General features: G+C 40.7%; 1 protein-coding gene across 1 annotated transcript; it reads left to right on the top strand.

Annotated features, from left to right (window-relative positions):
* The first annotated feature begins 39278 nt into the window (after positions 1-39278).
* ITGB1 (integrin subunit beta 1) lies at positions 39279-66586 on the top strand. Its single transcript, XM_081996919.1, has 15 exons — positions 39279-39342; positions 39590-39675; positions 41217-41439; positions 43443-43613; positions 43920-44158; positions 45496-45651; positions 46613-46708; positions 47613-47702; positions 48427-48567; positions 48689-48891; positions 51810-52048; positions 53526-53748; positions 54932-55164; positions 57233-57399; positions 64929-66586. Exons 1-15 carry the CDS (start codon positions 39318-39320, stop codon positions 64992-64994), a joined length of 2358 nt encoding a protein of 785 aa, XP_081853045.1. The 5' UTR covers positions 39279-39317; the 3' UTR covers positions 64995-66586.
* Positions 66587-72089: the final 5503 nt, after the last annotated feature.

Here is a 72089-nt window from a genome sequence, read left to right as displayed (position 1 = left end):
CAAAAGAGAAATACCGACAGGTTGTCCTCTCTAAATTCCAAATTAGACAAAAACTGCTCCTCTAATGCAAGCTAACAGGTATTAGTGTCTAGACAACAGAAGAACAGGGTTATAAAAAAAGATCACATCTGACAAATGAAGACACTTTGTTTCTTATTATAAAAATGAAAATAATTTCATGGCTGTAACCTGCAACAACTTGATTTTAGGAAGCTCTTGTAACAGTAACTATGATATCTTAAATGGTGAATGCAAGTTGGCTTGCCTGTAGCTTCTGCAGTATTTTTGCCTAATATGCAGATATGCCTAAACTAGCTCTTCCCCATCTACTTCAGATATTACAAGGAACATAACCATAACACCACAGAGCTCAACTCAGTTAACCACAGAGCCTTCCTAGGTGTGTACTGCAAACCATTCTAAGTTTCATTTGGCCATTTCTGTAGAGCTATCAGTAACCAAGCTAATTTCCATTTGAAGCCACCTCAGATCATTTTTCATTTAACACTAGTTACAGCAGTCACTGAAACACAGGCATACTCAGAGTGGCTGGGGATGAAATACAAAATAATTCTGAACAAATAATTCTGAGCTGGAAGACAGAAGAGTACATGTCCAACAGGAAAACTGTTGTAAGTCTTATTAAAGTATTTATTACAGGTTTAGAAGAGGGATAAACAGTACATTTTGAAATGAAACTTATACTAATTTAGAATGGGTTGCATATCTACAGCCCTCATAAATCACCATTTATTTCTGGAATGTAAAAAATATCTCAAGCAGAAATATTTGCTCTCATAATCCATCTTCAAAACCTAAATTCTTGTCTTGTTTACTGGAGTAAATTTCAGTTCAAAGGTTACTTCTTGACGCCCTTCAAAAATTAGCATATTACATATGTCCTTCTTGGTGTAGCTTAGTTTTATGGGTGTTTGTGCTTCTCCTGTTCATTAACATTAGGGATAAAGGCCAAAGTCCTCAGCTCAGCAAGGCAAAAGCTAGGGAGAAGTAAAAGAGGAATGGTCCCAGTTCTGGCTGGATTTTAAGCATGCACATTCTTTCTCTCTTCACCCCTTTTTTTTCCCCTCTTGCTGACAGCACCACACCAGTTCATCAGTAAGAGCTTCCTCTTTGTTTCTGCACCCTCATTTCCTGCTGCTTCCACTCTGTAAGCCTCCTTCAGGGTTTTCAAAGTGTTTTTCCACTCAGACTGGGAGAATGCATTGAACTGAACAGATGGTGGGGGAGACAATGTGGAAGAAGACATAGAAAAGGAAGTATGAGAGAAAGAGATGAGAAGGTATGGAAACAGAAAGGGCAGGTATAAATGAACTTAAGAAAATGGGAAGAAAGGACATGAATAAACAGAAGAGTGAGCGGAGTGGTGAACAGCAAAGTAGAAGCAAAAGGGAGGCTCTACTGCTTCCCATCATTCCTGAATACTGGTCCATGGAATGAAAAAACAAAACACTCTAATATCCATTATTAGTAAGAAAATTAAAACGGGTAATTTCTCCAAAATCTAGCTGAGCTGGTAGTGTCATATGATGCAGACAAATCCTCCAAACCCTGATGCTACATTGGCATGCAGAGGTTCTAAGATGGATTTAATGAGTAACTAAGGAGTACAGCTGTAGGTGTAGGTCTTAAGAAAGCCTTATATTATACAGTTTTGTGTCTTAAAAATAGATAACTTTATGGTGTGGCTGCAGCTCCAACGCTGCGTGCATCTCTGATCTCTCAATGAAAAAATGGAATGGTTACTTGTACCACAATTCGTGTAAGACTGTCTTAGAAAGAAGGACACAGATCGCTACTGATCTCACATCTGCATCTCAACATATAGCTTCAGGTATGTTCCTTGCATAAGTTATGGGGTTGAGATATTTCAGTTACATTTTTTAAAAATAGAAACCCTAAACTTTCTGTACATGAGAAAGTAAATATCCAAAACTAAAATAATGTGCCCCCAAGCAGTTTTCCGTACAGCTTCTCTACACAACTCCCATAACAAGACAGCAAACATGGGTTTGGGGCTTGTTTTGCACTGTCCTGTAATCATCCGGTTTGAGAAGGCTTCTCATTTTCCTAGAAAGGGACTAGGAGGCCAAGCCACAAACATTTTCAAGAGTCAACCCTTTTCAGGCAAGTTACTCAAAAAAATTAAGGGGAAGGGCAGTTTCTCCTCTACTCACAGATCAGGTTAGTCAGGCAGACAAGTCCATTCTAGTAGCACGTAAGGATGTCTGAACATGCACTAGCAACCTGCGTACCGAATCCTGGGCTGGTAAGCGCTCTTCGAAATGCGCCGTGCCTCTCCTTTTCACCAGTATTTAAAGCAAAGTGCAAGGCAGTATCTCTGCCGCTTTTTAGAAGAAGACAAAGGCACCTACTGGGACAGTTGAAGCTGATGGGTGTTCTCTGTCAACAGTTCAGTCTCCCAGAGCTCCAGATAAACCTTCTGAGCACCCAGGGCTGTGCTACCTACAGGTTTGCTCAGTGGATACAAGCTGAGGCTCTCTTCACACGGGTCTTATCCTGCAGCCAGATCTGCAGCTCTGCAGAGCCCTCCAGGCTCTGGATTTCCACCGCTCTGGGCCTCCAGGGTCCATCCCTACAGATACAGCTGCAGGATCAGGGCCTTAGGCTGTAATTTTCTCAGGGCATGGATGGTGCCTTCCTTTTAGTCTTATTTTCTGTTTGTAGACTGCCATCACATAAATGACACCAGTAACAAACTTGTTTCTTCCTAGAGAAAGAAGAAGTCATAGCTCTTGGGTCATCTTTTCCACCTTTCTACTGCATGCTTCCATCTGGAGTATTCCAGAGGACTCTGTAAATGATGAGGCATAGAGGTTTTATTTCTGGAGTATCTTCTACAAAGCAGTAAACCTGGGAAATTTTTTCCTTGTACTTAGAGCAAAAACTTATTTTTGGACATTTTCGTTATTCTTGCTTCTAGTATAAGCTCTTGGATACTCCTAGAAAATTCCTCTCCCTCCTTGATGTCAGTGCCCTTCAAATACTTGTTGGCATTAATCCTCCTCCCTCCATTTTCTAGCCAAATCCTGCATATTTAGATTGTTTAATTGTCTTACAAATATTGTAACAAAAACTCAGCAAAGGGGCAGAAATGTCTTCAGAAATCAAGTGCCTACAAATTTTACAAAAACAGGCAGAGGAGTGAAACCTGTCAAATCTCCTCGCAAAGGCTGCAAGATCAGCTGATGTCCTGGTAGGCAGCAGAAAATGTATTTAGAAGTAAATCTACAGGAAGAGGGAATATATTATTGCTTGACAGCAGGAGAGGCTTCAACCAGGGCTTGTCCTTGTACACCAAAAAATGTGAGGATGATTATACCACAGCCACTTAATCTCTTGCTGTGTCTCCAGCAATGATCAATAGCCTCGGGAGGAACCAGAGCAAGCAGACACGGCCACTTCCCCAGACTTCTCGCTCCGGAGCTGTGTGGCCCAGGGTTCCTGCTCTTGCTGCCTCCGGGGAAAGGATGCTGGAAGCTCCAGGGAGCCAACGCCTACATCACAATTTTTATGACAGGACAGAAAAGCAAAACTCTGCTTACAAGCTCTATTAAAATTGTTATTTAAGCTAAAATTAGCCCAAGGTGACACTAAAAGATAGTATCTCCTATCTCTGTGTTTGGCTCCATAGCAAAAGCAAAGGGATTTAAGCAAAAGCTAATTAGAAGACAACTTTTGCAACTGAGTTTTGTCCCAAAAAAAAAAAAAAAAATCTGCATTGTTGAATGTGAAATGGTCTGTCTGGAATAGCTTTTATTTGGCAGGCCTTTGCCAAATCCAGGGTTTCTGAGGAAGCCCGGCGAATGTGGGTTGGGTAACACCGGAGGCAGCGGGGCTTTAGAGCCTTGTAGTCAGGTACAGCTGTGAGCTGGGAGACAGGCAAGTCCAGCAACTTCTGGCTCACCAAAATGTTTTCAGGCTAAGCTGGAAAAAAAAAAGGTATTTTTTTTAAATAAATGTGCTGCAAATGGAAAGTCTTCTTTTCAATCAGTTGCAATAAACTCAGCTGACGCTATCTCAGTAGTGATGTACATCTCTCCACTACTGGACTCTATTTGGTGCAGTGATGAAGAAGAATGCTAGAGTTTCAGGTCTGTTGGCACTATTTCAATTTTCAGAAAATGATGGGAGGGACATTTTTCCTTTCTTCCTGCCCAAGAAAACAAGAGACAGGAGGAGAGCCTACTGCCAGCCATACCTTTTCCCCACTCTCCAGTAGAGGATTAGTGTCTCTGTAAACTAAACGTAGGTATTTTTAATTCTCTTTAAAAAGTTGTTACCTCTTTTTTTATAATTATTTGTGTGTGAAGAATTCTGACTTGTTTTAATGAAATCCAATTTTAAAACTATTTTGGCAACATTTAGTGGAAAAAAAAAATCATAGTATAACCACTCACTTAACAGTATTAAAATGAGACAATCCTACATGAAGCAATGCTGCCCTGCCTTGCAGAATTATTACCCAGAGGAAAAGCACACCACACCTATTGTACAGTTTCTATCTTCAGAAGCCTCTGCCAGGACCTTTAGGGTGCTGTTTTCTTTCACTGTTTATGCAAGTGAGTAACATAGAAAATAAGGAACTCATTCCGTATTATTAAAATAAAAAATGAAAACAAAATGTAACACAAATTAGTTATTTAAGGTATTAGAAAAAAATCAGTTCTGTCATGTGAAATATAATTTTTCAATAGGCCCTACATTTTCCATTTTTGTTCTTTATACTGCTATTAGATGAAAAATATACTCTGGCTAAGGCACCAAACCTCGCAGGGAGGTCTAGATTTAGGGGCTCAGAAGAAAATGGGCCCGGTGTTTGCAAAAACAGCTGCTCAGGATATCTTACAAAACCAAAACCATGTTTGATTTCTACTAATTTCCCTTTTCACTATTGCAATTTGACTTGGTCTATGAAGCCAAAGGACTCCAGACTAAATGGGTTTACCCAACTATTACAATCAAACCGGCAATTTCTGACAGTCATGCGTTCTGGTTAAAGTTCATGGACTTGTAAAGGACCTAAAAAACATCCTCTGCACAGCAGAAATGTGAGGGGAAAGACTTGAAAGTCTGTCAGGGAGGAAACCGCTGGATTTACACTTTAACAGATCCAGTGGTTACAATAGAGATGCGGGTGAGGACAACAGCTGGAAACAGAGCTGACACCCCCCAGTTTCCATGGAGTTTCCACCAAGCCCTGTTATTTATTCAGAAGCTATTTTCCAGGAAAACAGCCAGCCAGCCTGCAAAAGTGTTTTCAAGAAAATAAGTTTCAAAGGACGGTGGAACAACAGAATAAGCAGTCCACAGATACTGGTGGCTAGGGTTACCTAATTCGCATTTTTCTATAATTTCAAGCTGGTGATAGTCCGTTAAAAAGTAGTATATATGCAGTGTTTCTACTTTGTATGGCCAAAATATATTTCTACACTATTTGCTCAATTTTTAGCCTGGTTTAATATGGACACATGAAAGTTTTTTCATCCCATCACTAGAAACAGGTGTATGTGTGCCCCATTGTATTTGGACTGGTTAGTGGATTTCCAGCAAATGCAGAAAGAAACAAGACATGAATATTTTTGGTTGCCTGAGGAATACTTTTTACAGAAGAATGTATCTTGAACTACCAAATGGCTTTTTTTTTTTTCTTTTTAAGGGATGCCCTTCTTCCTTCTCTGCCCTCAGATGTACTCAGACGGATTTTTAATTACAGCTGCTTCTGTCCGGTGCTGTGAAAGCCTTGTCCAAAGCCAGAGGTTGAACAGGGAAAGGGGCAGCACAAGACGAGACATCCAGGAGACACGAGATTTGGCCAGCAGTAGCCAAAAAGAAAGACAGTGGTAACCCAGTGGCTGGGAAAGCACTCAAGCAGAGGCATGGTGCTTTGGGCAGCCAGAGATGGACCGAGGCTGACGGCCGGCAGCCTGGGATGAGGGTTTATGTGGAGGCTGACCCGGGGAGGGGAGGGCTTTGGGCGTGGGGCACAAGGATTAGAAAAAGGGTTGTGAAACAAAAAGTTGGCAGTCATCGTGGGACATTTCCTCGCTGAGGTGACTCAAAGCAGGGGGCTAATATGAGGAAAACGGTGTAAGCACAGGACTGCTGCGCTACGCCAGCAGCACAGCATCAGCCTTCATGCTGTCCAAAATAGGGTTCTGTGACCCTAAATATAGCAGTCGGCATGCTGCTGCCCAAACACCACACGGGAGAAAGGAAGAACAATTTAGTTGCACAATATATTTTGATATCAAATTGAAATGTTACCATAGCTCATTTAAAAAGTAAGGAAACCATAAGGATACAAACACTCAGCAGAACACGCTTCACTAGTTTCTCACGAACACACGTGCTCACTGAGGTTCATGTTTTCTCTAGAAAAATCATGAGTAGTTGTGACATCTGAGGGCCATCTGGTAACATCAGTTAGAGCAATTATTATCCAAAATCCAGTGTGACAGGTCTTACTTATATCCGGAGCTAATAGGAACACCAGAGGGGTATGAAACACGGGAACTTAAGTGATGGTGAGACATGTCACTCTTCTTGGAGAACGTTGTAACAACACTGCTAAAGAAATCAAAAGGAAAACTATTTTTGTCCTGAATTTAGCCCATAAGGTCTAGCCTTTAATGTTTTAAGAAATCATTGAATAGCTACTTAATTTAGATATTTAAATGTTCTGTATCAATATTAAAACCGGATAATATAGACAGTTACCACTCTGAAACAGTTCAAAGAAGAAGCTTTTTTAATGCAAAAGAGAAACTGGTTGCTCCCTAGAAGAGGATGACAGCCGAAAACATGAAAATCTTTATAAATCATGTAAGTACGCATATATATACATGTTTCTCTATGCATGTATGTATATGTACAGACAAACAGAAGGCCAACTGTACCCTGGGCCACATCCAAAGCAGCGTGGCCAGCAGGTTGAGGCAGGGGATTCTGCCCCTCTACTGTGCTCTGGGGAGACCCCACCTGGAGTCCTGTGTCCAGCTCTGGAGCCCTCGGCACAGGAAAGACATGGACCTTTTGGAGTGGGTCCAGAGGAGGCCACAAAAATGATCAGAGGGATGGAACACCTCTCCGATGAGGACAGGCTGAGAGAGTTGGGGTTGTTCAGCCTGGGGAAGAGAATGCTCTGGGGACACCTTATTGCAGCCTTCCAGTACTTGAAGGGGGCTTATAAGAAAGATGGGTTGTTTCAGCAGAGCCTGTTGTGACAGGACAAGAGGTAATGGTTTTAAACTGAAAGAGGGTAGATTTAGACTAGATCTAAGGAAGAAATTTTTGACAATGAGGGAGGTGAACCACTGGCACAGGTTGCCCAGAGAGGTGGTAGATGCACCATGGGAGACATCCCAGGTCAGGTTGGACGGGGCTCTGAGCAACCCTGGTCTAGTTGAAGATGTCCCTGCTCACTGCAGGGGGGTTGGACCAGATGACCTTTAAAGGTCTCTTCCAACCCAAACTATTCTACAATTCTATGAAACAGGTCAAGGTTTAGATTCCATTCAGACAATAATTAACCCACCTCTTTTTCCTCACTTCAAGAAACATAAAACCAGAAAAATTTGTCTTTTATTTACCAGTACTGGAAAGAAAGGAAGCTGACAGGGGGTGACATCTAAAACTTAAGGAACCAGATGGAAGTATTCACATTCCTTCCTCAGCCAGGAAAGCACTCTCTGCCATTTGGGGAACAATCTATCACTGGGTATAAGCTTGGGAAATTAAACTTTAAATACCACATGCTGTGAGAAGCCAGTCAATGGACTCCTACATGAAACTACCTACATATTCTGTAGTGTGGTGGATGAGGCCTCCTCTGTCATATAGTAGATCATTTAATACAACTGTCCTGGGATTTCTTTTTAGACATAAATTATGTCTAAATAGGTGCCTAAGTGCTATTTTGCCTCTTCTACCAGTCTACCCATAGCTCCTCCTCCAGTGATCAACAGACTGAATCAAATTTCAGAGTATTGCAGAGTCAAACTGTAACAAATAACTATTTTTGAGTGCCAAAAATATGCAATTATCCCATAATTGAGCATTTATTTTACTAGGTGACTCAGTAGTTTCTGCAAAAAGATAAAATTATTAAAATGAACTAGTGAAAAAAAAATCTGTTAAATTAGCCTATATTTCTGTATTCCAGGAAAAAAACTCATTTCCAGAAATACCACAGTGCCCTTAAGGCAGTAAGCCCAGTAAGAAGAAGACAGTAAGATGATACAAGCAGCTCAGTATATGGATTTATCAGTGCTGTGTCACTTGGTTTTACTCTAACAACTGAATCAGAGCAAAAGACAAACCTTCTGCTGCAGGTAAAGCGTCACAAGCAAGTCTGGACCTTTTCCCACAGGTGAATCAAGTTCCTGTTTGCACTTGGAAGTCAAGGCTGTTCCCAAGAGTATGACTGAAACAAAAATGTCCAGGTAACAAGAACTAGAAACTTCATTTTCACTTCAGTCCTGTCCTTTCCCAACAAAAAATAAAAAACTACCGCACACAAACAATACACTACTTGTATTCAGTTTACCTCCACTAAAAAGGACAAGGTGCAACAGATTAAAGAGTTACAGAAACACCCAAGAGGTGCCTGGTATAAAATTAAATTTTAAATAAAGGAGAATAAACAAGTCACTTGAAAGCCTTAAACATTTTATATAAATAACCTGTGATGCTATACAGAATCAGCTGAGCTGTAGGCATCATCTGCCCCAACCATGAGTCAACTTGAGTCAGTTCAGTGTACTTTTATGGTACTATCATAGTCAGAAAATACAACTCTTGGCAGCACAAAAGAAGTGTCTGAAATATGGAACAACTATTTGGTGTGAAGGCATTCTCTACCACAAGCTTGCAATGAAATTAGTAGAATAAATAAAATGCCAGCATACTTAACATATCTGTCTGTCTATTTTTAGCCCAAACAGGGGACTGAAATCAAGGCATAAAATGAAAGGCAAATCACATGCTCTTGAGGCCAAATAATTTGAAACTCACTGTGAACTGTTCCTTCTGCACAGCAATTCTCTGACTGTGCAAAGAAGCACTATGGCAATATGGATTCAGTAAACAGGGAATGCTTCCAGCTGGCCGCGTCCCTCCCGCTCCCAGTATGTATAACATCCTGGCTGGTAGAAGCTATATTTGTGTTTAAACATGATAAGACTGACTTATATTAGAGGAATGTTTCTGATCAATCAATCATGCTGAATAGCCAGTGACTAAGTGGAAATGCTTCACGGAGAACACTGCCGAATAAGAGCTGAGTAAGAAGTTAATAAAACTTCAGGACGTGGCCAACAGTCTCTAATCTACTTAGTAGACAGCATGCAGCTTCCTGTAACGCTCAAACTGGGCACACACACATTTCTTCCAGTACTCAGAAGAGTCCCAGTATTCACAATTGTGGAACATAAAAGGTAGGGAGGGTTCGTCACACTTAACTGTGCCAATAAAAGTTAGTTGCCAAGTGCAAACTGATTATAACAGTCAACAGAGATATGAGACTTCTCAGGCACTTATCTTCAGGCAGCATGAATCACTCTGTCCACCGACTATAGTATCAGCCTAGAAACTAATTAGCTGTCTCTGGGAGAGATAGATCCCACCGAAGGTTTGGTGCTATACGCTTGTAGGATGGATCATCAGCGGATGTTCTTTGTCAATCTGTCGCTAGCTATGGGTCCAGTGGAGCTATGGAAACCAGCGGAGGCGAAGATCTGCTCCCAGGTCTTTGCCAAGTTTACAATCCGATGGCCTGAGTACAAGAAATCTGCTCTTGAGGACTCCTTGCAGAATAGCTTTATAGCGCACAAATAAATGTTTACACCAGTAAAGCATTTCCTTTGGCATTTGAAAAATAATAAAAGAAAGTGCTTGAATTTAAAATAAAGTGTTAGTCTTAAGATGTTTTCATAAAGAAAAGCTTAAAAGGAAGGATTTTGTGGACAAAAAGGCTACAGTGCTTTTTTTAAAAGACCTGTGTTGACAGTAATGTCAGAAGATGTTAAATTATCAGAATGGATGTGTTTCAAAGCTACTGTAATATTTACTATTAATCATGGCTTTTAAACTTACTATGTTGGATCTGCTTAGACATTGAAATGACACAACCCAATTTTAATTTAGGGTTCACATGTTACCTCAGTGCTATGGCATCTGAGAGAATTATATAAATTGAATAGCAGCATCTTTTTGTTTTACAGCTTTTTACAATGTTAGCGTTGCAGTACTTTATTTTAAGGTACTAGGAAATTCATTAATGTCACCTCAGCAACGTCCCTGTAAACCTACAGAACTAATGTCTAACTATCAATGCCTTCAGTCAAGCCCAAATTTCTGTTTATAAACCCCTTTTATCTATTACACAGCTTTGCTATATTTATGCATCAGGCTGAAAGCAAAAATGGACCCACCATTTCCAGCAGTGTAAAACTAAGATACAAAAAATGAAGGTAAAATAATTCCTGCAACATCCTGTCCTTGGGGCAAAGGCCTTTGAGCCATTAGAGGTATCCTTGGCCTTTCTTATGGTAGCTTAGTAAATCAGGCTGCTTTATGAGACTGGACTACCTCGGTTCACATATATTTGTTAGAAGCTTATTAGCACTTGACGTTTTCCAAAGCTTTGTCTATAGCAAGCACACTCCAATCTGGAAAGGCAGCAGCAGGGCAGAGTTTTCTTGGAACCTGCAGATCCATCTTCAGAGGACGTTGTGTGACCCAACTGCCCTCAAAACTCGTCTTTCCTGAAGGGGAATTGGGGACAGATCAGTGCAGCCAGAACACGTAAGCACGAAGGCGTAGGTGCCACTGGTGAAAGGGACGGCTCAGAGTCCACACCGCGGACCAGAATGAGGGGACTATTCAAAGCAGATGAGGAAATCTGGAAGGTCACAGATGAAAATGGGGAGGAGGAAAAGGAAGGACAGGGTAAGATGGAAGATGGATCATATAGGGAACATGTTTTTCGGTGATATAGGTACTAGCCAAGCAAAGGGAATTAAGATTCACATTTACTAGTTTGAAGACAGTTTAATTTTAGCTAAACCTCAGCTACAGCAAAAAGGCAATGCCACATATTCAAGTATGTGGTTACAGAAAATACCACAGATCCTGAGTAAGATCTGAGGCAAAAGGATGAAAGCCAAATGCCTTTCCACTGCCTAAGCAATGGGACATCCAGCATGCCCTCATAGTAACTCTAAAATACTTTTTTGACATGAACCAGACTGATACATTCACCTCCTTGTGATGTTCCACCTCGTTCTTTTTGACCTTTTCTAAAAAAACTGCTTGTGAATTTTTCCACTACAAATTAGTTCATCGACAACTATCTTTTCACTTTCGTTCCCTGCTGGCTCATTATACCCAGATGAAATCAAAATGGAGCTTTGTGCTTGTAACAGTTATAGTGTCAGCTGTGGCCAGAATATCCTACTGCCAAGGATGCTAGCAAACTACTTGTCCTGGTTTCAGCCAGGATAGAGCTGGTTTTCTTCACAGAAGCTAGTGTGAGACTGTGTTTTGGATTTGGGATGAGAAAATGTTGATAATGTGCTGATGTTTTGGGTTGTTGCTAAGTAGTCAAGGACAGTCCAGCTTCTCATGCTGGCCTGCAGCGAGCAGGCTGGGGGTGCACGGGAAGCTGTGAGGGGACACAGTCAGGACAGCTGACCCAGGCTGGCCAAAGAGATATTCCATACCATATAACGTCATGCTCAGTATATAAAGCTGGGACAAAGAAGAAGGAAGGGGTGGAGGGACGTTCGGAGTTATGGCGTCTGTCTTCCCAAGAAACCATTACGCGTGACGGAGCCCTGCTTCCCTGGAGATGGCTGAACACCTGCCTGCCCATGGGGAGTGGTGAACAAATTCCTTGTTTTGCTTTGCTTGCATGCACGGCTTTTGCTTTACTTATTAAACTGTCTTTATCTCAAACCATGAGTTTCCTCACTTTTACTCTTCTGATTCTCTCCCCCGTGCCACCATGGGGGAGTGAGCGAGTGGCTGCGTGGTGCTTAGTTGCTGGCTGGGGCTAAACCACGACACTACTGCAGTTCCACACCTAGGATTTAATTTGCGATGTATTTCATTTAAGAGCCTGCACCCGCAGGCTGAGAAACGGAATTCTTCTCTTGATGAGTCCGGTGAGTTATACAGTTTACTGTTGCAAAATACTGCAACTGCTGGCAGAGTCGTAAAGAAGGGAAGAAAAGCTGGGTGAATAGCACAACAGAAAGACAGAATTGCTTTGTATTAGCCTCTGCTTAGATGACAAGGTAGTGGGATAAATCAATACTCAAGTAAAACTGCTATTAACATCCAGACGTAACCTCTTAAGAATAAGAAAATTTATGACACTTGTGTGAAAAAGAGGACAATATACGGGGATCGTTGAGAGTGAGCAAGTGAGAGATTTTGGCTGTAAATCACTGGCATCTTCATCCAAATACCATTACTGCTGAAGTGGTCTAGATAGGAGTCTAGGAAATGTTAAAAAAATGAGTCAGTGAAACAAATTATTTGAAGAAACACAATCATGAGAATACGTCCAGGTAGATAAATAAGAATAAGTCCAGGGAGGATAAATTGGGGGGTTCAGAACAATCTCAACATAGGACTCTCTTCTACTTGACAGAAATAGTACTACAAAAATATTATGTTCTTCCTTTTTTGCCACTGTTTTCTGTTAGAACAGCCAATCACCTTATACAATAGTGATTCTATTTGCCCAAATCTCCTTTCCCAGAGGTACCATTTCTATTTATTTCCTTCAGACTTTAGTTGTGCAGTTTCTTGCCTTCTGGTCTTGCTTAAAATCTGCTGTTTTCCACATAGCTCCCCTTTCCCCTATATACCAACGAACACAAAATCTGTCCTTACTCCTGCTCTTAACAACACAAATACTCTCACTGCTAGTAGGTTGTTTCCCTCTCCTGCTTTTTCTGCAGCAGGTGATATCAAAATCCTCCTCTTTCATTCCTATCCCTCCTCTCCTCTACAAAAGTCTAAATTTCAGTAATTTCATGCAGTAATAACTACTGCATTGAGCTTAAAATGTTGCCACGTGTCCCTCATGGCAAAATTGAGACAGAAGAATTCTGCAAAGGAAAGCTCTCACAACCCTCCTTGCACACTTTTTTGGGGGGCAGTGGAATTAGTTTTTTCCCCAAATGAGCATAAGCTGCTTGTCTAAGCAGTGGGAGTCCCCTGAGAAGGAGGGAATGGAATATGTAGGCATGTGATCACAGAGCCTCACAGAATAAAAGCAGCACATGGTAAGAATTAACTAACTGCTGAATCTCAGAAAGTTATTGTACATTCAGAATTATCATCCTTTGGGGATACTTCTAATCTCCCATAGGCATCTTTTCTTGGGTAATTAAACACTAAAATTTCTTCAAGCCTGAAGTTTTTAAATCAAGTTCTCTAGAAAACATGCTGTAGTTCAAGCAACACAAGGAGCTGGTGCAGAAGTTCTTTGTCCTGTGTTATCATGATCATAAGTGTTTCCTTTGAACATAAACCTCAAAGACTTTATTCTCCTCACTTAACTCCTGCTCACTTCCTTACTTTGGAACACAGGAGGAACCTGTGCTTCATGGCTAAGGATGAAGAAGGATTCCTGCCTTGCTTACTGAGAGGCAAAATATCTTATAGAATTTCTGCATAAAACAAATTATCTTCACAATGACATAGGAGTCCCACAAAACAGCTTTGGAAGAAGTACATCCATGCGACAAACAAGGAGGAATGTGTATGCTATTGGCATCAGGGAAAACATGGGACTGTAACAGCAGCACCTTAGCTTATCCAAACACACGCACAGAAAGAGGAGAGAGCAGCTTCGCAGGTGAAGTAATGCAGAAAAAGAGCCCGAGGAGGACAGAAGGACCACAAGGCACAGTGCAGCTATTCCGAAAGCTGCCCTTCAGCCCCTCCACCCTAACAGCCCTCTCCGTGCCTGTGCAATGGATGGCACGGGCCCGTCCCACCAGAAGGGCCACATGCTCTGGCTGACCTCTCCTTTCTCCTTGCCTGACAGCCAAAGGGGGACAAGTTGCTTTTTAAACACTGGTGAGCTGAAGGAAGGGCTTGACGGACTCTGACCTTTTTAGGCTCACGCTAGACACAAGACTGTTGATTGAACAAAGTAGAGATCTGAGCACTGATCGTAAACCAGGTGTTAATGTATCAGGCTGATTGCAGCTCAGCGCTGAACGTTGCTCCCGTGAGCAGGAGGCAAGTCCAGTAGGTCAGCGTCTTGCAGATAGACAATCGTGGAGAGCAAACCTTTGCCCACAGACTACAATCTACCGCAATCTTCCAGCTGGATGTATCTGTCACTCACTTCACTCCAGCCCTTGTGTGGGGCAGGAGAACCTCGCTCTAATGTAAATGTACCGGTCCATATAATGGGCATATTTTACATGGCTAACAACCTGCCAGGATTGCTCACTGCCTGCCTCCAGAGAAGTGTTCCTCATTGTTCACGAGGAGAGGAGACAAATAGAGGCTGTTATCGAAAGCCATTACCACAACCACTTAGCACCATCGCTTCCCGTACTGAGTGACCCTATCTTCTAATAATACTTCCTGTATTAACCTTGTGTCCACGTCTAACTTCTCCATCCTCTACGCTGGAAGGCATAGCCAGTGCTGACAAGCTGCCAGCGTGGTCTCAGCGCTTGCCGTGCCCCTCAGCGACTGCATGGTCGCTGCTGGAATAAAAGAGCGGTGGCAGCTTGCGGTTGCTCGGCTCCAAGGCCATGCCAGGGAAACCCGGAGCTCCCGCAGCTGGCACAGCCCAGGTGGCCACAGGCTGCTGTGGTCCCAGGAGACCTGCCTTCTGTTCCTGGCTCCATTGCTAACCTTGGGAAAATTACTTCGGCTTTATGTTTTCTCTCCCACCCTTTATCTGTCTTTTGTACTTAGACTATGATTTTTCACCTCAGGTTTATGATTTGGTTTTCTTTAGTTTGGAAAGAAAAATTATCTTAGGTAAGGTAGAAGCATTTTGAAGAGGGAGGGGAAGAAGAAGGGGAGAAAGGGAAAGTACTCTGCCCTCAGTAACAAAGTGTGGTGGGAAAGAGAAGCAGTACAGATAAATTAACACTCCCTGAGGCAGAGGTGGGTGAGGTATCTAGTACAGTATGAAGAAGTAAAGGGGAAAAGACCTGCGTTAGTGGGTGGCGAGATTATGAAACTGCCCAGTGGGCTGCTCTGATGCACACAGTAGCATTCAGGGGCTGATCTGCAATGGTACTCCTCACTGTGGCCTCAGTTGCAAAGGATCTCCCTTTAAACCCTTTGCAAGCTTCAGGACTGGAGTAGGAGATGGTGGGGAGCACCCGGCTGCATGGGCTTTAGTAACTCAGAGCTCAGTGGCCTGGCAGCAACATGCGGCCACTGAGAAACCGCAGCCAAGGAGATACCCTGATAACCGGGCAGGAGCTGCTGCAGCTTCTCCTACCAACCAGCTCCTGCTTCGCTGCTAGTGAGGCCGCAGCTTGAATCCTGTGTTCAGTTTTGGGCCCCTCACTACAAGAAGGACACTGAGGTGCTTAAGCATGTCCAAAGAAGGGCAACGAAGCTGGTGAAGGTTCTGGAGCACAAGTCTTATGAGGAGCGGCTGAGGGAACTGGGGTTGTTTAGTCTGGAGAAGAGGCTGAGGGGAGACTTTATTGCTCTCTACAACTACCTGAAAGCGGGTTGTCGTGAGGTGGGTGTTGGTCTGTTCTCCCAAGTAACCAGCGGTAGGATGAGAGGAAATGGCTTCAAGTTTAGACTGGGTATTAGGAAAAATTTCTTACTGAAGGAGTGGTCAAACATTGGAACAGGCTGCCCAGGGAGGTGGTAGAGTCACCATCACTGGAAGTATTCAAAAAACATGTAGACACGGCACTTCAGGACATGGTTTAGTGGGTATGGTGGTGTTGGGTTGACGGTTGGACTTGATCATCTTAGAGGTCTTTTCCAACCTTAATGATTCTATGATTCCCAAGAGGCAGCAGTCCTCAAGGCACACAAATGACCACACACCCCTGAGGTTACCAGTCAGGCACTGGGAGGGATCGCAGCATGCCTGCCTGGCGTGGGGACGCTCAGCCCCAGTCCTCGAGCTGCAGCTGAGCACCCCCGATTTACACAGTTGGCCACACGCAACACTGGACACACCAAAAGCTGGTTTGGGATTCCTGGCCATTTCTGTAAAAGTGATAATAAAACCTGCATCTGCAAGGCAGTCTGCAGCTACAGATTGATTCCTCTACAACATAACCTGGTCATGCTGATAATATATATTTATAATATATATATAAAATGACTCACTGACAATAGGCCAAAGATTCTTAGACTGTGACCTGCACAGCACTGGTGCTCCACCAACCACTTCTGTGGTACCGGGGTCCTCTTTTGCCAATGGCTTAGATTAAAAGTTAGCTAGGCAGAATGAAAATATATTCTTCAATGGGCTTTAAAGAAAAACTCTAGTAGGTATAAAAGATAACACCATGTAATTAAATCAGCTGTACCCACTAAGCAATATAATTTGCCAAATGTACTGCAAATACTTTGAAAGCAATAACTAAAATACTAAAACGTTTATTTTTCTGATTACTTGTGTGAGTTTTTCAATAATATGATATGCAAATAATCATAAACCAAAGTATTTTACTAGTCCTGGTAGGAGCTGCAGGCATCACTTTGCTGGCTGTCCTGTGATGGTATATTCTACAGCGCAGAAATTCACTTCTTACATTGTTCACAGAAAATGAACATATGTTACACATAAAACAAAAGGCATCATTACCAAATGACAGTCCTTATTGTCTTCTAAATAAAACCCGAGTATTAAATGCACATAAAAATCAGGGAAAATGGTGTGTTCATTTAATGTAATTAAACCAATTAAATACAAGTAAGTTAAACTAACTGAAGTATTATAATTCTGATATTTTCTAATTACTATATGGGTTTGACGCATGCAAGTACTTGGAGAAAGAAGAGTTGGAAACATATCCAAATCCTCTAACACAGAACCATGATCTCTCAAAATCACAGAAAAAAACAGCGAACACAACAGTAAATCCAGCAGTATCAAAGAAATCTGTATACACACTAAGTGAATATACATGATTCATACTCCTGTGTCGTCTCACATTTTCTCATCTATTTTCTGGAAGATGCAAGGATGTGGATTTCCAGAAATGGTACCCAAGCCTAACAGTGACCCACTCACTTCCTTGCTGCCCACTCAAGCCATGAAAACCTGCCTTTTCCTGGGTCCTTCCATGCAAAAATGTTGACACACTCTCCCAGATGTCACATATACCGCAGTATGGAGACACTATGCTAAACATTTTGACATGATCTGCAATTGTGTCTGCTGACTCAGACACCTCCAGTGCTTTTTCTGACATCTTTAGTACTTCAGAAGTGTTGGAAAATAAAAATTGGTGTTCATACGCATCTGTACTCTCCAAAGGAGTCCAGAAAGCAGCCAAATAATGCAGGGATTTTTTTTTCAGCCATTTGGGAGATTTTTTTCCTGCCAATTTCCTATTGCATGACACAGTCAGCCACTGGCAATTTGACACACAAACGTCTGAGCTGAGCATTATCGTGGTGTTTGAAGCACCAGTTTGTTAAGCATTTTTATTTACTCCTCATAGCCCCAGCAATATGAGGCACATTTTTGCCACCTCTTGCTTACAGTACACCATAGTGGACTCCTGCTCACCATTTGCATATTCTGGCAGAATGTGCTTTTTTCCCTGCAATAAAGCAGCAGAAAAGAATACCTTGTCATTTTTCTCCCCCAGTACTTAAATTTTTTACATTTTGGCAGATTGCTATCCCTCCAGCATTTAGTTTTATTTTGCATGGCCATACATTTCTACCATTTTAAAACTTTGGGTTTAAGGAAGCTTCTTTCCCTATTACTGACAGTGTTAATATTACATACCAATTTACCTGTTGTAACATATGGTCTCTGGCTTCCTTGCCTCTGATCGTCAAAGTTATTTCTCTTCCACTTCACTTGGCCAGTGCTTGCTTTTGACGAAGCTGCTTGGAGCAGCCGTCTACCATCTCAATCTCATTTTCTAACACCACTAAAACAGTTTTACGATTACAGTTGTTACCAGCATTAAAAGCTTCTGCTAATGCGGCTATGTTAAGGGACTACAGTCCTGAACAACCGCTCTGCCTCAATGGACCATAGGGTTGAATCACAGGCTGCGCCGCAGTAAGGCAGAAACAGTGTTAATTTTTTATTCAAAGTGCAGCTAGAAACATAGCAGGGGAAAAGCGATAAAAGTGATTATCAGTTTGCAGCACCACTCGTTTAGTTAACCATACCGAAAAAACAACTGACAGCAGCTCCAGCGGCCACGCATAAAGGCACAGCTTTTATGACTGCGAGTCCACAGCTTGCGTTCCCCATCAGCCCTTACCTCCAAAAACAGTGTCGAATGCCACATTTTTATTTTTACGTTTTAATCAGCATAGCCTCCGAGAACCTACTTTAAGGAGCACTTAAAAAGCCGAAGGGCACACACCGAAGAGCGCAGGCTCTGCCCGAGGGACGGGGGGAGTTCCACTTTCAAGCCCGGGCTATCGGCGTCATGCCCAGCGCATCCGCCACTCACTGACTTCCACCGCTTTTGGAAACAGTTGCGAGCAAGAGGGACAGGCGGTCCCCCTTCCCGCAGCCACCCCTCTGCCCCCACGCGTGTCCCGGCCCCGCGGGCACCGCCGGGTCGCGCCGGGAGGAAGCAGGCAGCCAAGGGAGCAGGGGCCGGAACAGCCCTCAGAAAGAAGCGCTGGGGTCGAGCAGCCTTTCGAGCCCGGAGCGCCGAGGGGAGCGCCGCCAGCCACGGGGCAGCCCTATCCCCGCCGCCCGTCCCGCGGGAGCGCCCGGGCGCTGCGGAGCGGGGGGATAGGCAGCCCCGGCGCTAATGGAGCCCCGCCAAATAAGGCGCTGGCGGTCGCCACGAAGGGAGGCGGAGGACAGGCGGGGGACGGCCGTCCCCCCCGGGCAGGGAGAGCCCTTCCCTCCGTCCCCAGACCGCCGCGGCGGAGAGCGCCTCCCCCGCCCGGGCTTGACGGCAGCGGGGAGGAATGTGTTTCCGGGGCGGGGAAAGCGCGGCCGAACGCGGACCTTCCCCTCCCTCCCCCGCCGCGCCGGGCTCCCCCTGAAGCTGCTCGGAGGCGAGGCGGCGGCGGCGGGCAGGCGGACGGGGAGCAAGGACCGAGGCCGGGCGTCCCGCCGCGCCCAGCCCAGCCCGGCCCAGCCCAGCCCAGCCCGCTGCCAGGGCAGAGGGGAGCTGCAGTCCGTCCGTCCGTCTGTCCGTCAGTCAGTCAGTCAGGCGGGCCGGAGCGCGCCCCCTGCCAGGAGCCAGCCGCGCCGCGGCCATGGCCGAGGTAGCGGGAGGACGGGGCGGGGGTTGGAGCCGGCCGGGAGCGGGCTGAGCGGTGCCCGCCCGGCCAGGGGCGCCTCATCTCGGGCGCGCCCGTCGGTATCCGGGCGGGCCCCGGCGGGTGGTGCGGGGCGGAGGGCGGCGAGCGCGGCTTCCCGCCGCCCGCCCGCGCGGGGAGTCGCCGGCTGCACCCAGGAGCCGCCGCCGCGCCCGTCCCGGCTGGAGGAGGGGGCGCTGCGCCTGCCCCGGCGCCGGGGCGCTGTGCTCCTCCCGGGCCGGCGCGCCGGGCGGGCAGGTAGGTGTCGGGCCCAGCCTTGCGGCTTCCTGTGGCGGCGGGACGGCGGCCTTGGGCCTCCCGTGCCGGTGGGGGCCAGCCAGGCCTTTGTCCGCGCGGGGCCTAGCCCTGCCCGGGCAGCGCCCGCGGCCGGGCCGCCGCCACCCTTCCCTCCCTGCGAGGGTGGGAGCCTGTACCGGTGCCCCGCTCAGAGCTGCCTTGTGCCGTTCGCGGCCTCCCGCGCGGAGGTGCCCGGGGAGGTGCAGCACTAGGCTGGGCAAAGTTTCGGGCGGCCTCCCCGGGAGTGTGTGGGAGGGCGGGTGGGCGTCCCCCGCAGCGCCTGCTCCGGCGGCGGCTGAGGCGGAGGGGGAAGGCTCGCCTCCGCGGGACGCGGGCGCTGGGGGGACGCGAGTTACGGGAATGCGACCCTGAGGAGTGAGGCGGTGTAGGAGCTTGGATATCTGGATTTGTGACTTGCCCTTGTCTGCTACAAGTAACTATGAAGAGCGGCTCTGTTTGAATGACGGCATGATCGTATTGCAGTGTTCTTACTGCTCGATGCTTTCAAATTTGTGCGGTTTTTGCTTTAAGCTGGCTCTGAGCCTTTATAGCTTGCTACACGCTTGTGTCAGGGTGGAAGTGGGCATGTGAGGCCTCTGTATGTGATCTGTTTCACGTGGAGATTTCTGAAATAACTTACAGCAATAGGAGCGCAACCAATGGTTGGAAGGAAACATGAAATGATAGGAAATTCTTTCTGACTCACTGTTTAGCCCATGTCAGATATCTTTATCTTATGGAATAAGTGTCTGACTGCCTGTTAGACTCATCAGGTAGTCTTTGTGACTACTTTATTAAAAAAAGTTGAACAGTGTTCTTTGTTCCTTCTGTGTCTGTCCTTGGCATAATCCAGCAGTACGTGCCAACACATGCGCACATACATGTTGGGTGAAAATGTTGATTTTTCTGGTAGATTTCCCACTGGTGCTACAGTCCTGTTCATGCCAAGGCACACAGACCTTTAGGAGTAAGGATTGTCTCCAGTCATATTAGTGGAACTGCTCATGGCTAATGTGTGTTGAAATGGAGCAGGACTTTATGGATGTGAAAACAGATTTAGATAATATGTATTCCTGGCACATTAATCATTCAGTAGGTGATGGTGGTTAAGGTGAGAAAAATCAGTTTTCTATTATGAAATGAGATTACTTGCTAGCAGATCTATATATATTTTTTTTAAAGAAGTATTGTACTACTAGAAAGATGTAAATTAGACTAAATTAAACAAGACTTTGAAAGTAGTGAAGACGTTCATTGTCCACATCCATCCCAGTGATGAAATTGATGATTCATTCTCCTGTCACAAAAGATAATACTTGCTTCTGGCAAATTATTAAGTAGCATTTTGCAAGCCTGCCTAAGGCTATATTTATAAGGGTTGCAAAAACAGTGAGCCATTGGCAATGGGTAGGCAAGACAAGGCAAGTTCAGGATGCGAACACCTTCAACTTTTGTCCTTTTCAAAGATGTTTCAGCTGAAAGGTGCAAACCTGACAGGCATGCAGAATGAAATCATAACCTTAATCAAAGCTTGAGCTGGTGAGTGCTGTATCTGTTTGCCAGCCATGTGATAAATGAAATGTCAGCAGTTAAAAATCTGACGCTGTTTGTGTGTGCAGCCAGGGAGCTCATTCTGCTATGTACAGTCATCCAGTCTCCATCATGTTCTCAGTTATGCCCACCCTTGTGAAGGATTGATTTGGAAGGATGCAAGTTTCGCTAGAATATGCATGAATTTCTGATGTGAGTGCAGGATTTTAGTGTTTTGTCTTCAGTTTTAAACAACTCAAGTGGTTAATCTTCTACCACTTCCTTTGGGAAGTGATTCCCACAGCTGAAAACAAACTATCCGGAAACTTTTCCTGCTGTTCTTTCTTCCTGGTTCATTATTTCATTCCTCTGCTCTTAGCCATCCTCCCTATACTGCTCTTAGGGTAGCTCCGCTACGGTGCAGTTTTGAAAAGAGCTTGTTTGCTATAGCAAGCAGCTCAGGAAGCAGACAACTTGGATAGCAGAGAGGCAAGCTTGGGCAGAGCGGTGCAAACACGGGGTGGACACATGCTATGTTCTCCGTTGCGCTGAATATAATTCCCTCGCTGCCACTAGTATGAATGCTCTTCAGTTGTTTGTAAATAGTTGTCATGCCTACCTTTCCACCCAGTCTTGATTTAGTTGAGTGATGTGATGCACACTTAGCTTGTGGTTCGCCCAGCCCTCTGATCAGCCTGCTGCAGGCTTCCTGGCTGGCCATGGCGCTTGGTAATGTGGCCTTCAGAATCGGTTCTGATTGCGATTGCGGCAGGACTGCTGTTAAACAGGCCGATGAAGTACCTCCTCTTGGTGGGACCCTTTTTGTAAGCCATCATCAAAGGCTGTAGTTCTGGAATGGGCTCCATCTCCGCTCCCTTTCCTTCTAGCGGACAGATATGCAGAGTCCCTCCTGTTCCTCTCCTGCCTGTGGGCCCGGTGGCCGGGGCTTCTTCAGTGCAGACCTGCTTATGATGCCTGGTGCAGCCTTTGCTCATGTCACCGTTGCATGTTGGGGGTGGATGCGTGATACCTTCTGTTCCCTGTTAGTTCAGAGGAAGCGTTGCACCCACCACACGGATTGGGGAGTGGGCTTTTTGGGGGGAAAGGGTAGAGGCTGGATGGAGCTTTGCTGGCAGTTGGCGTACCTGACCTCCTCTTCCTCCCCGCTCCTTTCCAAATACATTTTGTATCCCTTCCATGTGAGAGAGGCTGTTATAATCGGTAAGATGTTGCAAAACTGAAGTTAAAACAGGCAGGGATTTTCCTATCAGTATTAACTGTGGCAAGCTAGTTAGCTTGAACGTTGCTCACGCCTCCTCGCATGGCACTTGGAAGATATATTGGTTAGACAGATCCAGGAAAGAGGGAATCCAGGCTTGGCAGTAGTGGAGCCTATTCTGCCTTCATTTGCTTTTCTAGAATTTCAAGTGATTTATTTTTTCCAACTTTTTTTTTTAGGATGGCCAGTCCCCTTGGCATCCTTTTAATTCTTAGGAGCTGCAGTCAGCCCTCTGAGAGGGAATCCTTGCTGGGAGTGCCTTTTCTTTTTCTTTTTCTTTTTTTTTTTTTAAGCATCTCAGGATCTATTGGTAAAGCTTATAAAGCAATTACATAAATGAAATAATTCTTTACAATGTAATTAACTCAATATGTAGTTAGATTTATTTTGGAAGTGTCATTAAAAAGTACTTGCCAGTATGTGTACTATTCCCCTATGACTAGATTTTTAAGTCATCTGCTACATTCTGTGCCCGCTAGAAAATTTCCTGTCTCCCAGCAGCAGAAAATTTGGAGTTAAGTCCATATTCTCCTACCTCTTATCTCCCGTCTGTCTTTGTATTGCTGATTCTACAAATTGTTCCCACTTGCTCTGCGCAGGGCACTCGCTAGTAGTAGTGTTCTCATTAGCAGTTTTAACATTGCTGCTTAGGTGACGAGATTTTTCAGCCTTCTGCTCTGGGGTTGGGGATGTGTGCGCGCATGGCTGCGTCTCAAGGCTTTACAGGAAAATGAGTTTTGGGTGCAGGGTAGAGTTAGCTGTTGTTTCTGAAGAGGATGATTGTTTGTTTTTCAAGAGGGAATGTCACAGAATCCTGAACAAATGAACAGCTGAACAAATTCTGTGGCTTCGTCTCGTGGACAGACACTGGCAATATCTCGTTCTGATTTAAGGCTCCTTTTGTGTCAAAAAATTGAAGTCTGTTGGCTAGTTCTAATGCTGAATACTGTTGTCATTTATGGTGGCCGATATAATCTCCTTTTTTCTGTGTACTTCCTCTTCGCTCTGTGTTGCTCCGTTTTGTTGTATGTTCTGTATTTCTGAAGAGGGTGGTGTTACTTGCCACACAGTAACCATGATGGACCACAATATTAACCAGTATCTGTCAGTTGTTGTGGTTATGGAGTTTCTCAGGTGGCCCACAAAGTCATTTTTGTGTTTACCCACAAATGGGAAGACAAATTCTACTTTTTAATTTTTTTCCCCCCTAATTTGTCCTGTATAGGCATGGCCCAGTAACCTAAACTGTTAAAACTGTAAGTCAGGATAAATTTATGACAAGACCTTTCTGTAAACTTTCTTCTCTCCCACTAATTATTACATAAATAGTATTACATACTAATACTATGGATTAATAGTGTAAGTACCATTAAAAATTATATGCAGCTTCATTGTAAGAAATTGCCGTGTGCTTTAGCTGTGTTCATAATAGGCTGTATGAGTTTGTAGTCCAATTTAAGATGTGTGTAGGCTTGCAGAATAGCTTGCATTGGGAATGTCACGCAGAGAAAATGAAAATTCTGAGTTCTGTGAATGAAAAATGAGACACTGGGCACCTCGTTATGCATCACTACATAGTACAGTTGTCTTTTTCAGTACTAAGGGTGTTCTCTTTAGCAGAATGTTGTTACTAAGCATCCTGTATTTTTGTAATAACCATCTTCATTTACTTTTCTATTATAGACAAATCAGAGTGGTTACTGGACTTCCTAGGCTATTGTATTCTCCCCTTAACAAATGGAAGATGTTCACAGAGATGGTAAAGTCACTGATTTAGTACAAAATTTGCACATAACCAAGCACATGATAGGGAAAGTAGCCTGATGAGACTATTATATGGGAAAGGTAATAGGATTCCTACCTGACCTGTAATCCTCTGGGGTGTCACTGAGTAAAGGCTCTTCAGTATATTGGAGTGACGTTTTTGTCTATATCCTTCTCAATTTCTCTTTACAGTCAGCTGCAAAAAGGGTTATGAAATATGCTTTCTGTCTTAAAAGCAGTTTCATGTGCTTGCTTTCTTTTCCAACGGCAGGAGCAAAATATTATTAGTATTCTTGTGGTTTTTATTAGAGGGGGAAGTTTTGAGTAACAAAATTGAGGCTGGAGTCTTAACTTTGTTATTGCTAGTAAGAGCTAAGAAGATACTGGTGTTTTCTCACCATCCTTTTCATTCTTTTCTTTCTCCCACAGAAAAACATCTTGCATATCTTTGATGAATTAATACAGCCATGTTGGCAACACGGCATCATGTTCTGCCAACAAATAATTAGTTTTCTGTTTATAGTCGTTTTCTCTAAACTTCTAATTTGTAAGACCATGTTTAAGTTCAGATTCTTCTTAAAATGCTTATAAACTGTAACACATGCAATATCTAGTACCAGTATTTTCTCCCCCAAAAAGATTCACATAATTGCAGTTCCTTTATTTTGGATTCATGTCTTGTACAAGATCACTTACACTTAACTTGGTCCTAGTTTTGAATTAGCTTAGTTTTAACTTCTGCTCTCAGTATGTTCTAATGTATAAGCATGAAGGGGAGCCATTGTTTATATGTATTCTTACTGTATTAAACGATAAATTTCTGTGTAGTATACATACTACATACATGTACTCACATGTAGTTAATTTTCTGTTATGGCTATTAACAAATAAATTTTTTACCTTTAGAGCTGTGCAAGTAAAGGCACTTTTGATGTGGAAGCTGAACGGAAAAACTGAAAGCTTTCTTCTTTTCTCAACGTTTGTGGTAGAATGAAAAACAATAATTATATATTGGGCTGAACTGAAACACTGAATTTGCCCTCAAAGATGACTGATTTGTGGTTATTTAAAGGAGGAGAAAAATAATTGTATTAGATTAATTTAGAAAGAGTCAGTATTTCACTTAGGAAATGGTGATACTGTGAGTCAAAGGTAGTGTCTTGGATATTAATGTGTACTTTGTCCCTGAGGTCGTGGTTTTGAGAAAGAAACGTGAGACTAGGATGTCTGGTTTGGCATAACCTTGATCTTGAAGTAAGTATTGAGATAAGGATGCAGGGGCTGTTCCCTTTTGCAAAGCAAAAAGGAGGACAAGCTGTCATTCTAGTGTTCATTAATTTTCTTTGGCGGAATTGTAGTTTGGTGTGTCTTAACACAGTGCGAACCTTGGGCGCTGGCACTGAGAGTCCTGCCTTCCGCTTCTGCAGCTAGCTGCTCTACGAAGCCGTTTGATATGTCCTCATCTGCTCTGTGTCTTTGGCAGGGGAGTGATCTGTGGTCTTGCACTGCCATAAAGCAGAAGACCGCAGGATGCTCTCCCAGTGAGTTGTGGGGTAACCTGAGTGTCATGAGCATATCGAGGACCATAGGAGGTCGTCTGAAAGACCCAGCGTTCTGGTGGCTTGGCCAGCATCCTGTGCAGGTTCAGTTGCTCAAGTATTAAATTGGGCAACGTGCAAGCTCTGCTGAGATTCTCAGCTGTCTGGTTTTCCAGATCTTAGGTAAAAGGGCTTTGTGTGAAGATGAGTACAGCTAGAAGGAAAGCCTATTTCTGAAGTGGAGATAAATATAAAAGAACGTAGCCTTTCTGATGTTAAATAAAAAGCACTCTCCCAGGGATCAAAAGATGACACATTTTCATAGTTGTTTATCATTAAATTTGGATTAAATTTTGCATCGGGATGAATTCTCATATTATTGCCATGTCTTAGAGAGTGGAGTGGCTGAAGTCTTTGTGCTTGTCCAGTCAGCAAGTGAAATGCTCCCTCTTCTGATAATAAAAAGGACAAATGAGGAAATCTTTGCTAACATCATCCACAAGATTGACTAGGGTAAGCAAGGTTGATTATGTGCTGCCGGTGTGTTCTGGCTGGGTTTTTTTCTGATTAGACTGATGTTTTTTTCTTGTGTATTAGAAATTTAGTTTTGTTGCACATAGGATAAAGTCAGGAATTACCTTCTCTGAGATTCCTTCTGGGTTTTTTGCAAGGTTGTATTTAGTGTATGTTAATGTGCTCACTTTCTGGTGCTAGCAAAAGATTGTCCCGATGCTGAAAGGAGTACTGTAGCCCATCTGCATAAAATAGAAGACTTGACTGTTTTTGAAATGTCAGTTTGCTGGTTTTGTGTCAGAATAGATTAAAAATGTCTTCCAGTTGCGTGTGAATGTAACCTACACGCATTTCCAAAACATCTGTAAGTGTAACATTTCAGGACATAACATTTGTTCTTTGCTTTTACTGGACAGTTTAAAAATGGGGAATAATTTTTTACGCTTTTTTTGTCATTTCTATGCAAATACAAATCTGTGTGAGAAATTAGTGTTCAAGATTTCAGTGTAATTTTTCCTGGGTGTGGACTTGAGCGTAAAAAAGGAAACAGCAAATTTCCTTTTTTGGAAGAACATACTATACATATCAGCTATAGGTTGTTCAAAAGGCATCATAAAATTGATAAACAGTGATAAACATTTTTTTATATGTATGTGTTGCCTGCCTCCACTGCAGATGTTGTTTACATAACTTTTCAAAGGCTAGGCTAAAAGATTGTATAGCTATGTTGCTGGTATCACCAGTTTCAGTGAAAAACTCAACTTTAGCATTAGAGTAACTATAGAGTGTAAGATTGCTGCCAGCATTTTTATCACTGCCAGCTGACCAATTTGGAGGGTGTTTAGATAGTAATAAAAAAGGTTACACAGATACTGGCTCTTTTTGGTGCATAATTCACAATGCAGTTTCACTTTCTAAATGAATAATATCTGTATTTAATATGATTAACATTTGCTTGTAGCTGGAAGCAATTTTAATGCTATGTATCTGCAGAGGTTAAAAAACCCAAAAAACTCACTCATTAGCGATAACTCAAAACTCCACAGTAGACAAGTGGTTTTTAAATTACCCTGAATATCATACTTTGAAAAATGTTCCAAGAATTCAACTAAAAATGTTTTATTTTTGTAGGAATATGGTTCTGCAGCAATTTGTACCAGTGTAGGTCTTGTGTCCCTCCTGCCTGTAGCTGTGCAGTCTTGCCATCCTCTTTGCATCAGCAATGGAAGTCACAAAGCTGTACAGTAAGTAATTGAAGTAGCTGATCTGGTTGAAAAATAGCTTGGCAAAAAATTATTTTTCGGCTAGATCAGCTGTTTCAGCTGAGTGACCGCATGCATTACTAGTGACACCAAAGGAGGGGAATAGGAAACTGTGCAGCTGTAGCGGGAGGAGTGTGGGACTGTGGTAGTCCAGAGATAAGTTGGCATCAACTGCTGTGGAACCTCATAGCATCTGCTTGTGCATGCTTCAGTGTCCTTCTGACTTGAGTAATTCATCTTAGCTTGCTAGATCAGGAGAGAAATAACTCAGCAAGGAGTTATTGCTCAGCTTGTTCCACTGTCTCACTTAAGAGATGAAAGTATTGTCCACAGTTGGTACCAGATAGATGAAGGGTACGAAGTGGGGAATTTTAGGGCCCGGAGAAGTTGAGCTGTCTGTGCTCAGTAGTGGCAAACTGGTAGATCTACTTGGTTACTTTGAGAAACCTCATCTTTTATTATCTCTTGCAGCCGTCTTAGAAGCAGCCTGTGGACTCCAAGCTTAAAATCCTGCTCTGGAAAGCAGGAAAAGTGTATTAATAGGCAGGTTGTTCAGGCAGGTACTGCTTTATAAAAAGTACTTTGTGATGTGTATGTTGTTTAAAAAAAAACAAAACAAACAAACACACAACAACAACAAAAAAGGCAAAAAACCCCACCAGTAAACCAAGATGTCTGTTAGGATTGAAATAATTTTTTTTCTAAGATTGGTGAGCTTTTTGCAAGTGCTCAAACTTCATGATTAAAATCTGGGTGAAGTCCGCTGTTTTTTTCACTGTGTGCTTATAGCTAGCCAGTTATCACTGCCATTGCATTAATCATCATCATTGTTATATATATATTTGGTATATATATAACACACATATGTAAAATTAAACTTACATTACAAAATCTCATAGATACAGATTTATAAGGCTGTGTGGAGTTCGATGGGCAGACCAGTGTTTTATTATTTCATTTTCCTGACCACTTACTCCATGTTGAAAGTATGCTGAGAGAGAGTTGTTTCAGTAAAAGTCTCGTTCTGAATTGTGTTAGTGTCGTGGTTTAGCCCCAGCCAGCAACTAAGCCCCACGCAGCCGCTCGCTCACTCCCCCACGGTGGGACGGGGGAAGGACTCAGAAGAGTAAAAGTGAGGAAATTCATGGTTTGAGATAAAGACAGTTTAATAGGTAAAGCAAAAGCCACGCACACAAGCAGAGAAAAACAAGGAATTCATTCCCCACTCCCCATGGGCAAGCAGGGGTTCAGCCATCTCCAGGAGAGCAGGGCTCCATCACACATAGTGGTTTCTGGGGAAGACAGACACCATCACTCCAAACATCCCTCCACCGCTTCCTTCTTCTTCGTCCCAGCTTTATATACTGAACATGATGTCATATGGCATGGAATATCTCTTTGGCCAGCCTGGGTCAGCTGTCCTGGCTGTGTCCCCTCGCAGCTTCCCGTGCACCCCTAGCCTTCTTGCTGGCAGGCCAGCATGAGAAGCTGGACTGTCCTTGACTACTTAACGTGCTGATGTTTTGAGCTGTTGCTATCAACATTTTCTCATCCCAAATCCAAAACACAGCCTCACGCTAGCTTCTGTGAAGAAAATTAACTCTACCCTGGCTGAAACCAGGACAGTTAGAATGGTTAATCTTTTAAAAAAACTTGTGATTAAATATTTGAATACTAGCTGTAAGCATTATTCTATGTATGTGCCATTCCAATCCTGAATTAAAATTAAAAACAAAAAAAAACCAAAACAAAAAAAAACCCCAAACAAACAAACAAGCCATGAGAACCTTCAGTGTTTTGTTCTTTGCTGGTCTTAATATTTTTTGGCCAACTAATTTATTCTAATAACCTATTGGGAAAAATAAAATCAGAATAGCTCCCCAAACTGGCTGGCCATGTTACAGAGCATTCATGAGCAATTCACCCAAAGCCTGCAGAGAAGCAAGGTGGGCCCGTGACAGCCTGGATTTAGGCTGGATTAGCAGCACTGAGAGCCCGGTGTAATTTTGTAGGTCGGTCAGTCTGACAGCCACCTGGCACTTCATAGAAGTCGTTTCCTCAGCACTCTGTCCGTTTGGAGGCCTGGTTCAGTTTGATGAAGCTTACAGAAAGCAGGTGTCGATGCGTAGGGGAAAGGGATGACGCAAAGTATCGCTCTGCCAGCCCAGCAAGCGGAGCTGGCTCGGCATGGCGGGGGGGGGGTGTCTGTGAGTGGGAGCATGGGGACAGAGGTTGCTTTTCTGGAGGTGAGGGTGCTGTAGCACCGCTGTTCCTTTCAGCAGCAGTTAGCTTTTCATCTTGGTTTTGGTTGCTGAAACTGTACCCTGAGTGTTAATGGTAGCTACCGGTGGGTGAACACTGCCATGTAACAACGGAGTTTCCGCTGAGTTTGCCCTTTGCGGTGTGCCAGCTTCTGGCTTCCTGCAGTATCTGCAGCAATAGCCAGTGAGAAGTTTGCAACTGTTTTCTCTTAAAGAAATAAAACAGCAAGACGTTGTATTAACTGAAATTCTCTAGCTTTGTGCTTAAGAATGTACATACCTCTGTTCTGCTTTTTCTTTAAAACAAAAGCAGGGAGTAAAGTAAGTTTAGCCAGATGTTGTGGCAGTCGTGGATATTACTAAGGCAGTGCAGCCTCGGAAGCATCAGTTACAGTCAGCTGTGTAAGAGCTATATTTACATGTTTAACTAAACTTTTCGTTTCCCCCTGCGTGGATGAATGTGAGGTTTAAGTTGCACAAAATTAAATAGTCTCTTTGTGGGAGTAGTAAGTGGTACAGAGTGTGTGGGAATTTAATACTACCACAAGGAACAGACACCCATGTTTTCTACTAGAATGGCTTAAATCGGTATGTGGCATTCCTAATTGTAATTTGTCTGAGATGGAAATGCTAAACTTAGCCAAGAAGTCTTGTAGACTAGCAAGATCTATGTAAACAAGCTAAATATTCTATTCACAGTCTGCCCCGCTAAAGAAAAATGTCACATTTAAGCAAGAGGACAAATTAAATTTTATGGCAAAAATGACTGATGGTTCTAAAAGCATTTGAAAAGTGATGAAAGAACAGATTTTTTTTTTTCCCCCTCTGTTTTAATCACAGTTTTGTAAAGAAGTGCTTGTAATAGTGAAAACCCTGAAATACTTGTTACAGAAAAATGCCTACTGATAACAGTGAGATTTGGGTACAGTGAGAATTCTTAAAAATTCATGCAGACAGCGTGCTTTGAGTCATTAAGGCTGTGATGGACTTGAACTACTGGAAACTGTTGGCAAGAACATGGAAAATGGATGTTTTTGACAGTGACAGTTTTATGGGGAAAAAAAATTAGGTGTTTTGGTTCATAACACTTACATATCTTCATTACATATTTATCCTGAAGTAGGAAGCACTCAAGGTGCACATGTATTGAAGCTGCTGTAGATACAGAAAATAGTAGTTTCAACCACAGTATCGGTACCCATGGGCTTGGTGCGCTAGCTGTTTAGCATTAGAGAGGTGCTGTCTTTGTGGTGTGCTTGCATGCTAGCATAAGCAGCTTATTAATAGGTTTTATTATTTTGTCCTTGCTTAAAATTCAAGGAACTTCATAATGTCCTTGTAAGAATCCCGGTTTTCTGTGGGCAGGATGCACTGACATTGGATTTCTTAGCAAAAGGGAAGAGTGCGGGTGTGTGGTGGTGGGGTCTTCTGCTTTTTTATTCTGTACTTACTAAAGCAGAATAGTTTGAGAGGTGTAGAGTAGCAAGAAGTAGTTACAAACTGGATTTTCAGAAAAAGATGCAAATGTTTCAGTTGAAACTAGGTATAAGCCATAGGTAATAAACAGTAAAAGCATACTGCTGGTGTTTTAATTAGACATAGCTGCAGGCCTCTGCCTGCTCCTCTTGAGAATATGCAGAGTTATATTTCTCTCCTAATATAATGTTGAACATTAAGCACAATACACCTGTTTGTTCGTCTACTTTTCCAAAATATAGTTGTCAGAGTTTACCCTATAAATTGCAGTCTGTGGATAACTGCCTGGTAAAAGTATCTAAATAAACCTATGTGGAAAAAATAATATTGTCATGAGAAAGTGCTCCTCACTTGGCTTTTAAACAGTTTCCTATATGTGGTGATCATACAAAGGTTGTTTGTTCACATGAGCTGTGTCTAAGTACTACTTGCTTTTCAAGCATTGAGATGCTTTCCAAAGCAACTACTAAACTGTGGAATCTTGGCTTCAAATTAAGATTCAACAGGTCAAGAAAACATTATACAGATAGTTTCTTTCTCCGCATTAGGACCAAGTAGGGACAAGGATGGTTAATACAGCAAAGTGTTATTCTTAAATTAGTAATTATTTGTGGTATGTTAGCACTAAGGGGGTCTAGTCCTGAATTACAAACCTTCTGTGCATGGCTGTAGGTACATACACTATTTGAAAAAAAGCTCCCTACTTCGGCAGTGGTGCTGACTAACCAGTGTTAGTCGTGCGGGTGCCACAGTGCTCTCCAAAAGGCATTAGAACAAAGGGAAGAGATCAAGGTTGTGCTTGGGGTTTGCTGACTTGACAGGTGAAGGCTTTTTGTCAGTGGCAGCATCTTCACGTTGTCCCTGAGCGTCTTTTCTCATTCTTTTACTTTCTGTCACCATCATCAGCATGAAGTCTGGACTTGTGTGACTTCGTAAGTAGAAGTTACATATGTTACGAAAATGTGAATAATATGTTATGAGAAGACGAGTAGGCTTTAGCAGCACTAGTGTTTACAATGTGCAACTTGGGTTTGCTTATGATAAGTATTATTTAGGTTTGCAGCCGGTTGCAGGGGTTTTTTTATGAAGTGAAATGATCAATGGATTTTGCTAATGAAAACACATCTAGAAATACAGTGTCATGAAACAAAACATGGTATGTAATCTGTCCTGCCTAAATAGGTTTGCTATGTTCCATACAAGTCTAAATGCAGCAGGTCTCTTTGCTTACCAGAAGCTCCCTGTTTGCCTTTAGTTGCTTATTGGAGGATAAGTATTCATTTCAACTTCTTGAAGTCCATAGAGCAGTCCATGTAGTTCACATTGGTCAGGTCTGCAATTGGAGAGGGATTTCAGCTCGGTGCGCACTAGTCAGAGTAGTCATACATGATACAGGAGGTTTGCAGTCCAGGCTCTCTTCTGTGTCTTGAATGTGAACATGCATCTGTTTCCTTTCACTTTCCTACAGGTTAGGGCATTTGGTGAGAAAGAAATAAAGCTCATACTCCAAATCCTGGTGCCAGGACTCTCTTTGCTTTTACCCATTGACAATATGCTGTAAAATCTGTATATCTGTTACAGGGAACAGGATCTGGAATCTTACTTCCCTTTGTCTTCTGCCTCCCGCCATCTGAGAGATTCAGTAGATAAACAAGAGTCAAAACTTTATCAGCTCATTTTCTGTCTTCGTGCCTTTCATTCTTGGTTGCATAGCAGTTTTGGTTTAATAAGAGCTGTGGAGAGCGCTCTTATAAGTATATCCTGTAGGCTGGTAGAGCATTCCCAGGAAATGTGAATGCAAACCCTGAGGAGGGACTGGAGCCCAGTTTTCTTGCTTCTCGGGTATGCCTCAGTGCTGTAAAATATCTGGGAACTGTTACCACCCTCTGCTCCGTGAACTGTATCGCAACTGAATCTGTCTTTCTCAAGGTGGAGAGATGTCAAATATCAGAAAACTTCTTCATCCGCAGTTGTTCTGAAATTGGTGCCTCTTTTTTTCTGATTATAGAGGAAATTTATGTGTCTTATCAAGAAAAATCTCTGTCCTCACCGCCCTCCCTGTAGCCAGGCACCTAACTGGCGTGGATTTGTTTCTACTCAGTAATTCAAATCAAGACCAAAAAATACTTTTCAGAAAAACACACAATTGCTTTTTATTCCACTATTTAGAACTGTCAGTAGGTTGAGGGCTCCTGTTAAATCCAGGAACAAATGTCAAGAAATTCTATATAAAAGGAGGAATAAAGTCCAACTGTGTGCGTGCTTGTGAAGATAGCTGTTCTGTCTTGAAGCAGCTGTGTCCTGTATAAACTAACAAACACCCCATACTCTGGGGACATAAGCTGACACCCTGCATAGCCTTCTAGATTTGTTCTCATGAGCTGTGGCCTCAGCCTGCTGGTAACCTGTACATAAACATTTTCATGTATTCAGCTGAAGAGGCAATGTGATGCAGGTGCCCATGCTGGGTTTTCAGTAGTGGTTTCGGACCCACAAGTCTCTTTCAGAACCTAACACTTACTCATTTTTTCCCATTGAATCCAATCCTTTTTGGTGATTTTTCAGTGACTTGATAGTTGTTGTGACAGCAACTATCACAGGGCTGGTCCATATCCAGGGAACAAACAGTTTTGCAGGGTGAGTGAAGGTTTTGGTTCTTTGATTAAAATTTCTTGCTTTTCAACCATCAGTGTTTACCCCAACTCTCCACTTCCATGAGGAAGAATGCATCATGTAGTTTCTTTTTCTGCTGGTCCTGGAATCTACTGTGCAGGCAGTGTATCCCAGCTATAATCCAGTATTACAGTAGCAATTACGTTGATCAAGTAAATAAGATGGCTGATAAGGTCACAAATGAAGAATTACCTATTTAAGATTTGTTGGAAAAGCTCCACCACAAACTTGGAAGTTTTAATCAAAAATAACTCCTTGGTGTAAAACATCTTAATTTCTGTACCTGTTCCTTTCTGAGTAATATAATTCTCTCAACACAGAGCAACAAGATACCGTTTGACGACTTTCTTTTGTAGTGAATTGCTGCTTTACAGTAAATTGTTGTACTAGCAGACATGCTTAGAGTTGTTGCGTGTCCAGGCAAATTTGGGCTTGTATTTAACAACATCTGTTGTGGGAGTTCTGGCTGTTAGGAGTTGTTGCTAGAGGTCTGTAGTGTCCGTGTAATTGCTGTCCCACGTCACCAGGGTTGTTTGGTTTCTACAGTGAAGAAAATTGCTGTGTCTTTTTTTTTTTTTTTTTTCCTCCCCAGAAATGTGAATGGGATTCATCTTGCCACTCCATAAAATTCACTCTGAAAAGCATGGCCCTCAGCTAAAGCCAGTAAACCTTCTGGAGTGAGGGAAGAAGGAACTTTTTTAGCAGGGTAGCCATCAAGTCTTGAAACAGGCGTCTCCAGAGACTAATTCTGCTTATTTTAGAAACATGTCTCTTCCTGCTCTTTCTATAACCAGAGCCTTGATGACTGGGGTGGGGGCTGACTGTGTGACCACTGTAGTACAGCATACAGCCACGGACTGTGGCTGAGGAGCATTATCCTTTGCTTTTTTCCCCCGCTTTCTTTTTCTCCATCCCCATCTCATGACCTCCGCCATGCCAGGAGAAGCATTTTTGTGCCCAGATGGCTGAAACTAGCCACTTTGTTTGTTGGATTGGTGTTTCAGCCAGATCTTTTCATCACTCCAGCGCTCCTGGGTGGCTGCACTAATGCTAGCACAGGTCTGAAAGGAAAGCAGTAAGAATAATCAATCAGGAGATTGATTAACAAGGGTGAGTAATAACAAGGAGGATGGAGCAGCTCTCTTAAGTGACTTTCCATCCTTACACTAGATGAAAGTGGCTGTAAACATAATCTCAGCTCTGCGAGGGATCAATTCCATGTAGCATTTCTGAATCAATCTTTAAACACATGAAAACGCAGCTGATGCAAAGAGGTGTCAGTCTGCAGGATGCACGAACACTAGTCCAAAAGTGTCAGTTGCTTATTCATTTCTGGTTTGTAAGTTTAGAGTGGTGTGTGGGCATGTGAATAAGTAGGCTGGCTGGTTATTGCCTCAAAAAGGTGGCTTCCACACAACAGCTCAACTCTTACTGTATATTTAAATGTTTCCCCCGTGGTCTGAAGCGTGTGTATTTCAGTAGAAAGCTTTGCAGCAAGGCAAACTTCGGTACGCAATAGAGGCAGATGCCTTGTCATGTTTTCCTTTGCTTGGCATCAGCTTGGTGGATGCTGGAGTACCGGGTCGGACGAGACGCTGCTCGGCGGAGTTGAACCATACTGCAGTGGTCTGAGAGCTTGTTGCTAATGTTGCCTTAGTACCGGTATAAACTGTGGCCTGCATCAAGTGGGGTGAAATGCTGAGCTGAAGAGTGGTGAAAGGAGAGCATTATAGCCACTGATACTTGATTTCACAGGAATTAATGTTTCTGTAACTCTTACCCTTTTTTCTTGAGCCCATTTGCCCAGTTAATTTCCGCCCAGATGCTACTGTTGTTCTAATAAATAAGTTTTAAAAGCTGCATAAGGCTTTAGTGCTGTGGAGTAGTAAACTTAATTTCTAAATATCTTGATGAATAGCAGAATAGCAAGGTGCTAAATATTTGATTGGCAAATTCAAAATTAGTCTCACTATGGAGAAATAATCCTTCCTTTTTCCTGTTGTCACTTAATGAGTCACTCACTTCAAATATAGAAGCTCCAGAGAGCTCCATCAAAGCTGGTTTTGTAAAGAAAAAATTCTCTTCAAGCATTACTGTTTGTAGAGACAGTTAGCAAAAAAACTTGGAAAGCAATGAGACCAGACATTCAAGGTTATGTCCATGTTTGTCTTCCTAAAATATTTAACAAAAATAGAGTAGGGTTCACAGAATACATTTTATTTGCAGAAATACATTTATGTGCAGCAGTAATTTTAAAATCATTTTTTCAACAGCATACCATTTGCAGCCTTTTAAAAAGGATCCAACTGGTGATACAGTTGTTAAAGAGATTTCAGTTCTTGGCAAGCTTATCTTTTGTAAGCTTTGAGCTGCCTTTTTTCAGGGGGAAAATAAAATATCACTTTTTCAAGGATTCTGGGATATTTTTCAATAATTTAATTAAAAAGGGGGAGAACAAGTATAATAGAAAATATGTTCATGTTGCGCAAAAAATTTCATCTATTTCTGGTTACAATGAGTTCTTTTCTGTTCCCATCATCTGTGGTTGAATAGTGACACGGAGTTTAGTTGCAGCTCCACCAACGGTTTCCAAAGGCCTCCTTTGGCTGTCCCATGTAGTTAGGCATTACTTGTTTTGGTTTATCCCCTTAATAGCAAAATCTGCAACTGGGCACTCCACAGCACTAACCAGTGACTTGCAGGAGAACGTACTTGACGGTGCCGTGACCAGGCTGCTGCAGGGCTCGGGAGCCGGTTTGGAGCGTGAAGGGTGCACCTTCGCTTGCATTAAAGGACAATCAGAATTGAATCCGAATTAGCAAATCTTTACTCGAGTTTTTCCAAACCTCAGCAGAAGGAAAAGCTGTTAAGCAGCGGAGGTAAGGGAAGCGAGCCAGCTGCGGCGCGGCAGCGGCGTGCTTTAGGAGAGGCAGTGGCTCAGCCATATATGGAAGAGGACATTTTCCTGTTAACTTTACGAGGAATCTGTGCCCAGAACTACATTCATCATGCGGATGCATTTCCACAGGAACGTTTCTCTTCCAAATGGTCTTAGTCATAGTTTTAGCACTGTGTCACATCTTTGCTGACTTATTTATACAGCCTGCACGGCCTTGCTGTGCATCCGCTGCTCGTCTGCCCTAAAAAGGTGAACCGTTTATAATTTTCTCGTTTTGCCTAATAGAAAAGACAGTGCTAAACTGATACCAGCAGCTTTGGGGTTTTTTCTTACTGAAAAGCCTACCGAGTGCTGGGCTTAAAGAAAAACTACTTCTAAAGTAAAAAAAAAAAAAAATCCCTTCATTTGCGGGAAGTAAGGTTTGTTAAGCACAGAACATACCTACCATAAAACCAGAAAAGAAGGAACCTAGAAGTTGAGCAGCCTGAAAAGGCGTTCCCCTCCGGGCTCCTAGTCCGATAGGTGTGCTCCTACGCCATGTAACCGCTGTCTTTCTCTAGCCTTGATTGAGTCCCTTTGTCTGTCTTCCGCCTACTCGCAGTTGTTGGGTCACGATTTCCCTCTGATCGAGGCTCGTGGTTGCACCGGTTTGATTTAGGTGATGGCTTATAGAGGGGACTTAATAAAGAGCGTTCATGAAAGAGTTTTTGAGAATGAAGGACTGATCACCTATGCAGTGATAGGCAGAGAGAGAAATCGGAGCTAGACGTGTGCAATAGGCAATGCTCAAAAGTTAAGGTATAATTCACAGTTCAATTTTTCTTTGTTTTTTTAATTAGTAATTTATTATGTGCATATGCATGACTTCTAGCAAAGTCATTCCACAGCAAATTCTCTTAATTGTCCTATGTCTAAAGTCCTCCCTGCCCTCTGGCTACAGCATCCACTGAAGAGTGGGCCAAAGTGATTTATCAGAAAAATATGAACCATCTAATACTGTTGTTGGATACAATTTTTTAGCAAAGGGTTGGCTTCTGTTTGAAACCTCCTCCACCAGATTTTAGAGCAGCTATCCCTTCTCCTTCAGGTCTGGATGTGCAAAGTAACAATTATGAATGATCCGAAGACAGTAAGGGGAAAACCAAAGCTCAGCTGCTGTGCGAATTTAAGTATTGCTCACTTTGCTGCTAATTTATATGGATAATAGCATATCTTCTAGAAAATAACAATTTCATTTTAAAGGACTGCCAAATTCACTTTTCCTTGGCAAGATATTTTTTAGAACAAAAAGGTATTAAGAATATTGATGTTTCCAGGATGACTGGAAAGGCTTTAATTAGCAATAACATTTTAGGATGACCCAAAAAATTGGCAGCCAGGGCCCAAGTTCTCAGAATTCTTATGAGTAAAAGAGAAAGGGAATTTAAAATAGTACCAAAATTTCAAAGATGTGACAACTTACCCTGGCTGACTACCTGCTGTTAGAGTAGAAGAAAATTTAGAAAAAAAATTGTCTATTTGAAACCTATTTTTAGAATGTAACCCTAACTCTGTAGTACTAAATGAAGTCTCACCAATAGTTAGGGAAAAAGGCAAATCAGTAACCTTAAATTGTTGTTTATAAGCATTCAAATCTTTTCTTTTAAAACATATAGATGATATAGTTTGTATGTATTTACTTTTTCTGTCAGGGTTTCATGTTTTATGTTCCGTATCATGAAAGGAAATTTCTAGTTTGGAGCATAAGGTGCAAAGCTCGGCTGTAAAATGCCCTTTGAAGAGTACAAGGAAAATATTCTGGAAACGGCCTTGAAGTTTACCTTAAAACAGAGACTTGAATAGAAGTGCTCTACTTCTGTCTTGTATTTCTGTGGTGTCTTTATTTAGAAGTCTCTCTCTGATAGCATTGAGAGCATAAATATTTTTTGGTAAGATGTTAATAGATTGGTTTGGGTTCTCCCTCCCAACACCCCACCAACTTTCTCATAGCTTGCTGGTTTATCTACCATAAGAGTATTTCAAAATAATTTAAGAAGAAGCTACTCTGTTTCATGTCTTCTAAATACAAAATTTAGCCCACAAACATGGTTGTATTAGAGCAAAACTATCCAGCTGGTACAAGCAAGATCATTTGATTTGCATCTGTTGCATGTTCCTTGCCTCCTGAAACACGGTTACATGTCTGCAGTTTCATGCAACTTTTTTTTTTCCTTACTCTTTACAATAAACCATACAATTTGGTCTTCTGATTTTGTGTTTCAGACTAATTTCAAGTTGCTGACATGGGCTGGTGTTCTCTGTTGCTTGATGTGGAATGGATTTGCTCAGCAAGGTAAGCCACTCTATTTCATTGCAGTAGTTTAATGTTGCTTTAAAACTATATATATTTAGCAGTTATTTATGTAGATAAATACGTCATTCTTAGATGAGTGCCAATGGCAATATGTCAATCATATCTCGTGTTACTAACCTGTTCATAGTTAGAACTAACAGTTACAAAGCCGGATGAAACAAACTAAAATTCTGTTGGTGTTAGCACCTTTTTATAAATGAAGCAATTGATCTGGATTCTTTGCTAGGTGGAAGTGACTGCATAAAAGCTAATGCAAAATCATGTGGTGAATGTATACAGGCGGGACCAAACTGTGGTTGGTGTAAAAACACAGTAAGTATTGCAAGATTCCTTTTACGGTTTGTATTTTTTCCCCATGGCTTCAAATTTTAGTAAATATCTCAAATGTATAGAAATGTCTATTTTGATTAATAATAGTTTCTTGTAGCTCTTCAATTTGATACTTATTTGTACTTAAAAATTCAAATGTTGTGATTTTCCTGATGTCCTGATTTGAGTAGAATTGCTTTTCACAATGAGTTTACAACTTCTTTGCTAAATCTTAAGTGTATCCAGACCCTTACAGGCTCTTTCATAGTTATTTAAAATCATACCAGCATGGAATCTGTCTGGGTATGCTTGATTATATTCTTCCAGTGACATTATAGTAAGAGGTAATTTTAGACAGACATAGGTGGAGTAGGGGAAGAGATTAAAGGTTTTCTTTTTTGTAAAAGATGTTCAAATTTTAGTTTTCTGTTGTTGATAGACTTGGGAGGTAGGAGATTGGTTCATGTGGGTGGGTTGTTTGCTTCAGTATGAAACATAAGAAGTGCTTTCTTATGTAAAAAAAAAAAAAATTAAATTCAGGAAATAAAATATGTAAGATAATCTTAAATTGTGTGACTTAACCAGTATATGCTGAAGTGTCTTCTTCAGGTTAGAAACAGAAGAAAATGTTTTCTACAGCTCTTCTCCAGTTTGTTAATGAAAACTGGGCAATTTTTCTGTTTCTTGCTAGAATGTGATAATGTATATTTATTTCCATATAGTACCTACTTACTATCCCCCAAACCAGCTCATAAACTTTAAACATTTAATTAAACTGACTAAAATTTGGCCTTGAGCTGTCAGATTCCTTGTAGGTCCTACTCATGAAGAGCTGACAAGCTTTAAGATCTATTTATTTATATGCATGTTTAGGGGAGGGGGGATCAGAATTGCCATGTTTCTCAATTAGGAGCCTTATTTATTCATATTTGAGCTTAGAGCTTTTTTTAGATTTGATCTAATGGTAACTTGTTGTTCGGAACGAAGTTACATATTGCTTTTGCTTATGTATCTTGCTTTCGAATTGAATTTCCCCAAAATAAAAGAGTTGTCGTTTGTCTTTCCCCTGCTCTGTCAGCACATTGCCATTGTTTGGTTGTGGAGTGCCAAGGTATGCTTACATAGTCTTTAATTAAAGCCTTTGAAAAAAAATACAGTTAAAAAGGAGGGTAGTTGCCAAGTAGGCTGTAACAAGTAGGTTCACATTATTGAGAGCGGTGTGAAGATGAGACCTTTTTCCACCTGCTGTCACTTTTAGAGTAGCCAGTTTAAAAAGCTGTCCTGCTTCTGACATTGGGCATTTTTTTTTTTACTTCCATCTTGCTTACATTTTATACACAGATAAGTCTAAGTAGATGCAAAGCCCTGGACTAAATAATAGTCACTGGTGTATTTAGTATAATATAACACATTTCAGGACTGTGTGTTTTACTACTGAACTTCTAAAAAAAAAAAAGATGGAGTCATTGTAAAAAGTGTTATTGTGGGTAGAGTATAACTGCAGGTAGCTGTAAACTTGATACTTTTTTGCCTGTGTTTTCTAGGACTTTTTGCAAGAAGGAGAACCAACATCTGCCAGATGTGATGACTTGGCAGCACTAAAGAGTAAAGGCTGTCCTATGGAAGATATAGAAAATCCCAGAGGTAGCAAACAGGTGCTTGAAGATAGAGAAGTAACAAATCGTAAGATAGGTGCTGCAGAGAAGCTGAAACCAGAGGCCATTACGCAGATCCAGCCCCAAAAATTAGTACTGAAACTAAGAGTTGGTAAGAACAGTTTCATTCTAGTCTTCAGATAATTTTCTGTCACCATGACATCTGCATCTTTTGTTTTGAATGTGTAACCATTTTGTTAGAAACTACTATTGTTCAGATAACCTGAATGATAGCAGAGGCATTCAGGTCAGCCCAAGGCATTTAGATAATCCAAATACTATTTGTTTTTTATGAAAGGTTAGATATTACCACTTATTCCCAACAGAAAATAGATACAGCGTGGTTTGATACATATCTCAGGGGAAACTGGGTGGTTTTTTTGTGTTTTGTAGTTGATTTTCTACAATGTGGCTTCTTATAATGGAGATGAGTGTGCAAAAACTTAGAAAAGTTATGAGAGCATTTCCTTTTCCTTGAAGTACTGCTGCTGCCTGAAGTCTGCATGTCTGAACTGAATGGTTTTGTAGTTATGCAGCAAGATTTTTGTATTGCTACGTAAAATACTTTCCAGAGACTAAAGATGTGGACACGGGACTGCAGTAATGAGAACAAAGTAGTTGTGTACCATTTCCAGCCACTAAAGAGAACTTTATTTCATTCAAATGGAGGGGGGGGAAACCCCAGTGTCAGTAGCTTATACAGTACTTGAACATAGTGGAGATTGTCCTTAAGGAGAGTTTCTAGGTGCAGCAGACACATTCAACAGCTACCTTGTATTTACCTGAAATAAGAGCCTGTACTCGGGGGTCAGCTGTGTGATGGTGATTGCCTTAAATGCAAGTTGATCTGAAGAAGCTTAGCATGGTGAGGAGAGGAAAGGAATGAAAGTTATTTTGCAGTTTTGGTATTGCCCCCATTTACTTCTAGTGTGACCCTTCCAATTTCAAACCAAATTATTGTCCCTCTATTGACACAGAAATTTCTTCATCAGCACAAATGAGGGACCTAGGCAACCAGAACCTAACTACCCAAAAGATTATTACTTTATAAATACTGATCTTGATCATAAGGTCTCTGATGAGGGACTATGTGCTTGCAGAGAGGGATACTTGCTTTCTGTGCAGGCTTTTTTAAACAGCAGCTAAGGAAAATCTAAAGCTTTTAGGTTTTGGTTTTGGTGGTTGGTTTTTCGTTTAGGGTTGGTGGTTGGTTTTTTGTTTAGGGTTTTTTTTGCATTGGGGTTTTTTTGTGCAAACCATGCTGCATAGCTGTGTGATCTGTATGCTATTCACTTTGCCCATCTAATGGTTTCCCCAGTGTGCTAATTTTGATCATATTAAATAAATGTGTGCTAATTATTCAGCAGCAATATCACCATTTAACTCCAGTGAGGGAGGCGGAACTTTTAATTCGTTCCTTATTTCATATATAATAGGCAAAAGAATACTTTTCCATTTTCCAGGGGCTGGGGGTAAGGGGGTAATTCTTCTGCAGTGTCTTTCAACATCAGGGTGAGACTACATGCTTCTGTTGGCAAAACGCAGGGTCTGGGCTTACAATTGCAACAAAGAGTAACTTGCTGTTATCTCACTATCATTTCTGTCCTCTCAGCCTGTATTTGATGCAAAGTAACTTGAAACTCCAGAACGGAGTTTTCTTTTATAAACCTATTCAAACTGTTTGTTTTGTGTTGGTTTGGGTTTTTTTTTTAAACTGACCCTTAAAAATTCTCAGGATTTATCTTGGATGCAAATAGATATTGAAAATTTGTGCTATTAGATCTTGTGGGAACCTTGTTAAAATTATTGCAAGTGTAAAGATTTGAAATTGCAGCACCTAAGAGAGGCTTGATTTGGGGCAGGCTAGTATTTTCTATGGAGAGATAAAATACCTTGAAAAGATGAAACTGGATATTTGAAAGAAATACTTCTTGAAATTTTTTTCATCATAATTTGTTAAATGTTAAGCATTTCAATTAACAGGAGAAAAAAAATCACTCGCCTTTAGTTCAAAATCTCCATCAGTATGTCAAACATTTTCCTTAAAAAGACATTTTGCTTTCAAGTGCAGTTATGAAATCTTTAATGGTTTCTGTTGTTCAATCTCTTAAACAGGGGAACCCCAAACATTTTCATTAAAGTTTAAGAGAGCTGAAGACTACCCCATTGATCTTTATTATCTTATGGACCTCTCCTATTCTATGAAAGATGATTTAGAGAATGTGAAAAGCCTCGGAACAGCTCTGATGTTAGAAATGGAAAAAATAACTTCAGACTTTCGAATTGGTAAGAAAGATTTGCCTATTCTTAAAAAAAAAAAAAGACATTTCCTTCCTGATGTTTTTCACATGATGATGTATGAAGGATTTTTTTTTTTTAAATTAGCAGTATTATGGCAGATACTCTTAATACATAGAACCTGTTGAGGAATATAAGAGTATTTGGTGTTGATGGAGAAGGTGGAACGTAAACAAGTATGAGAGCTATTTCTGACATCAGTTCAGCTATAATGCATTTGCATTCTGTGGTATTATAATATAAATAAGAGATGTCCATTCTTCAACTTACAGGGTTTTTATTGTTCTGTCTTAGGCTTTGGCTCTTTCGTGGAGAAAACTGTGATGCCGTATATAAGTACAACACCAGCCAAACTCAGAAATCCCTGTACAGGTGACCAGAACTGTACAAGTCCATTTAGTTATAAAAATGTGCTCAGCCTTACCAGTGAAGGAAACAAATTCAATGAACTTGTAGGTAAACAGCACATTTCTGGGAATTTAGATTCTCCTGAAGGTGGATTTGATGCAATAATGCAGGTTGCAGTTTGTGGGGTAAGTGTGTATTAGTTTTCTTTACTGCTCTATTAGAAAAAATTGTTTGAATACAGTCTTACCGTTTTATGGTGACTGACGTTTGAACATGTCCTCTCATGCTAGCAAGACAAGATAGACTAGGCAGGCTGCATGGATACAGACCTCTAGTGAGTGAATGAAACTGTGAAATGTGAAAGTCCCATGTTGACAGCAGATAGATGTGTTCCAAAGACAAAGTTTTTAAATTTTGCTGTAAAAGAAGAGTCAAATTCTGCTCAAAAGTGTATGAAATCCCAAGTAAGCAATAATTCTCAAATTATTTCGACGCTTTATATGCTTCTTGTAGTTGTTGTTTCAGAACAGTTTGGTGAATTGTAACTTCTACTAGCATCTCAGACATAAGTAGATAGAAACCTGATTTTTGTTTATTTTTGAAGATCTGATCTAGATCACTGCATTCTTTTTTTGATGTTTCCATAGTCTGACAGACTGTTCTATGCACCTGTACAGCATGGACTCCCAAAAATTGATACCCAAGTTTACTGCTTTGTTACAATATTATTATGCTGTTGATCAATGGAGTCAGTACTTTCTGAAACACTCTAGAGTCTTATTTTAAAAGTACAGTGTTAATTATAAGTTTTCGGGGGGGGGGTTGTGGTGGTTTTTTTTTTTTCTTTTTTTGTACCTTTTTTATAAGGCCTTCACCCCTTAAATTAACTAGAGCTTCAACTCTGGAAGAATTTAAAAAAAAATAGGAAAGGGCAAGTCACAGAATTAGACCCTGCAATTGTGGGCCAGGTTGCTAGTGGGTGGGTGGAAAAAGGGCAGTCCTCTGGCAACCATTACGCTGGGTGTGAATCTGGACTAGATTGGCAAAATCTGATGGCCTGATGATTCTTCAGAGCCTAATGCTGGGAAGCCACAATCTTCCAATTCAAGATTGCAGCAGTGTTCCACACACTGACATTATCCTCTGTGCTTGGGCTGCTTGGTAGTGACATAGAAGTGGACCTGGGGGCAATAAAGAGCTGAACTGACACGCACTATTTCTAAAACTCTAACGCTCTTCAGATACTCTAATGAGAACTGAACAGACCGAAGTACATCTCAAAAAGAATGTGTCATGCCTTTGGTGAAAAGCCTACAGCAGGTGTTTTAGAGCAGACATTTAATTAAATGTAAGTGCTTTTAAGGTTTGGGTGAATTACATGATTTCCAGGGTGACGCTTTTGCAGTATGACTTCTCCTAAGTCTGCCTACTTTTTCATGCATTTGTCTCTCAAATGTTGGTCTCCATTGCTATAAAATAAATTGGTGTAAAATACCAAAATTCCATCTCTTCGTTTCCAAAGGAACAAATTGGCTGGAGAAACGTTACAAGACTACTAGTGTTTTCCACAGATGCTGGATTTCACTTTGCAGGAGATGGTAAACTTGGTGGAATTGTTTTACCAAATGATGGGAAATGTCACCTGGAAAATAATATGTACACAATGAGCCACTATTATGTAAGTCTTTACATCATCTTCTACAGAAACTAATATTTTGTGACACTTAAGCTCAAAAAAGCTCATCAGGTCATCTGGTATAGCTTCAGGCTGCTATATCTTTTGAACGTTACCCATTTACCTCTGTATTAAGTGGCTTTAGCTTAACTAAGGCAAATGTGCAAGAATGAATTCAGTCTTAGCTGGAAAACTTCAAGAAATGGCAACTTTGATTTGTGTTGTTGGGTTTTAACCTTTTTAATAATTAATAATCCTGCATGTCCACTGGCAAACTGTGGTGGCTGTGTCCCATTGTATCATTTTGCTAGTTTTTGTGTTCAGAGGTATTTTACTACTGTAAAAAATACTGTAAAATAGAAAGCTCCATAGCCAGTTTTTTTAAGACTGCTTGAAATCTTATGATGCAGAGTTTATGATAAAAGTATGCTTAACAACATTGCCTTCATGGTTTACTGATAGGTAGATCAGGCAAAAGGTAAAAAGAAAAACATGTGAAGAATGGGATAAACACAATAAGCTTTACAAAGTTTGCATGTTCATATGTTCCTAAAGTGAGTATTGTTCAGTAAAAAACTAAAATTAATTTGGCTTCATTTGATCTTTTCCTTTATGACATAGTGCAAAAAGTAGTGGTTTTCACTGAGATAAACCATAGGGAAAACTGCCGAAGGTAATTTTCTGAGCACACTGAGATTAGGAATTTAACTTGGAAACTTTAAGTGGCAGGGAATAAGATAATGTTATTGTAGTCCCTTCTAAAAGACACCTATCTTCATGGGGCATATATGGAATCTTTTCAGTGCATGTTTGTTTGCACTTTAGAGCTGTAACATAAGCTGGCTAGTTAGAAGTCTTATGTATGTTTCTAAAAGTGATTTGTATTTACGATGTCAAAATCTTTCTGGTGGTTTTCTAGCATGTGTCCCAAATTTGAATTGCATTTTACGCTTGATTTTTATAGGATTATCCCTCTATTGCTCATCTGGTACAGAAGCTTAGTGAGAACAATATTCAGACAATCTTTGCTGTTACTGAAGAGTTTCAGGCAGTTTATAAGGTAAAGATAAGTAACACATATTTCTGATCTCTATACTTTTTTCCCTCAAGCACTAAGACTGACTCAGATTTGCTCTGAAATCATGAAAATTGCTTGATTTGAAATTAAAATAAATATAGAAGTGAGTGATCATGGAAGTAATATTTTACTATTTGCATTTTTATTATTAAGCCTTTTTAACTTGGTCAAATTGGTACTGAGTGCACGTGTAATTTCCAAGGAGAAAGTGCCCCTTCTCCTTGCCCCTCTTTATAGGTAGGAAGGAATGAAGAGCATATTTTCAGTGCTACTTTTTATGAACATTTTTACAGCAAAATGGGGGCGGGGGGTGGACACTGAATCAAGAGACACACTTATGAAAAAGCATATTTTGTTCTCTGTGGTCTATTTATATTCCTGATGTTTAAAATTAACTAAACTGCTGGATGTGATTGTGAAATAGGAAATGACTGTGTAAGAGACACATATTTTTCCTCATTTTAACCTAACAAGGTATTTTTCTTTTTTTACCTATAATGTGAGTTGTTTCTTTTTTGTTGGAAATCATCTTTTATCTGCCTATCTTTAATGCTCTAGAAATGTGGGGCTGCTTCTTTAAGATCTTGAAGATATATTACATGTGGTCAACTTGTACAAGAGAAGGTTGTAGTATTCTATTACCAAATTTAACATAAAAATGCAGAGAAGAAAAGGCTGCATATTTGTTTATACTAGTAGTGTTGTTTATAACCTCAAAAATCATGAAGATCACTGGCAGCACTTTAATCTTGTTTTTTGAAGTGCTTGATCTTGACTAGTTAGTCAGCTAAAGCATTGTATCACCATACAGATATTTATAGCACAAATTATACTTTGTTTGTTAGCAAGGCTGTAATTTTCCTTTTACTCTTGTAAATACTTAAAGGAATTGAAAAACCTGATACCAAAATCAGCAGTGGGAACATTGTCTTCAAACTCCAGCAATGTGATTCAGCTGATCATTGATGCATACAATGTAAGTTCAGATTTTATTGGGGCTGTATTAATTTTCTTACTTCTAAGTTGTTACGATTTTTTTCAGGCAGATACTCCAAGGCGGATTTTAATTTTTTTCTACAAAATAGGAAGTTAGTATACTATACTATAAATATACTGCCATTGCAGTAAGACCATATTAGGCATATAGACACTATGGCATTAAGAGTTTTGATTAGAATGATGTACTCTTAAACCCACTTAAAACAAGAGTACAAAGAAAACATTATCATCCATGTTTTCCCTTAGAAAAATAAAATCCACAATTAAAAACCACACTGTTTATTCAGCATCTTCAGTTCTTGCCTGCCTTCCATGTAGAAGAGAAAAGGGCCATTTTGCAACCTCTTGACCCCAAAGAAAATGTCTACGTCAACCTTAGGGACTCCTGGGTTTGTCCCCAAAATATATTCTTCATGGCTCTGTTGTGTAAATGAGCCCTATTTCTCCTTCGGAGTACACAGGGCAAACAATTGCCTCCAGTGTCTGTAGAGATCTGCCCTGACCCTGCATAACAGGGTTCAGCCGTGAGAAAGGGTCACCACAGGCAGCCCCAGGTTGCTGTTTCTTGGCATGTTGGAACTTAACTAATGCTAGTGTGCTCATGGGATTGGTGCTTAGACTGTGTATAGTTGTGTAATGTCTTTTTTCAGCAAAATGCTTATGCGACTCAATTTGAAGTTAGCTAGTAATTATTGTTTTAGTCCCTTTCTTCAGAGGTTATCCTGGAAAACAGTAAGCTACCAAAAGGAGTGACAATCAGTTATAAGTCTTTCTGCAAGAATGGAGTGAATGATACACAAGAAGATGGAAGGAAATGTTCTAACATTTCAATCGGAGATGAGGTAACTTACAGTATATGTGCTGCTACTCAAACATAAAATTCATTTAAAATGTCAAACACTCAGTGATTTTTTTTACAGACAAAACTCCTTTTAGTAATGTGGCACTCCTTTTTCTTTGCAGGTTAAATTTGAGATTAATGTAACAGCTAATGAATGTCCAAAGAAAGGACAAAATGAAACAATTAAAATTAAACCACTGGGATTCACTGAAGAAGTGGAAATTAATCTCCAGTTCATCTGTGAATGTCAGTGTCAAAGTGAAGGAGAACCTAATAGTCCAGCCTGCCATGAAGGAAACGGAACATTTGAATGTGGTGCATGCAGGTAAACAAATAGACATTTTATTTATTTTTGCAAAAGAGGAATACGATCAAGACTTTTGTTAGCTTAATTAGGGTTTATTTGGTTTTACTAATTTTTTTTAGTGAAAGGACAAGAATTACTGTTACAGACCTATTATGGTATTTTGACATGCTGTCTTATCTCTGCAAATAATCCATATGCTGGAATTCATAGTATTCATGATTAGATTGGCACTATTGTACAAGTTGGAATTCAAATTTGGCCTTGAGTCAGTCCTTTAAATGATACAGGTCTTACTGATTTTCTGTTTATTTAGTTTTGAGGTCCATGTGATATGGCAAAATTATGGATTTATGGAACAAAACGAATGGGATTAATCTGTGATATTTTTGCAAGTATTCATACTGATATAATTATATCCTTCTAATGTGAGGTCTGCCTATTTTGAGAAATTTGAAGGCTTCCTAGTTTTTTTGGTAACAGCTGCTACCCAGATTGGCAGCAGTTGTTTCATAGCAGGGAGGAGTAAAAAGTTGCAAAAGAACAACCTTTTATTTTTGAATGACATCCCCAATCTCTTGTCCCTACTTTATTTTGAACTTTTTGGGGTCTTATTAAAATGTTTCTTCTAATTGCGTATATCTATAAAACATTCAGACTATGTATTACTTTTTTTGTCTACATATGCCTTTGAAATGTCTGTTATTGCCCATCACAGGGATTAGATTAGACATGTATTCCTTACTACACATTTGAAAATTAAGAAAGATGATACTGGGTTTTCTGGAATTGCACACAATGAATGACAGACAATGAAAACAGAGTCTTAGAGTTTCAGTGGAGACTCGTTGAAGATCAACTTAGTAAGTCAAGGTTTTAGCCTTTTTTTTCCCCCCTCCAAAAAACCTACAGTAAAAATGAAAACTTTTTCTTGGAAACACTTGATTGAGATGAGAATGGTAGAAGCAGAATGAATTTAAGTAATTCTCTAAGAAAGCAAGATTCAGGACTTTGGCAAACAATGTTGGTTCCTCCTCAATGAACTGTCACTGAAATTAAATTTGTAAGTCTCATTCCTCATGGTTTAATATGTCACTATTATTAAAAAGAAATTGTAAGTCTCATTCCTCATGGTTTAATATGTCACTATTATTAAAAAGAAAGCAAAAGACACTGAGTTTAGTCTTAGAGGGCTTTTGGTGTAGAACGGACTAACATCTGCCTGGTGAATTTGTTGGTGGTAGTTAACGGGGTGTTTGAAAGAGTAAGGTATGGCCCCCTAACTGCTTGGTGTTCTGTAAGTTGAGGAATAAGCTACTTTGGCTTATATCCACATAAATGCTGGATACATTGCTCCATTTTGCAGTCAGTTTTTGATGTTCCCTTTAAATAAGGAAAGCAGGTTTTTCCTATCCCTGTGTAGAAAGACTTATTTAACTTGGTATCACTGTCACTGGTGTCCCAATAGTTTCACACAGGGGAGAACAGACTGAGGGGTAAGAACAGCCTTTTGCATTTGCAACAGTAGTGATTTCCTGATGGAAGTGTTGTGTCTGATGCCCCACAACAGTTCATCAGTCACTGCTGTGAACAAGAGAAACCTCCATTTCTTCATCAATATTTTTAACCCTGACAATGAGAAGTGCTGGTCCCGAAAGATATCTGCTCAGCAGCTCTAAAGATCATAGAATCTTTGGGTTGGAAGGGACCTTTAAAGGTCATCTAGTCCAACCCCCCTGCAGTGAGCAGGGACATCTTCAACTAGACCAGTTGCTCAGAGCCCCGTCCAACCTGACCTGGAATGTTTCCAGGGATGAGGCATCTACCACCTCTCTGGGCAACCTGTACCAGTGTTTCACCACTCATTGTGAAAAATTTCTTCCTTAGATCTAGTCTAAATCTACCCTTTTTGTTTAAAACCGTTACCCCTTGTCCTGTCACTACAAGCCCTGCTAAAAAGTCTGTCCCGATCTTTCTTATCTTCCTGCTTTAAGTACTGGAAGGCTGTAAGAAGGTCAAGAGCCTTCTCTTCTCCAGGCTGGACAACCCTAACTCTCTCAGCCTGTCCTCATCGGAGAGGTGTTCCATCACGAGGATCATTTTTGTGGTCCTCCTCTGGACCCTCTCCAACAGGTCCATGTCTTTCCTGTGCTGAGGGCTCCAGAGTTGGACACAGGACTCCAGGTGGGGTCTCACCAGAGCAGAGGGGCAGAATCACCTCCCTTGACCTGCTGGCCGCGCTGCTTTTGATGCAACCCAGGAGACAGTTGGTCTTCTGGGCTGTGAGTGCACATTGCCGGCTCATGTCCAGCTTTTCATCCACCAATACCTTCATCCACAAGTCCTTCTCGGCAGGGCTGGTCTCAATCCTTTCATCCCTCAGCCTGTGTTGATATGGGAGTTGCCCTGACCCAGGTGTAGGACCCTGTGCTTGGCCTTGTTGAACCTCATGAGGTTCACATGGGCCCATTCCTTGAGTTTATCCAGGTTCCTCTGGGTGGCATCCTGTCCCTCAGGTGGGTCAACCGCACCACCCAGCTTGGTGTCATCCTGCCTAGTTGCTCTCCATGGGAAATCTTTTCATTGAAAGATGAGAGCATCTACAGTGAACAGTCACTATCACTTAAAAATAGTTATTGTTCTGTCGCGTGAGAAAGGGATTAATAGTGGCTTATGCGGCAGCTTGCTTAGAGGTGGCGACACACAGTTTCTCACTTGGAACGAGTAATCAGTGTAGGAGCAACTTAGTCCAGTTTGCTGCAGCACCTTCAAGAATGGCTATATAGATGTTAGCTGGCAATCTCATTTGAAGTTTAACTTGGAATATCCCTTGAGAAAATAGACACTTTTACTCCTGTTCTTTTTACTATTTTTTGCAGTCTTTTTATTGTATGACTTTTAATTAAGTTTGTATTTTCAATCGTGTTTTTACCTTGCAGATGTAACGAAGGACGTATTGGAAGATTATGTGAATGTAGTACAGATGAAGTAAATAGTGAGGATATGGATGCTTACTGCAGGAGGGAGAACAGTACAGAAATATGCAGTAACAATGGAGAATGCATTTGTGGACAATGTGTATGCAAGAAAAGAGAAAACACCAATGAAGTGTATTCTGGCAAATACTGTGAATGTGATAACTTCAACTGTGATCGATCAAATGGTTTGATTTGTGGAGGTGAGAAACTACTTCAGAGTTTTGTGCAGGCAAAACTGGCCAGCAGTTTACAAGTCTGTCAACTCTACCTTGTAGAGTAGTGATACTTAGCTTATAGATCATAGCTACTCGATAAGGGAGATGAGAATATCCGCAGATTTAGTGATTGAAAACATCTATTAATAAACAGATCTCTGTGATCTTGAACATATAATGTGTTAATATACACTTCACCTTCCTTGAATCACAGCTCCAAGAAGGATGTAAAGTGAACTTGACTTCTGCTGTTTATTACAGAATTACCCTCAGGTATTATAGTACAGAACGGTGAAACAACTGGCCTGAGATTATAATGTTATACTGGCTCAGTGTAACCACTGCGTCAATAAAGAGAGATAATGACTTCAGCTTACTTGTAATAGTGAGTGCTTGACAAGACACCAGTGAGACTATTCTGAAAGGTAAGTGCAGATTGGAACATGCAAGATCCAGAAGAACACCTTAAGTGCTTGAAACAAGACTGATGGCAGTTAATTCCTGAAATCAAAAGCAATGTAGAAAATGCTTCATCGGCCAGTGTCTAAATTATTTTGCTGCATGTATTTTTGTCCTATAACTTCCCTAGGCTGCTTTGCACGTGGAAGTACCTGGTAGGAGTGTAACTACTACCTCAGATTTGACTGTGATACAAAAAATAAAACAGAAAAGCCACTAAGCTTTGACCAAATTATAAGTATACCTCGTTTGTCTACCTTGCTCAGAATACACTGACTGCTCATCAGCTCCACAAAGGATAGGAGCAATGGTGGTGATGTTAGAAAATATATGCTGACAGATAAGTGTTGACCTAAACGCTTTATTCTCGGTGGAGGAGGGATGTAGCCACAGATCTTTCCATTTCATTCACATCACCCTTCTGGAGATACCAGTACCTTGTTGCCTGTGTAGGGAGTGTAAAGAGCATAAAGTTTGGTTAGATGTATGAGGTCAGAAGTACAGCAGCTGAATTGTGGTGTTCTAGGGAGCCAAAGATGTTTCACTTCTCTGTGTTGTGAAGTCTAAGTTAGTGCGTTCCTCATATTTTTAGGTCTTGCTTTATAAATTTACATAGTGATAGATACAAAGACAGGAGTGATCGATGCGTCTATATATGTACAAAATAGTGAACTGAAGCAGTGCTGTAATGCTCTCCAGCCAGGAGATATGGCCATCCCATTATACTGTTCTTGATCAGCTTTCCCTAGTCTTGTTACTTTGTTTATGAAAGGAAGTCCAAACGTAGGAGAATGGGAAAAGGGAAGAAACGCCTGTAAGTAGTTTTTCAAGGAGCTAAAATTTATTTTGTGCCTCTTAATTCATTGGTGTCTTCATTATCTTTCCACCAGGGTTTTCTTTTCCCTGTATCTATCCTGAGATGGTGAACATTTATTTCTTACTGTCACAAATTTTATGTTTAATATTAGACTTCATTTCACTGAAATATCTTTTCAATGCACAGGAAACGGTATCTGCAAATGCAGAGTGTGCGAGTGTTTCCCCAACTTCACTGGCAGTGCGTGCGATTGTTCTTTGGATACTCTTCCATGTATGGCATCTAATGGGCAGATTTGCAACGGAAGAGGAACCTGCGAATGTGGGACCTGTAATTGTACAGATCCTAAATTCCAAGGCCCCACATGTGAAACGTGTCAGACTTGCCTTGGTGTCTGTCCAGAGCACAAGTAAGTACCTAGAAAACGAAGTCCCAGCTTCTGTGTATTTGAGTTTGTGATACTTACATGTGCAGAATTTTTAAAATGAGGCTTTTTATAACTGTGCTTTATTCTACTCTGAAATGTAGGGACATTGTATCATATCATCCCCTAGACAGTAAAAGTTGTTGGGTGAGAATCACTAATTACAAACAAAACATTATTAATACAGTATTTTGATTGCTACCAAGTAGGCTAATTGTTTCTTAAATTCTTCCCCTGCCATTTTTTCTTAGGCATAGAAATGTGTATATTACATTAAATCAGTTTTAATCATTCAGATTGATTTGGGCAAGTTACAGCTTTCCCCTATTTCATGTATGATTACCGACAGCCAACTTTCTGCAGAACTGGAGGGAACATAGGACTGTAATGTGACAGGCTGTAATTAATGTAACAAAAGCATAAGTATACCGTGCAATTTCCAGAATAGATAAAACTTTAGCTAAGCTTTTTGCTTAAAACTTTTATTGTGAAATACTCTTGAAAAAGTCAGACTATCCTGACAGTCGAAAACTAAACCTAGGTCTGTGTGGGCCAATGAAATTTGCATCCGTGCCTTTGGAAATACGGGTTTTTAGAAACAAAGTGTTTTCTGCACAGAAACTTTGAAATAAGTTTATGATTGGTGGCTGGGCTGATTCCTGGCTTTGTGCAGCTGACTTTAAGGTTTTCTCTCAGTGCAGTCTTTGTAGTATAAAAATCCTGCTCAGTCTGCTTTTTTCAATGACTTATTTAGAGTGATATCCTGCTGTAAAGCTTGTCACTCAGTTTCTTTTTAACCTGTCTGTCTCTCAAATACTGTTTCACTGTAAGTATTCTGTTCATACACTGCCTTCTCTGAGAGTATTCATTTTCCAGGTGGAGGGGTTGAAAAAGTTTTAGCCTTATTTCCTTTGTAGAGATTGAGGTCATTTTTATTTTCATTTCCCACACTCCCCCACCCCATCCTTGAAGCCTGTGGGTCATCCAGGGACAGAGGAATTTAGTAAAGAGGGCCTTTTTTTATCACAAAATACGTAAATGTTCTGAAAAGAGTTGGTTTTGTTGGGTTTTTTTCCCCACACTTTCTCCTTTATGTTTCTTTCGATTAAATGCTAGAAATCTTTCGTGAACCTATTTAAAAGCATTGCTTCTGATTTGTATTCCACAGGGACTGTGTTCAATGCAGAGCTTTTGATAAGGGAGAAAAGAAGGAAACATGTTCTCAGGAATGTATGTATTTCAACATGACACGGGTGGAAAGCCGAGACAAGTTGCCACAGCCTGGACAGCCCGATCCATTGTCTCATTGCAAAGAGAAGGATGTTGATGACTGCTGGTTCTACTTCACATATTCCGTCAACTCAAATGGTGAAGCCAATGTCCATGTAGTAGAGACACCAGGTATGAACATGATGTTGCTTATTCTCCCTTTGTCTTTGTAGTACACAACAACTGCATGAATTAACAACAAGGTAGCTCTAGCTGATTTGCTGCATGAGTGACAGTTGTGGATGTCTGGAGCTTGAATGGCTTTAGAAAAAACTAAGTCTCTGTAGATCCAGTTTTTTCAAATCTTTAGGCTGACACAGACAGCTTTTGTTTTTTAAAAACAAAAAGTCAATCAGATACGTATATTTGTTAAAGCATTTCATGTTTCCACTTGCCATACTTTGCAGGCTTGTTTTACCTCTCCTGTAACAAGTCCTAGTTATCTAAATGTTGATTTTTTTTTTTTTTTTTTTTTTTTACTGGACTTGTGCTACAGGTTAGAAACATTGGCATCTGTGGGGTTTTGTTGGGTGTTCTTGGTTTTTTAGTACACAGAATGTGTACAATGCTGCAAACTGCTTAAATTCTTTCATGCTGGGAGCTTCTGCTTTTACTTAACTGAGGTACCTTCAAGAAAAGATCTGAAAAACCTTTTGCTTAGTTAATTCTTAATAGTCAACCATTCTTGATTTTGTTCAACCTTCTGATACAAAAAAGAGAGAACAATTCTATAGCTCGATCAGTAATTTACCATTTATTTACCAAAAGTATTTTCAGTTTGAATCAGTTGATGTTGCATCTAACAGTGCAAAAATTCTGGTTTTGTGCATTATAAGTGTGTGGTCTCCTGATTTTTATAAGCCTGATTAAAAAATACACACCTTCTGTGCTGAAAGGTTTAGTGCTGTATTATAATCAAGGAATCTTCAGAATTGATCATTTGAGTCATCATCACTTAATACAGACCAGTGGTTAGCAGCTTTTAAAAATAAATACTGCTTCCATTCAGAATTTTTTAAATTCTCTAAAAATGTAGTCCAAAGTATAGACGAAGACCTTGAGCCTTGTCTTTTAGGACAAGTCAACACATGCCCTACACTTTTGGCATCTGACCTTCTCTTTATGGATAAACTTCTGTTGGTTTAGTTAAGAGCTGAATCAAGCTGTCATGCATCAGGAGGCACCTTAATTTTGTGGCATACAAGTGCTGAAGGAAGAAGCTGTGTTCAGTAGAGCTCTATTCAGTGGAGAAGACACTTGTTCCATACTGATTCCCAAGGAATTCCTATCATGTCCCTTCCTACTTCCTTCACGCCTGCAGAGGCACCTACCAAGATTAGGAGCCTGCAGTTTAGGGGGAAGCAGTATTCCTACTGACAGCACAGGAGTTGCATTTATTTGCTTCTGACTCCTTCAGTCTGTGCATTGAGCTCTGCAAAAGCCCTTGTCCAGTTTGTGATTATTGGGAATTTTTTATTTATAGAAAACTTGGGGTTTATTTTGAGCGATTATTATTTCTGTGCCAGTCACCTTAAATCATTTTGCATCTGTATTATTATTTTCAAACACATTTCACTTATTTTGAAAGTACATGATCTTTTCATCCAAAGAGGAGGTGCCTTTTTTTAAATTTTATTTCAGCAGAGATCGGTTCCCAAGATGAGGAAATATCCTTAAAAAAAAAAATCTGTCTCAGAAGCAAAGTTACTACTTATCTCTATGTATTATCTACTAACAATAACAGCCATCTGAGCTAAAAAGAGGAACACCCTTTTTCTGTGATGCTGTTGATAGAGTATGTGGGGACTGTTTTACTAATATGCATTTGTACTCTAGCTGGTTTATCCCTCCAGCTCCACCTTTGACTCGGAGCTCTTGCACGTTTAAAATACAATTGCTAGTTATTTTGCTCTAATGCTCTAGATAAATAGCTTAAGGGGTTAGCAGTGTGTAGGTTTTTCATGAGAACATGAATTGTTCTATTGCTAATATTAAACCCAAATTAGAAGGATAAAAATAAGCTGGAATGTTACAGGATGTACACATTCCAAAACTTCCATTATTTGAAAGGAAAGTAGTATTGGCATATCTCTGATATTCAAAATACTGGCTTCAGTACAGAGTAAAACTCGAAAAGCATCTGGATATGCATTACCTTTACCATTTTGCAAAATCATGCTTCCCTCGCTTTGTTCCCTAGAATGCCCCAGCGGCCCTGACATCATTCCCATTGTAGCTGGTGTGGTTGCTGGAATTGTTCTTATTGGACTTGCATTGTTATTGATTTGGAAACTACTAATGATCATTCATGACAGAAGAGAATTTGCTAAATTTGAAAAGGAGAAGATGAATGCCAAGTGGGATACGGTGAGTCAAGAGACTTTTATCTGTATAAAAGCTACATAGTTGAGGAAGAATAGAAGGCTTTTGTTCACATGCCTTAAATGTTTCAGACTGTATTCTTGCCTTTTGGCTTATGGAGGAACAGAAATATCCTTATTTTAAGCCAACTTTAAAACATACTATGTGTTACCACTAGCAAAAAAAAAAAAAAAAAGAAAAAAAAAAGTCACTTTTATATAAAATGAAGGAGAAAATTTTATGCTTATGAAAGATCTTGTAAATACTTATACAGGTTTAGTTGGGAGATTTCAATAACTGGCCACAAAGTAATAGCTGGTACTGGTTTGTTGAAATCTTCCCAGCCCTTGTCAACAGAAAAGTATGCAAGAAAAACAAGCCTACAGTCTATAGGCTTCCATAGGTTATAGGGACGCTGCCTCTGGGAAGTTGAGGAATCTGCTAATCAAAAACCCGTCACTACAGTTCTGTAGAAGTCAACACCCATGTATGTTTGATAAGAGAGTACTTTTCAAAAATCTCCTAGGAAGTATTTTGTTTTTATTTAAGAAAACTAATTCATTCTATGCTGGTGAAAAAATTACTAACACTTTTCTTTATATATAGCATGATTTTTTTCAGTGATAGTTGAGAATGTTACTTTTCTTTTTTCTTTTTCCTGTTGAATTATCCGACATTGACCATTTCTTTTACTTCAGCAAGAAAATCCAATATACAAGAGCCCTATTAACAATTTCAAGAATCCAAACTATGGACGTAAAGCTGGTCTCTAAGTTTCAGTTTGTATCTTCTTTCATTTTCTTCCTTTTTTTTTTTTTTCCTTTGCATGTCACTTCAAACTCACTGTGTGTCACACTCAGTTAATCACATTTTCAGCCTTGCTCAGTTTATCTACTGCTGCTTTGATTCTGGGGTTTTAAAGAATGCAACCTGAAAATTTTTAACTTGTTTTGACAGCAAGATTGCTTGCTTACTAATACCACCAGTACTGGGTTGAACTATTCTACAAGTGAGATTTTTTTTTTTTTTTTCCCTTGGTAGATAAATGTGTGGGTATATAATAGAACAGCTATTAGGATTGAAGAAGCTTTTTGGATTGTGGAGAGACGCAGCATTCAGGGGAGGATTTGTCTTCTATTTCCTCAAGTCAGCAGTCGGCTTAAAGTTGATATGTTTGCAAAGCTAGTTTAGATATTCCTCAGATATCTCAGCCTATAAATATCACTGGTTTTATTAGAGGAACATTCTAGGAACTCTAGGAACATTCAGAGTAGCCTTACAGATTTTTATTTTTATTTTCACTGCTTTGGCTTATTAACCTAGTACAGGACTAGCCTGTATTTAAGTGTGAAATGCATATACTTGACTGACTTGGTAATTAAATACGCATCTTATTTTTTCCATCCCTGTTTCTACTGAAACTGCCGGTATCACAGTCCTTGTAGCCCAGCCAGCTTGGGGGTCTCCATACAAAAAATCATTAATAAGAGAGGAGGAAATGTTCCTGTCCCCTCCAGATGCATTTTCTCCCAGTTTCTTAGTCCTTCCTGAACTCTACCTGAATACCTCATTTCTGTTTGGAAATGCTGACTTCAGAAACAGCAATATCTAGAGGAGCAAGTCAGTAAACCAGAAGTGATGGATATCTTCTGTAGACTTTGAGGTTGTACTTTTTTGAATGCTTTAGATGTTTCCCCTCCTTCCCTGGGATCCCCAGCTGCTGGGGGAGGAGTGGGAAAGAGAGGATGAGATGGGGAATGGATGTCAGAAGAGGGCTAAGAATTATAGACACCAGATTAGAGAGAGCAGAATGAAGAAGTGAGGAAGGCAGCATATATCCCTTTAAATATCCAAAGGCTTTTTTCAGGAGCCAGTGGAAGGGAAGGATTTGTATCTCTGATATTTTTTTATGTCTGCTGTCTCCCTTTTTCAGTGTTGGACTCAAAAGATTTTTGTAAAGGAAAAACAAGGGGAGAAAGCATGAATTAAGAGTATTTAAGCTCTTATCTGTCCTCACTGTGACAACAGATAGTTTGTCTAGCATTCTGAGCCCTTCCTTGATGAATATACTTTCCTTTACTCTTTGCAATCATTTCACTTTCCAATGTGTCCGAAATTGATTGTAAAAATGTTAATTTTGCTTGCCATACCAACCACATTCACCTCCTTTCCATTTTTCTTCTCAGAGTGAATGATTCTGGGGAGGAAATGGAGTTCTTGTTGCTTTCTAACATTTCACATAATCCACCTGGTTAAGTCTCTGTTATCTTCTCCTCTTCTGTTCACTTAATTGTGTACTTTGTTGCATGTAGGACAAGCATCTAACAAACCATGCAGTGTGGAACTTCCATTCTGTGCTCTTGTTTTCTGCCTCATAACTCTTTCAGGATTTAGTGTCCTCAGTGCTGCCATTTCTCCTCAAAATGTGTTTCTTGCAGAAAGATTTCCTCTTGTGTAAATGGAGGGATTGACTTCTGCCTTTTTGTTTTACTCACTGTGAAGATTAAAAGTATGAAAGAGTGTGGGTTTTTTAAACATGACTTTATCCTTTTTGGTTTTCATAGAAATATCAGAACTTTGGGGCGAGAGGGAGGTGGGTTTAGCTTTATTAGCCATCGAAAAGGAGGAGATCAGTATTGGCAGACTAGGTCACCCGCAGGAAGTAAAAGAAGAATATCCTCCTTTTCACTATAACTAAGATTTTTCTGGGGTTTTTAGATGGTTGAAGTAACCTTTCATTTAGGTGACTGTCCTGGTTTCAGCCAGGATAGAGCTGGTTTTCTTCACAGAAGCTAGTGTGAGACTGTGTTTTGGATTTGGGAGGAGGAACTGTTGATAATGTGCTGATGTTTTGGGTTGTTGCTGAGCCATCAAGGACAGTCCAGCTTCTTGTGCTGGCCTGCAGCGAGCAGGCTGGGGGTGCACGGGAAGCTGGGAGGGGACACAGCCGGGACAGCTGACCCAGACTGGCCAAAGAGATATTCCCTACCATCCGACGTCATGCCCAGTACATAAACTGGAGTTGGCCGAGGGGCGGAAATCGCTGCTCGGGGACGGGCTGTCGATCACTGGGTGGTGAGCAATCGCTGTATTGGGCCTCACTTGTTCTTGTACATTCCTTTGTTGGTATTATCATTATTATTTCCTTCTTTCTTTCTGTCCCCAAAAAGGACTGTTGTGGTTTAGCCCCAGCCGGCAACTAAGCACCACGCAGCCGCTCGCTCACTCCCCCTCCCCCAGTGGGACGGGGGAGAGAATTAGGAAAAACCTCGTGGGTTGAGATAAACACGGTTTAATAGGACAGAAAGAAGAAAGAAAGTGCTCCCCGTGCACCCCCAGCCTGCTCGCTGCAGGCCAGCACAAGAAGCTGGACTGTCCTTGATGGCTCAGCAACAACCCAAAACATCAGCACATTATCAACAGTTCCTCCTCCCAAATCCAAAACACAGTCTCACACTAGCTTCTGTGAAGAAAACCAGCTCTATCCTGGCTGAAACCAGGACAGTATAGAGTTGTCTTCTATGGCCGAGGAAAGAAAGTCACCTGAAAACCCATTATGAGAGAATTGCACTGCAGTAGGTTCCCTCCAGGTGTATATGTATACAACAAACCAAGCTGCGTGCAGTTTGCACGTGGCTTGGTTACTGCAGTGAGTAAACTGCAGCACCACGAAGCTTGTCATGCACCAAGTGCCCAAGTACTTCACCAGTCCTGGTCCATGATGTGCAAATGAGTTGTCACCACAGTATCCTTGCAACTGATGCTCAAGCCAGCTAGGTTGAACCAAGTTCAATTTGCTCTTGGCCTGCAGCCTAGCTACTTGTTTAGTGTCCTTTCACTGCTGTCAGACCTTGCTGTCTTCACTGCCTGTCTGGTTTAGATTTGTGCCATTAAAAGAGTATTTACTTAATAGCAGGCTAGCTGCTCTCCTCTAGTCTCCCAGGCATGGTAGATGACGCCCTCTGTTGTCTGTATTGCCCTTAACCTTGGCCTTTGCTTCAGCCTCTGATGCAATTGCCGTATTTACAGGTTGACAAATGACTGGCTTTATATTACTGTAAAATAGCAAAGGATATTAATGAGAGCTGAAAATAGTAAGAAACACCTCCTGAACAATGTCTGTGGATGAGTTTAAATATCCTAAAGTGCAGTTTCTTGCAGTGACTTAGGACTTAAATCCACTATAAAGGTAGTTTAAGTGATTTGTTGAAACAGTAAGTCCATGGCAAAAAAAAGGAATAAGAAGGTTAATCAAATATCCTATATAGTATGTTCATCTTTATGCAACACTAGACTAAACTGTTACCTTCTGAACAGCCCGGTGTAGTTGAAAATGAATACTGTTGCAAGAACATAGCTCTTTATTCTCTGCTGAAGGTAGTTTCTTTTTTTAATGCCTCCGTCCTTATTTTAATGTATTTCACTTGATCTTGTACATAGTTACTGTTTGTTAATTTTTATTTTGGTTTAAGTGTGCATGGTGTTTTCATTTATAGGGGCATGTGGCAAAAGTGTTTTCCCTAATTTTGCATGCTTAAACCAGTGTATTATCTGCGTAAAGCATAAAGAAAACTGATTTATTTAAAAACAGTAGCATTTATCTAAGACAGCAGGTTTGGAATACTGTGTTTTAGTGGCCAGTTAAAAATCTGGAATGCTGCTAATCTCTGAAAGCTCATACCATGCACCAGCTGTGACAGGCCCTGAGCAAGGTGAGAGTTGTGTTAGACTAGTGGACATCCATTTACTACTTCCATGTTAGTTTTAAAGATCAGTTAGCTGTAGAAGACCTCGCCGAGCCGGGGCTGAGACACGCTGGTCAAGCGTGGCTGGAAAGGCCAGGGCTGTCGCTGCCCGTCTAACGGAAGGTAGCAGGGAAGGAATTGCAAATCCATCGGGCGCTTCTGCTGCGGTTATAGGCAGCAGAGCCTCAAAAGCCATTTAGCTGATCAAACGTAAGGTTGGCTTAAGCTATTCTCTGTGTTGACTAAATCTCCATTATGTGTAATGGGAACCGAGACACTCAGCTGACGTGGGGAGACACCTAGTTAAGTGCCTTATTCAGGAATCTAAACCCCACTGTCTGCTTCTGAGAGTTCTTGGGAGCATTTTATGCAATTCTGGTTTCTCTTGAGAAAGCATTATAGTAAAAAAATGTACAGTCTTATTATGCAAATTGCATTTCAGACCTGACTCCAAATACAAATTAATTGTATGAGCAGCACCCTGCACATCTCCAAGTTTTAGTCCTAACCTTTAGACCAGTTCCTGCAATATCTGGTAGCAGTTCTCTGCTGCTGCAAATGAGAAAATGTAAACATGTATCTCCCTCTATGTGCTGGGGGTAGTCTGTTTTGTAAAATGCTGAAGGTTACACACACAGTGTAACAAGTATTACTTAACATCTTGCTGTTGAACAGCTGTGCAGTATCTTCTAGTCTGCATATGATACAGCCTATTAAGGTTACATACTTTCTCTGCATTATAAACATTACTGATCTATATTTTTAAGAATGCTCTATTTAAAATTTGGCTAGGAAACAAACAATCTACATTGCCAAGAACTTTGAGGCGTAATGAGATAATTCAGTTACAGGTCAAATCCCTCCTCCCTGGATGTTTTTCTAGTTTCATTTACATCTTACTACTGCAAAGCCTTTTAATAAAGATATTGGGAGGTGGAGTAATTTTGCATTGATTAATTTGTCTAGCTGGGAACTAGCCACAACACTGTGTTTCCATGATCTAAAAAAACCACGAAAAACAAACAAAAAAAAAACCACCAAACCAACCACCCAACAACCTTAACTCCCCATCCCTTTCCAAACCAGTAACTGATATACTTTTAACTAGGACAGTGTTGGCCTGGGAGCTGGTAAGAAGGGTCTTTTGCTGTTACTATGTATTGGTGAAGTACAGCCAGCACTGGACATTTAGTTCTTCCTTCACCTCAAGCCAGATGACATCGACTCAGATCTTGAGAATAGTCAACAGAGATCCTTGACTTCTAGGGAGAGTAGGCTGGAGTCACTCGGGTCTAGTACAGGATTGGATGGGCCTCATTGCTCTTTGCATGCAGAGGAGCCAGTTTTAAGGAGGAGCACCCTTTTTCTGTGAGAGGAACCATGACAGAAAGGCAGTACACCAGCGAAATGGTCTTCCATAGCAGCAGCTACTATTGTTGGGGCAGACCAGTTACCCCATACCAGCCCTTGCAAATAGAAGGCAATAAACTTCCCAGGAACTGTGATGTGAAAATTTCACACTGAGTTGGTTTCTTTCTTGCCTCGTCACCTTTTGGCATATTCTGTGGTATTCCCAGTTGACTTTCCAGCTTTATGACCTTGAAAAAAGACACATCTGGTGTTTGGTGTAGGGGGAGGATTTCCTTTAATTGACTGTAGGAAAAATTGTTTTAATCTGAAATATTTTAAATGCTGTGTAATTGAGTAGAGTAGAGTTGAATTAATATGGTTATATAGGCCATCTCAGATTGGGAGGAACTTCAAAGAGAGAGAAATTCCCTTATTCCTGCTGATGAAGGCTAAATATGGTTCTGTCCAGAACTGCGCTCAGGCTGATATCTGCACTGTACTGAATTTCCTCGGGAATTATTTTTGTATGCACAGAAGAGTTCATACTGGTAAACAACATTTATTTACGTTGAAGTTCAGGTTGTGATAAGAGCACAGTACTGCAAATCCAGGCTTTATCAGTAGAGTCCCAGCAGTAGCTCTTTCTTCCACTAAGATTTATCTATTAATATTGAGTACAAGCTGTTAGGTGTGCAAGGGTGCCGTAAATGGAATAAGATTTACTGAGATAAAAGGAAACCCGGGAGCAAAGGAAGCTTAAAATAAGGTTAATTTAGAGGTTTTCAAATCTTGGCAAGAGAGATGTAAGCGGGTGTTCTGTAGGCATTTCTCATACCAGTAGAAACAATGTTTTTATTACAGTATTTGCACCAGTACAGAAGTTTCTTACTTTCAATTGTGCATTTTGCGCATATGGGGGTTGAGGGGACCTGCAGGAATAAAATGAGAATAACAAGTACTGAATGTTCAATATAAATATTGAATGTGTACTATCAAAATACTGCAAGCCTTTCCACTCGTTTCTAGAATTAAATTACAATACAAGATAAGCTATTTAAATGTTTATTATTAGCAGAATGTGGTCTGTGGTCAATCACTGTTTCAAACAACGTTTACAATTCTGTTCTTCTTTAAAAAATATCATGGGGGACAAGCCCCTGAGTCGATGGCTTAGCCCTGAGATGACCATAGGAGGTTCAACAGCTTTGAAGGAAATCTGTGGTGTAAGCTGAATAGGACCATGCCCTAACCCCTTGCTTTATTAGCTGAGCATGCCTTTGTTCAAGTTGCTGGAGGGAAAACTAGTTTGACTTGAGCTGTTTGTGTGTACAAACAAAACATTAATGGGTAATTTCTTACGCTAATTTTTACACTTCTTACAAACACAGTGCTTTTTTTTCATATCTTTAAATGTTAATATAAATATTTTTCTTTTTCTAGGGTGAAAATCCTATTTACAAGAGTGCCGTGACAACTGTGGTCAATCCTAAATATGAGGGAAAATGAACACTGCTTGTATAACTTCACAACACTGTATGCAGCATAGCAATTTTTGTAGTCACAGTAAGATAGATTTAGGGCAAACTGCAGTGATTTTACTAATTCATGACATATAGGTTTGTTTTCCTGTGCAGGTTTTGCAAATGTACCATATGTAATTTTTTTTTTTTTTTTTCAAATAAGAGTAATCAGTGCCAGGGGTCTGACAAAAAAAAACTTGAGACTGTGCAGCCTAATCAACTAAGGTCACACGGTGCCTTTTTGACCTTTTCCACTCCCGCTCTGTGAATCCAGGTCTTCTGCAGGGTGCGATACTGCTGTGGCACAGCTGGGAGGGAAATGGTTAAAGCAATCAGCATGAGGGCTCTGCCTAGCCATTTAGTATTAAACTTTTTAGCTTTACAGGGAAATCAGGGCTTGAGTTTGCAGATGTAATTAAACTCCCGTAGCATGGAGCTGGTGGTTAATTGGTCTTCTACTTGCTAGACATAAAGTATACGGTAAGTTGAGTAAGTTGTAAGTGAGCAGTGTAAAAGACTGAAAAGCGTGTGCATACTTATTTTTAATTAAGTTGCTTATTGCCAGGTTATGGGTAAAATGAAAGGGTTTGAGAAGAATGTTAAGAAGGAAAAAATAGCTTTAAAACATGTGCCATTACTGAAAAAGTTGCTGACTGGTAACTTCCTTAGTTTTTCTTTGTAAATTCAAGCCCTGGGTGGCAGTATCATGAAGTACCTTACCAAGACATCCTCAGAACACATAAGGGCCTTACGTCATATTGCGTCTTTATTCTGTAATGTTTCCTTGGTTGAAAGCCTGGTGCTTTGTCACCTTTCTAATCTTTTTAACGTATTTGGTTGCGATTCTTTTTGTAATATTTTTGTATCAACACAAGCTTTTTCTTTTTTTCTTTTTTTCTTTTTTTTTGGGGGGGAGGGCAGTCTTAGCTGTAAATTTGCCTTTACCCTGTAGCTAAGATTGCATAGTTTGTGATGTGACATGAGTCATACATCATTCTTGACATGTGCCATGTATATTTGCCTTTGACCATTCAAACTGCATCATAGTCATCTTCTTGTTTTAAGTGCCTTTTTATTTTAACAGATGTTCACTTTTTACAGTGCTATTACTGAAGTTATTTATTAAATAAAAGTACCTTAAAATACTTAAATCATGTCTCTCTATCTTGTGGAAGTTGATGCTATTCAAAAAAACGGAGCACTGCCTGTGTGTTTGGGCAAGAGCTGATAGACATTGTAGTAATACCAAATACGTCCTTTACATCAAATCTGAGGAAAGTTAAGCAGAAGCGATCTCGGGTGACAAACGTTAGCTGTGGTATAAAATGCACAAAGGCCCGGGTGCAGCACTGCGCGTCTCTCTCAGGGAAGCAGCTGGAGGCAGGAGGATCCACGGGCCAGTTATGAGGTCGACTTGGTTGTCTAAGGCCAGTTACTGGAGGGATCCATAGCGTGTTGGGGTGGGCGAGCGGCTGCATGTGGCTGTGCGAGGGGGGAGGTTGGCGGCAGCCAGGGAGAGCGCGGATCTGCGGGCAGCTGCTGGGTAGACTGGGGGTCTAAGGCCAGCTGCGGGAAGGAAAGGCGGCATAGGTGGTATGGCCGTGTTCCCCACCCGCGGGCCTCCATTCTGATCCGCTGGAACAGCACTGGGGGGGAGGCTGTTGGTCCTGTTCATGTTTCCCTGAGTGCTGTTTTCTGTCTGTGATGCTGCATGTGTGTACGTGTGTACCCCATACATGTTTGGTGCATGTGCTTACCGGGAATACATGCTTAGGCTCGCGCCAGGTTGGACCTGAGGACATGGAGCTGCTGCAGCCTTGCTTCTCTTGGGTTACCGGATTTGGCAACAGGTGCATTTTCTTCTGGTTGATGCAAACAAGAGCAGAGCCACAGACAGGAAGAAGCTGTGCAGTAATTTAGCCTGCTATTCTTCATAACAAAGTCCCCAGTACTGCTCTGGATTAATCCTTACATTGTGAACGCTCTTTCTCAGTTGCGCAGGCAATAAAAGGGAACCAAAACAGCCTGAGAATGCCCTCTAACCTGACCACGAGATAAGAAACCAGTGGGAGCTGCACCTGTACGTACAGCTTGTGTTATCCATTCCTCTCGATGCTGACTTTACGGAATTGTGACCTGACTGTGGCCATGACAGACAGGATTTTTGTTTTGGACATTGGGACATACTGCTTCAGTTGCTTGCCCAACAATACTGAGGGTTTTCAATAGCTCCATAAGAAAAGATGCAGAAATTTCTTCTAAACGCATTCTGTATTATTTGTCCGTGAAAACTGTCTTCATTGGAGACAAGGCAGCTTAAACAGGAAGGATAATTTCTGAACTTAATGGCTGTTGGTTTTTCAATGTTCTAGAAAGGTTAATCCCAAATTTCTGTTTCAGACTGTATCAGATTCCCCTTCAGATTTCTCTTCATACCTTTCAGTCTTCCCTAGACTGCACAGAACACTGGAATCCTGAACTGAGCAGAATTCATGTCACATGGAAAGCAGGATGCTGACATTTAGTAACCCCGATCCCTAGGCAGCATTACCAGTCTTCCTAAATTAAGCAAACTTTTAATTACATGTTCATTAACCTGGTTCTGTCCACTCATCTATGTTACAAGTTCTGCGGTTTCCTTAATGAGTGTTTCATTCAAAACACTTTTGTGGGTAGTGGACAACTTTTCACGGAGATGCTCCTGAAGGCTTTGAATTCAAGTGGCCCATTAAGGAGAGCTTTTTTTTTTTTTAAATCCCTGTTTAAATTGGGTTTCTAGCAGCCACTTCCAGCCCGCTGGAAGCTGCTTAATATCTCTAAGTGAACAGTTGCTTAAATGAGAGTGAACAGCTACCATCCTGGAGTATCAGATTGAAGATGCTGTAAGTATCACAGAACATAAGATTTGCTTTAAAGCAGGATTGGATGTTGTAGTGAAGGGAAATGGTGTAGTTCAAATATGATAGCATTTAAGTGCTAGAAAACAGAAGTAGTTGTGAATCCTTCCTGGCTTATAAATACCTCAGCTACTTATCTTGCAAGTTGGTGAAGCAGTGACTCTTACTAAAATACCAACAGATGCGTAGACTCAAAAGACTGGGATCTCGCACAAGCCAGATAAAGATCCCAGCAGTGCATCTATTTTAAAATAATTACAGTTAATATAATCACAGCCTAGCTATCCTTAACCCATCAATTTCCCTGATTCCTGTCCAGTAACTAAAGAGCTAAGCTAGAGTTGCTGTATTGTAGTCGTTAATAAAACAAAGTTTCTTATCCTGGATTGAAACTATAACAGCAAAAATACAAGTCAGCTAAAGAAAATCAATATAAGAAATAAACTTTTAAAATACAGAGAAATAAAAAAATAAGGGTCTCAAATACTCTGTCAATGGAAAATGATCAGAAAAAAAATCACAAAGCACAGCCCTAAGAAGAATGAGTCACACAATCATGGCTTTTTTCTGAGTAAAGAGTACAGACTTGGGATCAAGGCTACTTCAGAGTCCCATACAAAAAGATGACATCAAAAACCAGTCGGTCAGATCAAATGCATCCTTTCTTCTAAACAAGCAGTAGTCTAAGAAGATGGGGTAAGGGGTAGAATTCCTGTTTTTTTAATGGAGGTGCTGATGTAACATAGTATGTGTATCAAACTCTGAAAGGATGATAATTGATAGGAAATTTTAATTGTAAGACTGATAAAAGTCAAACCACCTACTACAGTAATGCCTAATTTCAAAAAGGGAAAGTATAAAAAATAAACTCAAAGGGTAGCTAAACGTGTTTGGAGGGAGGCACCAGAACCTGTTCAAGACAGACTTTGGAGAGATCACGCAGAAGGAGGACCAATTAAACAGACAGTAAAAGAAGCTGGCTAAAGTAAAGAGATGTCCTTGAAAAAGCCGAATTGCATTTAAATGAAGAAAATAAAAAAATAACACAAAGTTAAACACTAGAAGCCTGCTAAAGAGGATTTAGTGCCTCACAGAGGCATAAAAATTAATAAATACACTGGAGCAAGAAGCCTGACACTGAGATACAAGAAAGACAGTTGGAATAGAGAAAGAACAGAATACGTAAACTCATTCTTTGCTTCTATAGGTACTGTGGAGGAGTTTCATGAGATAGCCAGCCTAAAATTCCCCTTCCTGGGGCAAATACTGGAGAATTATTCAAACTGAAGTGTCAACAAAAGGAATATCAGCAAACTGCCAAGAGCCAATGCTAATCATTTAAGAAGGCTTAAGGAATTCAAGGATGGGTGCCAGATCTCATTGCTATATGAATGGAAAGTGGCTAACATACATAGTCTCAATTTTCAAGAGGGTTTCTGGGCATTAAATACAGAAGAGTTATCCAGATGTTTCTACCACTATCTGGTAGAAATGATAAGAACAAGTGCACACATGGGTAAGTATAACATATTGCGGAAGAGTCAACATGGGCAGAAGGAAGTCATACCTCACAAACCTACTAGGACTTCGAGTGAGTCAGTATCATGCAGACAAAGAGAGATCATTTCGTACAAGTGGATTTCCAAAGGCTTTCAACAATGCTTGCCATCAAAGACCCTTAAAGAAACTTCAAGAGGATGTGAAGAAAGTCTTCATATGAGTACATAACTATTCAAGTCAGAAGATAGAAAACTCAGCATAGGAATTAATTATCAGTTTTCTAATTTGAGAGATGTCATTGATAGAGTCTTCGACCTGCTGGCAATGCTCATCATAATGCCATCCAGGATACCATTAGCCGCCTTTGCCATGAGAGCACTGAATATGTGCAGTGAGAGGCAACAGAGAAGGTCAATAGGGGAAGACCAAGGAGTTATCAGACAAAAATGGTTCCAGGATCAAAATAAACGTAAGGTACTTCTTCCTATAACCCACAATTAAGTTGTGGAATACTTTGACATACTGTGGATGCTATGGATTTAAAGTGAATCGAAGAATTCATCATGGGATACTAGCTGCAGAACATAGCAAATATGGCTTAGTGTGAAACTGGAGAATGTTCTGGGAAGAATCATATACTGTTCTCTATACATTTGCTTTTGAACACAGGTGGAAACAGGTCACTGGATTATATGAACCTTCAATCTGATCCAGGACTGTTAGAAACCTTTATGTGCTTTAGTATGTACCATTCAGGCCACAAAGTTGGCTAGCTGTGAGAGCCTGAGCTTGGTGCAGACCTTTCCAGTTTGACTCCAAGCTAGTAAGCAAAAGCTTTCTTCTCTCTGTTACCACCCACATTTTGATTTCTATCACAAGAGAAATACTTTGTAGCAGTAATTAGAAGTAAATTACATTTAGTATTTTAAAAGCTGATTCAAAAGAAATAATAGACTTATTTCAGTAAGGCTGTCTGGCGTACTACTTTGTGTCACGCTAGTGGGCACATCAAAACCTCATCCTACCCAGAACAGGAAGCAACAAATTCTCTTTATTTCAAGACTCTCCACTCATGCAAAACTAGACCACTTTTCCATAAATCTCTCAAACAGCAATAGGAAACCAGTGTATGTCAAGAGTTCTGGGAGCTGTTGCAGGAAAAGAGATGCCTGGCAGAAGGAGCTGAAAGAGACACTTCAATACATCAGAAAAAAAAATACGCTGGCACTTAGCAGTACATAACTAGGAAGATACCACTGCTCAGCTCCTTTATATTCTATTCTTTCAGATGGTGCATGAATTTTGTTACCTGAACATTGAATGTAATTTATAGAGCCTGTGATTTTTCAAAGCCACCTATAACTTGGAAGCATCCAAATCCACCTACATTTCTATAGGAACTGGTGTTTTAGTGAAATGAACCAAGTGACAACCAATATAATCCCCAAACTGAAATGCAATAATTCTGTGCACCTGTTTGAAGCATTATCTGTAGGCAGCAAACAAGAAACACTAAAAATAAAATTGTGTGTCGATTATTGTCTTTCACCAGCCCTTTAGTGGCATCTTCATCCATTCAGGATCCAGAGCACTGAGCCCTCCCCTGGGTGTGGGCAACCACAATGCAGTTCAGTGGTTGGAGTACACCATCAAATAACAAAGTTTTATTTGGCTCCATTCCTTGTTGACACTGGATCACTGTGCAGTCAGAAGTCTAGAAATCTTTTGGACAGTTGGCAACCAGGAAGGCTTGATACTGTATTGCAGATAATTTAATCCATTCAGCTTCTGCTGAACTGCTCTCTTTGACTTGGGCACCTTGGTTCTTCATGAAACGTCCTATCTTAAGTGTCAAAGTAAGGAAGGGCTGACTTGCACTGATATTGTCCCATATACCCTTTTAGAAGACTAGCACAACAGTAGCTGCATTACAGCTTTCTGGAAATTTTCCAGTGTTTCAAGAATTACTATGAATTAATATTAACTGTCCAGACAACTCCTTGACCAGCTCATTTATTCAGTACCTTTATACGACAGTCTTCAGCTCACAAATATGTAATCAGCTAATCATATGCAGACTGGAACACTACTTGTGCCCCTGTAGTACAAAATTTTCAATCTAACAGGTTTAATATTATTTCCCCTACCTAGTACATTTTCTGAAATATCTCATCAGTTCCATAAGAGTCTAACAAAACCTGAAAATCTAACACAAATTAGTACAAAAAACTTTTCTGAACCAAGTTTTTCCTGCTCTTAGAAAAATCTTTCAAAGTTTTAGTAATTTCCAAGCATACTGTCAGAATTTAAATTCTCACTACCAACAATTTTATACTGAAATGGTTTATTATAGCTACATTATATCATTAAATTTTCATATTCAGTTTATATATTAAAATTTCACTAGTCACAAAACAATGGCAGATAACTATTAAATTACAGTTGGTACTTATAAAACATCATAGAATCATTAAGCTTAGAAAAGACTTTTAAGATCATCAAGTCCAACCATCAACCCAACACCACCATGCCCACTAAACCATGTGCCGAAGTGCTACGTCTACACATTTTTTGAACACCTCCAGTGATGGTGACTCCACCACCTCCCTGGGCAGCCTGTTCCAATGCTTGACCACTCTTTCAGTAAAGAAATTTGTCCCAGTATCTAGTCTAAATCTCCCCTG

This window comes from Phaethon aethereus (genome assembly GCF_964289735.1).
Source record: "Phaethon aethereus genome assembly, chromosome: 2".
In the NCBI taxonomy this organism is placed as follows: domain Eukaryota; kingdom Metazoa; phylum Chordata; class Aves; order Phaethontiformes; family Phaethontidae; genus Phaethon; species Phaethon aethereus.
Note: the sequence above shows the minus strand (reverse complement) of the source record. Positions and strands in the feature narration are given on the sequence as shown.

Coding starts and splice junctions, on each gene's coding strand:
- ITGB1 (XM_081996919.1), top strand. CDS start 39,318: ATGTGGAATGGATTTGCTCAGCAAG. Junction 48,892..51,809: donor TTTGAATGTGGTGCATGCAG/GTAAACAAATAG, acceptor TTTACCTTGCAG/ATGTAACGAAGGACGTATTG. Junction 52,049..53,525: donor AAATGGTTTGATTTGTGGAG/GTGAGAAACTAC, acceptor TTCAATGCACAG/GAAACGGTATCTGCAAATGC.